Source organism: Cannabis sativa, chromosome 4, assembly GCF_029168945.1.
Source record: "Cannabis sativa cultivar Pink pepper isolate KNU-18-1 chromosome 4, ASM2916894v1, whole genome shotgun sequence".
Classification (NCBI taxonomy): Eukaryota; Viridiplantae; Streptophyta; class Magnoliopsida; order Rosales; family Cannabaceae; genus Cannabis; species Cannabis sativa.
Genome location: NC_083604.1, coordinates 73,785,046 through 73,857,134, shown reverse-complemented (window position 1 = coordinate 73,857,134; position 72,089 = coordinate 73,785,046). Strand labels below are relative to the sequence as shown.

At 31.5% G+C, this 72,089-nt stretch overlaps 3 protein-coding genes across 3 annotated transcripts; 1 reads left to right on the top strand and 2 right to left on the bottom strand.

Annotated features, from left to right (window-relative positions):
* Nucleotides 1-25,519: 25,519 nt before the first annotated feature.
* On the top strand, nucleotides 25,520-28,467 carry LOC115712901 (B3 domain-containing protein Os01g0234100). The gene is made up of 7 exons (XM_030641315.2): nucleotides 25,520-25,867; nucleotides 25,987-26,061; nucleotides 26,377-26,408; nucleotides 26,518-26,683; nucleotides 26,779-26,985; nucleotides 27,302-27,392; nucleotides 27,491-28,467. Exons 1-7 carry the CDS (start codon nucleotides 25,757-25,759, stop codon nucleotides 28,252-28,254), a joined length of 1,446 nt encoding a protein of 481 aa, XP_030497175.1. The 5' UTR covers nucleotides 25,520-25,756; the 3' UTR covers nucleotides 28,255-28,467.
* A 795-nt stretch (nucleotides 28,468-29,262) lies between these two features.
* LOC115712902 (uncharacterized) lies at nucleotides 29,263-30,297 on the bottom strand. The gene is made up of 2 exons (XM_030641316.2): nucleotides 29,705-30,297; nucleotides 29,263-29,610 (listed from the first exon to the last, which is right to left on the bottom strand). The coding sequence occupies exons 1-2, from the start codon at nucleotides 30,284-30,286 to the stop codon at nucleotides 29,551-29,553; spliced, it is 642 nt and encodes a 213-aa protein (XP_030497176.2). The 5' UTR covers nucleotides 30,287-30,297; the 3' UTR covers nucleotides 29,263-29,550.
* A 26,961-nt stretch (nucleotides 30,298-57,258) lies between these two features.
* LOC115715333 (calcium-binding protein CML24) lies at nucleotides 57,259-58,165 on the bottom strand. The gene has a single exon (XM_030644193.2). It carries the CDS (start codon nucleotides 58,030-58,032, stop codon nucleotides 57,433-57,435), a length of 600 nt encoding a protein of 199 aa, XP_030500053.1. The 5' UTR covers nucleotides 58,033-58,165; the 3' UTR covers nucleotides 57,259-57,432.
* Between the last annotated feature and the right edge of the window lie 13,924 nt (nucleotides 58,166-72,089).

Sequence of the window (72,089 nt, the reverse complement as noted above, 5' to 3'; positions counted from 1 at the left end):
AATCCTTAAAAAAAAATACAATTTAATAGTGGTCCTAAAAAATCTTTAATAAACACTTATTTTCTCTTCTTAAAAAAAAAGACCAAAAGAAAAAAAAAATAGAAGAATGTATACTACGAAAAAAGTAAAAAAATAAAAATATTAAAATTATTTTTTTAATGTGAAATTATAATATGTAATTCTTTACAAAAAGTAGAAAATTAAAAATATTAAAATTATTTTTTTAATGTGAAATTATAATATGTAATTCTTAGTAAATTATATAGGTGATAAAGTTAAGGCTAAATTTGCTAAAAAAACTCTAAATATTTATTTTTGCATACTATTATTCTTACAAATATGTGTATATATATACTAGGTGATTGTTACGTGCCAAGCCACGTAGTGTTAGTTTTATTTAATATTTTAGTTTTTTATTTGAATTAATAATTAAAATAGTATAATTATTTGAACGATTTGTTTTATAAAAATAAAATATGTGTCAGTATATTTAGTAAGTAAAATATAGTTGTGTTATAATAATGTATGTTATTAATAGTAAAATGTACATTAATCTTCTAATTGAAAAAAGTTCTATTATCTCATTTCATATCTAATAATAGTTACACAACTATATATTTATAGATTTTCACATTCTTTGCAAATTACTAATAAGCACCAATAATATTTTCATATTCTAATATTTTTCAACCTTCTCCTCTTGGTGGTAAAATTAAAAATAAAACTAAAAATAAGCACAAACATATAAGGTAAATACTAATTACAGCCCATTTTATCTTTTTCTATTATTATTTTTTTAAGCCCAAGCCCAAAAATCTCTAAGCCAACACAATCAATCTTCTTTTATATTATCTTTTCTAAATATTTTATCTATATTTTTCTTTTTTAAAAAATAAATAAAAAAATTATTAATATTCTCCCAAGATAGGTTTGTTAGAGAGATATGTGGCTAAGATGATTTTTTTAATTTAAAAAGAGATTATTAATATTTAAAAGATTGTTTAATTTTTTGGGTTTAATTATTAGGTTTATTTTTTAACGGGAGATCAAACCTAATCGTTAAATTTAACAGAATATTCTTTTATTTTTAAGTATATTCTGTTAAACCAAGAATGTTAAACCAAGAAATGCCGTTAGATAGGTACTTTTAATATATAAAGATATGCAACTATATTGAATAAAAAAAAACATGTTTTTACATATATTGAGTAAAATTTAGTTTTATTAATCAATTAAACTCAATCATTCAGCATATAATTGATAATTTAGTTAAGAAAAAAAAAAGCAATTAATCACCACATATATTGTATATGATTAACCTCAACATAATAAATTAAGGGTGAGAAGTGAAGAATTTCTAATAATTTAATATGTGGAAGTCCAAAACAAGATTGTCACTTTTATAGTAGTTATTAAAAAAAAAGCAATTAATCACCACATATTTTGTATATGATTAACTTCAACATAATAAATTAAAGGTGAGAATTAGTGAGGACTTTCTAGTAATTTAATATGTGGAAGCCCAAAACAAGATTGTCACTTTTATAGTAGTTATAGATATATTCGTGCGTATTTATATTTGTGTCTAAAAATATGTGTGCCTAAAATTATTTTATTTATTAATACAAGTATAGCTTGACTATTGTTTTTGGAAAATTCTACAATGCACCCCCTTAAAATAGATATATTGATGCACCCTTATCTGTTTTAGCATCTGAAATAATTTTTTAGTCAAATTTTTTCTCATAGTCATGTACGTTATAGTTATTTAAGATATCCTGTAAAATTTTAAAAAATTTGAAAAAGTTTAACACACTGAAAACTATGTTCAAACAATTTATTGCACGCGTGACTATTTTATTTTATACTCGTGTAAAATCGACTGTTTGAACATTATTTTCTATATTGTAAATTATTCCGAATTTCTCAAAATTTTGTAGGATATCTTAAATAGCTATAACGTACATGAATATGAAAAAAAAATTAGACTAATTTTTTTTTTGAATGCCGAAATAAGTTAAGGGTGCATCAATACATCCCTTTTAAGGGGGTGCATTGTAAAATCACCCATTGTTTTTTACCTTAATTTTTTTAAAATGCCTTTATTAATATTATTAAAGATTACATTCAAAAATATATTTTAAGTGATTTGTTTGTTTAAATAGTAAAGGTAAGTTATAACTTAGGGTGATTCTACGATACACCCCCTTAAAAGGGATGTACTAATGCACCCTTGACTTGTTTCGGCATCCAGAAGAATTTTTTAGTCTAATTTTTTTTCATATTCATGTACGTTGTAGCTATTTAAGATAACCTACAAAATTTTGAGAAATTCAAAATAATTTACAATATAGAAAATAATGTTCAAACAGTCTATTTTACACGCGTATAAAATAAAATAGTCACGGGTGCAACACACTGTTTGAACGTATTTTTCGGCGTGTTAAACTTTTCCAAATTTCTTAAAATTTTGTAGGATGTCTTAAATAACTATAACGTGCATGACCATTAGAAAAAATTTGACTAAAAAATTATTTCGGACGCTAAAATAGATAAGGGTGCATCAATGTATCCATTTTAAGGGGGTGCATTGTAGAATTTTCCTATAACTTATTCCTAATCTAATTTTGAATTATGCTCAAAGAAATAACCACCGGCTTAAATTATTATTTTGACTATTTATTTATGAAATTTATAAATAAAATTACAATATAAAAAATAGGGTGATTCTACAATGCATCTCCTTAAAAGGGATGTACTGATGCATCCTTTGTTTCAGCATCCAGAATAATTTTTTAGTCTAATTTTTTTTCATATTCATGTACGTTATAGCTATTTAAGATAACCTACAAAATTTTGAAAAATTCAAAATAATTTACAATATAGAAAACAATGTTCAAACAGTCTATTTTACACGCGTATAAAATAAAATAGTCATGCGTGCAACACACTGTTTGAATGTATATTTCAGCGTGTTAAACTTTTGGGAGATTTTTAATTATATACGTAATATTAGAATTATTAGCATATATACCTCTAATTATTTTAATTATATACATACCGTTAATATTGTACCGTATATATAAAAAATACATATAATTCTTTCTTCCACGCTACTATCAACTCAATGGCACCTTTACTTTTTTTTTTTCTTCTTTTCTTTTTATGCGTGAATGACTAATCTTTTTTTTAATTAATTTTTTCCACTTATTTTTTTCTCTTTGCTAAAATTTAAAAAAAAACATATATATAGTAAACCTTCTTTCCTTATTTTTTTTTTTCTAATTTGTTTTTGTTTTTTTTTTTTTTTTGAGGTTTTTGTTTTTCTAAGTTTTTTCTTTTCTTATTTGAGAATAACTTTAGTGTTTCTATTGAGAATAGGGTCTATGCTATTGTCTTTTTACTTGAGTGAATATTATAAAATGTGTTGGGAAAAAAGAAATAATAATTTTTCTTTTGATGAAAAGATACAATAAAAAATTACTTGGGCTTTTCTTTATTATTTTTATTTCCTATAATCAAATTTGAAGATTTTATTTGAATTTTAGAGAGAAGATTATATTCATTATATCTGAAAGTTTGAGCATGATTTTTTTTTTTAAAAAAAATTCTTCTTTTGTATCTTGGTTATTTAATCTTGAATCTCTACCGTAAAACTTAGTTTTAAGTCACATTATGTTATCTTACTGCTAAAATACTTTTGAGTTATTTTTATTTTTAGTAACATTTTTCTTACTTTCTAAACTAAATTGAGAATTTTATGGTAAGATGCAATAAAGTATGTGTACTTATCATATAACTTATTAATGAAATTATTAGTTGTAGTAGTTTTTATAATATAATTAATTTTATAATGTTTAAGATATTTTTTGGCTGCTTTATAAGTTTTGCTAAAAATATATTAAAATAATTCTATTAATTAGATTTGTTCTAGCTAAGTATATCATTTAATAATTTTTAAGTAAAAAATAAAAAAAAAATTAGAGTAATTTATGGGGTTTGTATTAATTTTTAAGATACTATGTGGTAAATTATTTTAAAAACTTGTAAAAATTATTCTATATATAAAAAAATAAAAAAAATAAAAAACTATGTAAAATACAATTTATTATCTTTTAAATATTAAATAATCAAATACTTTTTAGTAACTTATAAAACTAATTAATAAGTTTTGTTTAATTATAAAAATATTTATTTATTGGTTAATTAAATAGAAAGGAAACTACAAAGTTACTCATTGCTAATTATCTTCTTAGGTGATAGCAAAAAAATATATACTTCCCACATATTAAAATGATCATTTTAAAATATAGATCATTATGGTGCAACTTTTAAGATCAAATAATTACCAGTATAACTAGAAAAACTTTTTAAAGTTTTGATATTAAAAAAAAGTAAAATATGTAGAAAATATATATTATGTATATAAAGTTAATCACTAATAAAACTAAGAGAACATGTCAAAAAAAAAAAAAACCTAAGAGAAAATAAAGTAAAATAATAGAGAGATGTCTCTCGGTATACGTGTTTACATTGATACATAAAAATTGACGATATTTTATACAATAAAATAACTAATCACATATACGCAAATAATTTGATATTTACGTTGTATAATGTAAATATCTCTAAACTTTTCAGCGTCTTAAATAATTATAAACATCAAAGTAAATCGAATACTTAAAGGGATGCATTGTAGAATTTTCCTAAAAAATACAACTTTTTATAGTATTATTAGTGTATATAAACATCAAAGTAAATCGGATACTTAATTTATTATTTTATGTGTTGGTAACTCTTTCAACGAATGCTCCAAAAAAAAAAAAAAATACAAAGATATTCAACATTCAACATAAATATATATATAAAATTAACAAAAAGACAAAAATAATCAGTTCAAGTTTAATTGTGGAAGGAATCAAACTTTATCTGCTCACAGAAAAATCTAGGAACAAAAAACATACGTATCATCTTCTGAAAATATATTTATCGAAACAAACCAAACAAACGTTCCTAAGAAGAATTGACAAGAGTGTGACTGAAAACGACATCGTATCACATCAATATATAGTTACAGAAGTGGGTGACACGTATAAGCTTAATAAGATTTTTTTTTAGAAGAAAAAAAAAATAAGAAAATTCTACCATGCACCCCTTAAAATGGATATACTAATGCACTCCTATGTATTTCAGCATCTGAAATAATTTTTTAGTCAAATTTTTTCTCATGGTCATGTACGTTATAGTTATTTAAGACATCTTGCAAAATTTTAAGAAATTTGGAAAAGTTTAACACGCCGAAAACTATGCTTAAACAGTGTGTTGCACGCGTGACTATTTTATTTTATACGCGTGTAAAATAAACTGTTTGAACACTGTTTTCTATATTGTAAATTATTCTGAATTTTTCAAAATTTTGTAAAATATCTTAAATACCTATAACGTACATGAATATGAAAAAAAAATTAGACTAAAAAAATTTTCGGGATGCTGAAACAAGTTAAGGGTGCATCAGTACATCCCTTTTAAAAGGGTGCATTGTAGAATCACCCAAAAATATATATTATCTATATTAAAATTTGTAGAGTAAACCCAATAAAAAAAAATTTAATGAAATAAAAGAATGTGAATAGAAAGTAGTAATCAATCATGATTAATATTTGTTTGATATTTGTTTTATAAATATAATCAATTTATATATTAATATTTTTGAATTAATTCTTGAGATTATAAATTATTAAGATATTTTAAAGACTAATCATACATTTAGAGTCATTTGAAGAGATATTAACACATTTTAGTGAAAAATAGCTAGTGGAAGCCGATGAGCTTGACTTTACAAGACGAAATTTAATTGTAAATTTTGACAATCTTGAAAGCAGAACTAGACTTAAAGCTCAACATGAAAGTGTAAATCTCGTTCTTAGATTTTCGAGACATCTTGAATCGTCAAATTCTGAATTGTATTGAAAAAATTATGGCCAAAATACTAATTACGTGATAGAAATTTTTTGACAGTGAGTTATGGCAGCGGCGAGAAAATTGTGGTCGCAACGAGGGTGCTTGTGGGCACTGCGAGGAGGTGATTACTGGGAAAAATTTGAATTTTTATCCCTTTTTTAAGTGAGATATTTTTAAGGATTATAAATAAAACTTCTAGAATACGAGTTTTATCACTTTTAAATTACGTTTTTGAGAGAGAAACTCATAGAGAGAGCAAGAAAAAGACGGAGATTGTGACATCGATTGTTCTACTTCATTATTCTTTTTTTTTTATCCTTAAACTCTTATTATTTATTATGAATTTCATTATAATGTTTAGTTCAGAGTTGTTTCTATGATAAATGTTAATTTTTAGTTTCCATTATATCGAATTGCTTCTATTTTTCTATTTTTAATGTCATGATTATTGTTTTAATCTTGTTTAGATAATCACTAAATTAAGTTTTACTATAATCTATTATCATCTTAGAATTACTATTCACCTAATAGTTTAGAATTAAAAGTATTTGTGATAAATTACAATTTATAATATTTTCAAAAATATTTTTAGTTGTGATGAAAAATAGAAAAGTTAAATGAATTATATACTTCATTAATTTATTGTTTAGATTAATCTATCTCCATTGAACTTAAAGCTTTATCTAAGTTAAATAAATTACATGCTTCATGGATTTACTGCTTAGGTAAAAGAGTTAATTATTGAGCGTTTTGTCTTTATTACACGCAATAGAGAGAATGTGATAATTGACTATTTCAATATTATTTGCGAGATTAATAGTTCGATTAGAAATGTAAAATAACATTCATTATTAGGAATTTATGATGATTAATGTTAAGGGTGAAGATTAACCTTAAACTATTTCTTAAATATCGTAGTACCTCATTCTATTTGCTTTTTAATTTATGTTATTTAATCTTCATAATTAGACTCCCTTTTTTATTTCTCGTTACTGATTTTTGAATAATAAATTGATAATAGTCCTCGTGGGATCGACCTGTATTTACCGTTATACTGAAGTAGTTGGTAATATATAAATAAAAATTAGTAAATCTGTTGTGGTAAACGACACACATTAAATTTTTGGCGCTGTTGCGAGTGACTATTTATTCAATTTGTTATTCATTTTTTTCTTGTTACTTATTTATTCTTCGAGTTGTGGTTTTAATTTTTAGATCTTTCTTTAGAAATATGGCAATGTACAATTAACAATACTATGATCCATATTATATCCCTCCACAAGTGTATCAATATGATCCCTACTACGACACTTACACATACAATCAACAATGAGGAGATTATTCTAGCACTTCCTAGAGTGGAATCAATCAATATGTTCAACCAACTTCTTACTATCCTCCTAGAACACCACAAGATCAAGATCATTCTTTTACTGATCTGCTCAATATTTTGGTGGCTTCTATTATTCAAATAGAACAAAATAATGCACAATTTCAACAACCTACTCATACTGCACCATATAGTGAAAAACCAACTACGGCTGAGCTGATTAAAATGTTAACAGCTAATAACTTGCAGATTGAACAAAATACTGTGCAATTTCAGCAAAACTTTCAGAAAATTATGCAGAGCGCCCAAAAATCTTTACAAAGTATAAAGAATCTTGTGGAGCAAATAGAAATATCTATGAGTGATGAATATGAAATTTAATATTCAAACACTATGCCTTCACAAATGGAGAGTAACCCAAAAGAGAATTTCAGTGGCATTACTATCCAAAGTAGTACACAACTTGAATTACCACCACACCAAGAAGTTAATGATTAAATTCCAAGTCATGGAGTCAAATAGTCATCCCTTGAAGGATCATCTCAAGCAAAGGTTAAATCTCCTACTTTTGTTGGTCCACCATCACTAAAAAAGTCATACAAACTAATTATATCAACTTATGTCACTCCTCCACCTTTTCCAAGTAGATTTAAAAAATCCAAGAAAGAGGAGCCCATGAAACTCTTCCCAAAATTAAGGTAAAACTTTTATGTCCTGAGATAATCAAAGAATAGTCTTATTATGCTAACATTTTTAAGGAGTTGTGTCCAAATGAAAAACAAATTGAATGGTGGTGAGAAAATAAGTGTGGGGAGAATGTTTCTGTTGTTCTCAAAAGAAAGTTGTTGCCTAAGATAAGTACAATTCAATGCACAATTGGTAAAACTAGGTTTGATCATTGCATGATAAATTTAGGAGCAATTAGTAATATTATGTCTTATTCTAATTTTGCTTCTTTAAATATTGGTTCGTTAAGAGAAACTCAGGTTTTGATTCAATTGACTAATCAGACTAATGCTTATCACTTAAGAATAGTTGAAGATGTTTTTGTACATGCTAATAGACTTGTCACTCCTTACATAATTGAGATGGAAGATGAGGGTGATCCCAATCCTACATCAACTCTATTTGGGAGACCCTTCTTACTCACTACGAGTAAGAAGTTGGATATAAAAGCATAAATACTTAGAATGGAATTTGATGGTGAAACACTCAAATTCAATGTGTTAGATTCCATTGATAGGTACATAAAGAATGAGTCTTTGTTAGAATACCCGACGTGAAGACCACATGAGCACAACATGCAGTCGAGCTAACGACATTAAACAAAACAAACCTACGGGAGTTGTTCTTACATTTTTCTTTTTATTTTGCATTGATTTTATTTGATTGAGCCTTGAAGACAATGCTTATATTAAGTGTGGGGGGATTAGTAAGTTTTATGGAAAAAAAAAAAGATACAATATTGAATTGTTTGGGGAAGTGATTGGGGAATACAAATGTGAATTATTTCAGAGAATATTGTTTTTTTATATGGTGTAATTTGAGCTTAAATTAACCTTTTTACCCACCTTACACTCTAGCCAAATATTATAAGCCTATAAAATCTTATTGATCTTCAAATTGTGTGTAATTATATTAGTGGAGAATAGTTCGATAATTAAGTTTATGGAATGGATTTTCATTCAAAGACACATTTATTTGAGATGATCATTGGTTGTTGACATGCATGAATTGATTTGAATGTTAGTAATATGATGAGTTGATTGAACACACACGCAAAAAATTGAGTTTGAAAAGTAATTATCTTAAGTTGAAATTCTAATAATTTAAGAGTTTGGATTTTTCTTGGAATTATAAGTGGATGTATAATTTTTAAAACTAAAATTATTTTTCATAAAAACTGATTTGTTTGAGCATCATTCATTTTATCATTAAATGACTCAAGGACAAGTAAGAGTCAAGTGTGAGAGAATTCAATAAGTCGATATTTTGTCTTATAAATATAGTCAATTCATGAATTAATATTTTTAAATTAATTCTTTAAATTATTAATTAGTGGAATTATAATTTGTTAGGATATTTTAAAGACTAATCATACATTTAGAATCATTTGGAGGGATGTTAGCACATTTTGGTAGAAAAAAGTAGACGTTGGCGAGCTCGATTTTACAAGGTAGTACGTACTTAATTTCAAATTTTGACGATATTGTAAGTAGTACTACACTTGGAGCTCAACATAAAAGTTGTAGATCTTGTTCTTAGCTTTTCGAAACATCTTGAATCATCAATTTTAAGTTGTATTGAAAAAATTATGGCCAAAATACTAATCACGTGACATAAATTTTTTAGCAGCGAGTCATGGTCGCGGCAAGCAACCTCATGGCCGCGGCATGGAGGTGATTTCTGGGCGAAATTTGAATTTTATCTTCTTTTTTTTAAGTAAAATATTTTTAAGGATTATAAATAAGACTTTTAGGGTACGAGTTTTATCACTTTTGAACTACGTTTTTGAGAGAGAAACTTAGAGAGAGAGATTTTATCTTTTTTTTTTTTAAGTGAAATATTTCTAAGGATTATAAATAAGACTTTTAGTGTGATAATCAGTAGTCCCGTGATCCGTAAGGGGAAACACCGGGTAAGCTGTGCAATCCCACACCACCTGGGGAAGGTCAAGTGGGATGATTCTGAAACTGTGTAGGTATGGGACTACACAGTTGAAGAGGGCTTAAATGGATTGATTGGTACTACCTATATCAACAAGGTGCATCTTGTTTTTTGGTAGCCCATCTCGAAAGAACTCCACAGTTAAGCGTGCTTGGCCTAGGGCAATTTTAGGATGGGTGACCTCCTGGGAAGTTTTCCCAGGAAGTGTGCAAGTGAGGACAAAGCACGCTAGAAACACTCCTGTTGGTCTGTAGGGTCAGTCATCAGTCCATAAAGCAGCCAGAGTGGCGTACTCGTGTATAAGAGCCATTAGTCTGTGGGTGTAAAGACCCAATGGAGGCTTGAAGCGGGGACGTTACAAATGGTATCAGAGCCTTGACCCAGCCGGAAGTGTGGTCGACGAGGACGTCGGACCCCGTAAGGGGGGGTGATTGTGATAATTAGTAGTCCCGTGATCCGTAAGGGGAAACACCGGGTAAGCTGTGCAATCCCACACCGCCTGGGGAAGGTCAAGTGGGATGATTCTGAAACTGTGTAGGTATGAGACTACACAGTTGAAGAGGGCTTAAATGGATTGATTGGTACTACCTATATCAACAAGGTGCATCTTGTTTTTCGGTAGCCCATCTCGAAAGAACTCCACAGTTAAGCGTGCTTGGCCTGGGGCAATTTTAGGATGGGTGACCTCCTGGGAAGTTTTCCCAGGAAGTGTGCAAGTGAGGACAAAGCACGCTAGAAACACTCCTGTTGGTCTGTAGGGTCAGTCATCAGTCCATAAAGCAGCCAGAGTGGCGTACTCGTGTATAAGAGCCATTAGTCCGTGGGTGTAAGGACCCAATGGAGGCTTGAAGCGGGGACGTTACATTTAGGGTACGAGATTGCGACATTGATTGTTCTACATCATTGTTATATTTCTTCTCCTTAAACTCTTACTATTTATTATAATTTTCATTAAAATATCTAGTTCAAAGTAGTTTCTTTTTAGTTAAAAGTTATTTCAAAACTCAAGATATGAATCTTAAATTTTTATGATGAATGTTAATTTTTAGTTTCCATTATATCGAATTGCTTCTATTTTTTTATATTTTTAATGTCATGATTATTATTTTAATCTTGTTTAGATAATCACTAATTTATGTTCTACTTTAATCTATTATCATCATAGGATATTACTATTCACCTAATAGTTTAGGATTCTAAGTGTTTGTGATAAATTATAATTTCTAATGTTGTCAAAGGTATTTTTAATTGTGATGAAAATAGAACCTAGGCTAAATGAATTATACGCTTCATTAATTTATTGCCTAGATTAATCTATCTCTATTGAACTTAAAGCTTTATTTAAAAGAGTTGCTGCTTAGGTAAAAAGAGTTAATTATTGAGTGCTTCTCCTTAATTACATGCAATAAGAAGATTGGAATAATTGATTGCTTCAGTGTTATATGCGGGATTAGTAGTTCGATTAGAAATCTGAAATAACATTCATTATTAAGAATTAATGATAATTGTTCAGTTTGGGGATTCACCTTTAACTATTTCTTGAATATCGTAGTATCTCATTCTATTTGCTTTTTAATTTATATTATTTAATCTTAATAATTAAAACTCCTTTTTTTTTTAATTCTTGCCACTGATATTTTAATAATAAATTGATAATAGTCCTCGTGAGATCGACCTGTAATTACCATTATACTAAAGTAACTAGTAATATAGAAATAAAATTTAATAAATTTTTTGTGGTAAACGATATGCATCACCACCCCACAATACTAATAATATTAAATTAAACATATTTAGCTAAGGTATGGGCCACAATATTATTTTGTCTAGAGCAATGTAAAAAATAAATATTTTGGAAACTATTACAATTAAAAAAAATATCTGGCAAAACAAGACTTAAAAAAGAATCCAAAATAATAAGATTTTTTTATTTGAGCACTATATTTTCACAAGAGTATTTTTTTTTTTTTTGTGATTTTATTAATATATGCTGTAAGTTGCTCAAAATAATAAAAAATGAACAAATTACCGAATGAAAATCAGAGGAGTCGTAGATTAAATCGCTCTCTCTAAAATGTTTGTAGCACTACCTATTATTGTGCAAGCAAACTATCAGACTATCAACCCTATCGTCTTCAAGATAACAACTCAATCGAACTACTGTATCAGACCTTTATTGCACTATAAACAACCGTCGAAATACCACACTTGAATACTACTACTTGGAATACATATTGTAATATAAAATTGTATATAATTTTTTATGTGTGAAACACATGTCTTTCTCGAGTGGTATCATATGCATTATATGGAGAACACACATAAAAGAATAACAGGGAAAAAATCATTTTTATCGTAGGAGAGTGAGTCAGATCGTGGCAAAAAAATCTAAGGAGAAAACGTCTCACCAATTAACTAAGCACATTTAAAAATTGTTTTTAATTAATTAAAGAATAATTAGTATTTTTACTCCCCGGACTTTTTATACTTCTTAATCTTGCCCTTAAAGTATACGACTTATTAAAAATTTCCCCTAAAATATAACAATTACATAATTATGCCCATTCTATTAGGTTTTATTCATTTTACCGTTAAAAATTAACATTTTTACCCTCTAAATTTTTACCAATATAAAATTTTGCTCCCATTTTAATAAAAAAAATTAATTTTAAAAATTATAATATTTTATTAATTTTGAAAAAAAATAATATAAAAAAGCACTAAAAAATTGATAAAAATATTAAATTAATTAAAAAAAAATTAATTTTACTTAAAAAAATCTAAATTATTCTTAAAAAATATTTTTAAATTTTATTTTATTTATAAACATGTATCTTAAAAAAAAACATCAAAATTATTTAAAATCTAATAAATAATTTAAACAAACTAAGATTATTTGAAGAAAAAAAAATCAAACTTATTTATACTTATAAACTTATATCTTAAAAAATAAAAAAAATAATTAAAAATTTAATAAAAATATTAAAAAATTTTGAAAAAAAGTTAGAAATTAAACTAAAAGAAATCTTATGTTTACTTAAACAAATCTAGATTTTTGGAGAAAAAAATAAATTCAAACTTCTTAAGGTAAAATTTAATTTTTACAAAAATTGAATTTTTAATATATTTTTTTAGTATCAAAATGGATTTTTTGATAAAAAAAATAAATAAATTTTTAAATCGCTTAATTAGTTTTAATTTTTAATTTAGTTTTTAAATTTTTTTAATCATTCAGAATGATTTTTTTAAGATCTAAATTAATTTTTAAAGATTTACTAAAATAAACTTGATTTTTTTTTTATTTTGAGGGGTACGATTTAATAGTTGTCAAAGTTTAGGGGGTAAAGTTGTTAATTTACAAAAATATATCAGCATTTAAACAGAATAATGAGATGGAACCTAACAGAATGACTAAATTTCTATAAATGTAAAAGTTCAGATAGAATTCTTTACAAGCGTATATTTTAAAGGCAGAATCAATATTGTCAAAAATTCAAAGGGTAAAATTGTTAATTATTATTAATTAACTAATAATAATTTAATAAATAAATTTTTTCTGAAAATATAAAATGCACAACACACTAACTAGCTCAGTTTGGATAAGTCGGACGACAATGACACACGTGGGGTGTTTAAGTGGGTGACACTTATAAGCTTAATAAGATTTTTTTTTAAAAAAAAACAATATATATCTTACTATTATAAAAGTGTGATAATCATAATGACAATTTTACCCTTAGTGAAATTAAATATAGTGTAATAAGAAGACAATTTTACTATTTGAAAAGTCAAAATATCAATATTCACTCAACACTTAAAACTCTCTCTCTCTCTCTCTCTCTCTCTCTCTCTCTCTCTCTCTCTCTCTCTCTCTCTCTCTCTCTCTCTCTCTCTCTCTCTCTCTCTCTCTCTCTCTCTCTCTCTCTCTCTCTCTCTCTCTCTCTCTCTCTCTAATTAAGCAAGTACTTTTGATATTTTATAAACTTAAGTAAATTTTTTTAAACACTACACTAAATTATTTATCTAACTAATAATAAGTGTGACAAATATAAAAATATACATACAATAATATATAGTAAACCCATAAACAACTATGTATAATAAAATTTGTTGATAATTTTATTATATATTTATAATTTTTATTCTCAAAATTATTATGTGAGAGAGATTATTTTTACATGCCTTAAAATATTAGTTTTTTTTTACTTAGTATATAATCTAATAATTATTTTTGCTATTATTTATTTAAATTTACTATGGTTTTGAACTAAATTTTTAAACACATTTTGTAAACTAAAATAAAAGTCACATAGTTTGAAAGATAGAATTGAACAAATTCTTTATCTAAGTTTTTTTTAAAGAAATTGAAAAACCGAGTTTTTGCAAATGTCAATAATATATATGAAAATATAAAACTGTATACGCCGCGAAGCGTAAAGTAATTCGTTATCGAAACCGCTTTTGCAAATAACAAAACAGTAATGCATTTAATATAAAAATAATTGCAGAAATTTAAATAACTTGACACAAGAGATTTGTACGTGGTATCAGTGTTCTCCCGAACACTCCTAGTCCACAGGGCCACGCCCAGAGAATGAAATCAATTAATAAAGTATCAAAATTACAAAGACAATTGACTTAAACAAGTTTAGACTCCCTCTAAAGTATTGCCGCAATCCTTTGTAATCCACTTTATGAATCTGACTTCTAAAACACCTTCAAGCCAGAACTCCCTTCATCTTTGAAGTGTGAGTGCTTACTTCCTCCCGAAGTAAGGCTTCAACAAGTCTTCTCCCGAAGACCAAAGTGCTTACTTCCTCCTGAAGTAAGGCTTTATCAAGTCTTCTCCCGAAGACCAATCTCTTGTTCCGTCAAGTCGTTCTTTGTTAGGTTATTTTTAGCCTAAGTTTTGGATCACATTTTATAGTTATTTTTCTTCTTTATTATTGTTTTTGGAATAGAATTACGCTTGTTTTCTTTGGTTTCAGGTTTCAACACTTGGAATGTATAAATTGGACAAATTTCGGAAAACAGTGATCTATAAAATAGAGAAAATTTTGAAAGAGAATAAAGCTAAAACTTCACGCCTAAATTCGACTATGTTCTGATCATATTTTGGAAAAAGTCAAAACATAAAAGTTTTAGATCTCTTTCTTATCTTTCCAACGCATCTTGAATCAGCCCATTTGGAGTTCGTATGAGAAAGTTATGCCCATTTTACTAAAAGATGTCGAAGCTGAAAATTCCATCTCGCCGCGGCGAGAATTCCATGGCCGCGGCTAGAAAGTCTGGGCAGAAACGTAGTTTTTTGATGCACTTTTGGCCGCGGCGAGACCACTTTTGGCCGCGGCGAGCGTCCGTACGGTCAGGGGTATTTTTGTCCGACGAACCCTAAAAATTAGATATAAATAGAAAACTGCGATTGGAAGTCAAGGAGAGCGATTTGGAACCCTAAAACACAGCTGAGAGCGGCAGGAAGAGCATAGAGATTCAAGTGAAGATCCAGAATTCATCCACCAACAGTTCTTTTCTTTATTCCTCTTTAATTTATTTATGTTGAATATTGTTATAGGAATGGTTATGGATTTATTTCTGAACTAAATTTCCCATTTAGGGAGGATGATGATTGTTGTTTAATGTTTTGCCTAGTTAATGTTTAATTACCATTCCTCCATTCTTGTTTGTGAAATTATCTTAATTTGTGTTTAATTTCATGTTTAAGATTGATCACCTTGTGCATGTTCTATGATCTCAATTCAAAATCTGAAAAGTGAGAATTGAGAATGCTAAAATTAAGATAATCGATGTTCTATGTGAAACGAAAGTATTTACATGACTTATGTGACGAGTAGATTATTACTTAATGCTGATTTCATGTTAGTTTAATTAAGGAATTAATTAGATAACATGTGATTTAGAATCTAGAAGATCTGAAAGGAGCTAGGTTATTTCATAATCTGTCATTCACTCCAAGAATAGGATAGTAATTATTCATTAACAATTTGGGTAAACAACAACAGGATTCTCCTCCCTATTGTCTCATCTTGCTCAACTTTAAATTGTGTTATTAAGTTTTCTGAATTTCTTTCATATTTTACTGTTTTTAAATCATAATTGCTTTTGATTTACCGGATAGAATCATAAGTATAATTTAGTGGTACTTAATCCAATTCCCTGTGGGATCGACCTCACCTGTGTGAGATTTACTACTTGATTGCGTATACTTGCGTAGTGTTTAAAATTATAGCAACAAGTTTTTGGCGCGTTGCCGGGGAATTGTATAAAGATTGATATTACATAAAATTATACTAACTTCTACTTTGGTTAATTTTTTTTGCTTATTTCTAATCTGTTTCTTTTAGATTAAATTTTGTAATATTATTAAAAATTAAATTTTGTTCTAATTTAGTTTTTCTTTTTAGTTTTAGTATTAATTTTGTTGTTTCAAATTTTTATCTTTTTAATATTAATTTAGTTTTATTTTTCTTTTAATTTTACTAATGTGTTACTTATGAGTTTGACCTGCAAGATAAATCCAGATGTTATATCTTGAGGATTTTTCCCAACAACACAATGAACCATTCTATTCTGCTTGGAGGAGATTTAAAGAGCTTGGAGAGAGATGTTATCCCACTTTCTCAAGTGGATGTTTTACATGGCTCTTTTATAACGGACTTAATGATGAAACAAGAAACTGGGTTGATTATGGAGCAGAGGTCACTGGAGCGCCTCTATTAATGAGAGGTTATGACGTAATAAATCTGTTGAATGATATGGCAGATTTTGATTACGACTGGCATTGGGATCCATCACTTCAGGGTTGGAGTCACCAATATCCACCTTATTGCCCAAATTCATCCCAACAAACTGAAAAAGAGGAGCAACTTCTATCACTTCTACAATCACTTCCAGGAGAGATTAACCGCTTAACTGACATGGTGAGATCCTTATGTGATAATTCAATGACTCATGATTCAGAATGTAATAACTCCAATGATGAAAGTTATGAGAGTTGTTGGTACAATGAAGAAGGGTCATTATTTGAATACAAGGAAGATAATGAGCCTACAATTGAAGATCAAGATCCTTGTGAAGAGGAAATCATTGAATATGAAATCACAAGTGAGGGTATGGATAGCCAAGTGGAGAGTGAGCAACAAGAAGAAGGGTTGTTAGATGAAAGTGTAGAAACTGTGACATTGGAGGATGAAGAAGAACATGGCATCATTGTTTCGACTTCATCAATGATATTGACTGATAAACCACCAATGAATCCATATATTTCATCTAAATCATATCATATCCTCTACGAGCTACGAAAGGCTTCTCCCCAAGCTCATCATCCAAAGTCTTATGTTGTTGGTGCTGATTTTGGTTCAAACTCATCACTTGCCAAGCTTGAAGGCAAGTACAACAACAATTTTCAAGTTGTCTTGCATGACGCTTATTACGGGCGTCAACCGCTTGTTGATGTGGCGCTCAGGTAAGTCTCTCTCAACCACAATTTTATAATAACACATTGGGGACAATGTGCATCTTTAGTTTGGGGGGAGAGATTTAATTTTTTTCAGTTTTTTTCAGTTTTTTTTTTCGTTTAGTTAGTTTTTTTGTTAGTGTCATGTATTGATATCTGAGCTGGAATATTGATTGAACTACTGTTATTCACTTGTGCAATGGATTAAAATCTTAATTGTGTGCTTGACTCATAACTTTTTGAATTAAATTGGATGTGTATTAAAAGGTTGCTCATGTAGATGTAAAACATTTATTTTTGACGCATATCACTTTTGTTCTACTTGGATTGTGGAATGATTGGTTTAACATGGAATAGAATTTGTTTGACATACTCTCTTGAAGCGAAATTCTTGTTGATTTTTGTTTGGAAAGTGATTTAGGCAAATTTTTTTTGGATCGATTGAGCCTTTCAAGCCTACCTGAAAAGTTTTATCCTTAGTTTACCCAAAGTTGAGCCTTAGCCTATTTCAAAAAAAAAAAATATATATATATATATATATATTCACCACTTAACTAAGCTTAATTCGTTATCTTTAACTACTTTCATTCTCAACGTACCTTATTATGCCTTAAGCTTTTAATCAAGTTTGGGGGGAATGAAGTGTGTAAGTGGGGAACAATTTTGAAAGTAAGGGATTGAAAAAAATAGTTGTTATGTGATGTGCCTCTAGTGTAGAAAAAAGAAAAGAAGAAAGAAAAAAACAAAAGAAAAATAAAATGTGATAATTTCTTCTTGAGAATCAATTGTGACAATGAGGTAGGCACATAGGAAAAAAATATGCAATCTCTTAATATCTTCTTTGGGATGAAAAAATGGATAAGTGTGGGTGCTTGCTTGGTTAATTGTGCTTATGGTATAACGTAGCTTAAATGACTTGTCACCTACCCATGTACCTAAGCCACGTTGTGATAACCGAAAAAGACCTATTGATTCCAAAGAAAAATTTGTCAACATTAGTGGAGAGAGGTATGTCATCCAAACTTATTGATCATGTGTTAGTGGAATGTCGGGAAGTGTAGAATGGTTGTGATATGAACGTCAAATACTTCTAAATTGTACATCCAAGTTAGTTCTTAGAGTTATTGAGTTGAAATTCTGGTTATTGATTTGCTTGAAGTTGTGCAGGTGGTAGTGGTAGTTCAATCATTGGAAGGTTTAGTTATCTATTGCATTGTTTTTTTTCTTTAGTTTAGTTGAGTTTTAGCTTTACTCGGGGGCGAGTAAAGATTCAGTTTGGGGGAATTTGTTAGGTTATTTTTAGCCTAAGTTTTGGATCACATTTTATAGTTATTTTTCTTCTTTATTATTGTTTTTGGAATAGAATTACGCTTGTTTTCTTTGGTTTCAGGTTTCAACACTTGGAATGTATAAATTGGACAAATTTCGGAAAACAGTGATCTATAAAATAGAGAAAATTTTAAAAGAGAATAAAGCTAAAACTTCACGCCTAAATTCGACTATGTTCTGATCATATTTTGGAAAAAGTCAAAACATAAAAGTTTTAGATCTCTTTTTTATCTTTCCAACGCATCTTGAATCAGCCCATTTGGAGTTCGTATGAGAAAGTTATGCCCATTTTACTAAAAGATGTCGAAGCTGAAAATTCCATCTCGCCGCGGCGAGAATTCCATGGCCGCGGCTAGAAAGTCTGGGCAGAAACGTAGTTTTTTGATGCACTTTTGGCCGCGGCGAGACCACTTTTGGCCGCGGCGAGCGTCCGTACGGTCAGGGGTATTTTTGTCCGACGAACCCTAAAAATTAGATATAAATAGAAAACTGCGATTGGAAGTCAAGGAGAGCGATTTGGAACCCTAAAACACAAACACGAGTGAGAGCGGGAAGAGCATAGAGATTCAAGTGAAGATCCGTAATTCATCCACCAACGCTCTTTTCTTTATTCCTCTTTAATTTATTTATGTTGAATATTGTTATAGGAATGGTTATGGATTTATTTCTGAACTAAATTTCCCATTTAGGGAGGATGATGATTGTTGTTTAATGTTTTGCCTAGTTAATGTTTAATTACCATTCCTCCATTCTTGTTTGTGAAATTATCTTAATTTGTGTTTAATTTCATGTTTAAGATTGATCACCTTGTGCATGTTCTATGATCTCAATTCAAAATCTGAAAAGTGAGAATTGAGAATGCTAAAATTAAGATAATCGATGTTCTATGTGAAACGAAAGTATTTACATGACTTATGTGACGAGTAGATTATTACTTAATGCTGATTTCATGTTAGTTTAATTAAGGAATTAATTAGATAACATGTGATTTAGAATCTAGAAGATCTGAAAGGAGCTAGGTTATTTCATAATCTGTCATTCACTCCAAGAATAGGATAGTAATTATTCATTAACAATTTGGGTAAACAACAACAGGATTCTCCTCCCTATTGTCTCATCTTGCTCAACTTTAAATTGTGTTATTAAGTTTTCTGAATTTCTTTCATATTTTACTGTTTTTAAATCATAATTGCTTTTGATTTACCGGATAGAATCATAAGTATAATTTAGTGGTACTTAATCCAATTCCCTGTGGGATCGACCTCACCTGTGTGAGATTTACTACTTGATTGCGTATACTTGCGTAGTGTTTAAAATTATAGCAACATTCTTCACAAACTCTAGGACAGAGTAAGAACAGATATATAGAATACTTGAGCCTAGATGAACAACTAGGCTCTCAAATAACAAAGAAACACTCTTCTCTCAAATGAGATAAATGCAAAAAATAAATAATGGAAGAGCTTATTCGAATGGCTGCTCTCTAGGCTCTATTTATAGAACATAGAAACCTTAGAGGCAGTCACAAGATCGAATCTACAGCTGTACAAAACGTTCCAAAGAAAAATACGATCTGCAGCATCAGATTCGGATGCTGACGCAGCAGATCAGACCAGAAACAGGAAACTTGCTATAATCAGGTCCGATCCTCTATTAATTATTGATTCCTGCCATAAACAGATTATATATTCTGATTGTATCAAGATACAATTGAATTCAATAAGGAAAATACAATAATCAAAGTTTCCTTAAAAAACCAACTTTCCATAAGAGAATTGCTTCTCTTACAAGAAGTTTTCAAATAAAGGAAAGTTCAGCTGAAAAGTGCATCTTTCCTAACATAGAAAAGAGCAACTAAAAACCGAATATACAAGGTAAGAAATCGGGTATGAATGCAAACCAATCTTACCATAAAGGAAAAAATATTTTGTCAACTAACTTGCGAAAAAAGGACTTTACAGAAATTTATCTCAATAGTACATAATTAAATACATATTTTTGTTCTAAATGTATTTTGTCAAAAAAAAAATTATGTTTTACTTTTTATTTACTTAACTTTTTTTTTGTGACAATACTTTTTTAACTTTATTTCTGATTGTAAATTTAAGACGCCAGCTAAAATTCCACAATTAAAAGTTAGTTAAATTTCCATTGTGGACACTTCTGTATGCGAAATATATTTTCATTAACTTGGAGATTTTAGCGCCACGTGTATACATAAGTACACAGTGACAATTCCAATTAACATTTAAATATTGAATTTAACTTGTTCTTCAAATTTGTAAGCAGAGAAGTTAAGGGAGTGTTGCTACAAAAAAAAAATATAACAAATGTGTATAAAAACTAAAACATAAAAGAGTATTGGTCGGTGATTATTCTAATAAAAAATTTAAATGTTTCCATAAGTTATTTTGAATTCAGATAGAGAATACAATGATTTTTTTTTTTAAAAAAAAATCTAAATGTTTGAATTATGGTAAAAATTGAAGAAAAAAATTCTTTTTAATGAGGGACTTTAATTTATCACATAACACAAATAATTTTTTTTAGGAAAAACTACTTCTCACATGCATGCTTTTATTATATAATGCAACTTGATCAATTCCAACAACAATATTATTAATTATAACATTTCACACCATATATTGTTTCGTTTTCCCTCAAATAGTCAAATTAATCTTCTTCCTCCTTCCTTAATAATTTAATAATTTAATTAATTGTTAATTTTCTTATCTCTTAATCTGTCCATACTTATAATTAATATCAGGTAACTGTTGTTTTAACTTTCTTTTTTTTTTTAAAAAAAAAAGAAAATTAAATTAAGTGTATGATTTATAAATGTTATTACACTAAAAAGCATTGCGAATAGTTTTAAAAAAAATAATAAAAAAATATTGTCTAAATTTTTAAAAATTCAAGAAAAATACTGTATAAAATAAAGTAATTGTTAGGCTAAAATTAGTCTAAGTTTCGGGTCATATTTTCGGTTAGTTTTCACTCTTTGTTTCTAATTTTAGGGCTATTTTACGCTTGATTCTTTTGTTTCAGGTCCTCGGGTGTTTAAAGAAAGTATATACAAGAATTGATGACGCATGGTGAAAGAATCGAGAAGAAAAAAACCAAAAATTGTGTCGCTGCCTATTCCAGTCACGACGGGAAACATGCCAGTCGCGACGGGAACTGGCAGAAAGATTTTTAAGAATTCGCTGTGTAACCTCGTTGCGACGGGGGCATTGCCAGTCGCGACGGGGACCTAGGGACGGGATTTTTGGGCAGTTTCGTAATTTCACGAATTTTAAAGATGGGACTTGGTTTAAATAGAGAGAGCTCGTGAAAATTAGGGATTATTCAGATTTGGAGCCCTAGAAACAAAGGAGGAGGCTAGAAGAGCGGCTTGTGGCGACCCGGATCAATTGCTTCAACTAGTTCTTTCTCTTCTCTTTAATTTTTCTATGCTATTTTCTGTTTCAATGTTAATTATGGATTTGATTATGGATGTTTTGAACTAAACTCCTATTTAGGGAGAATGATAAATGTTGTTTAAGTTTTTCCTAGTTAATGAATAATTGTCATTCCTTCAATCGTGATTTGTGAAACTATCTATATTTGTGTTTAATTTTCATGTGCAAGATTGATCACCTTTTACATGTTTTATGATCTCAATTCGAAATCTGAAAAGTGAGAATTGAGAATGCTAAAATTGGATAGTCTAGGTTTTGATGTGAAACGAAAGTATTTACATAGCCTTAGTGACATTTAGATTATTGTTTAATGCTGATTTCATGTTGGTTTAATTAAGAAGTTAATTAGAAAGCATGGAATTTAGAACCTAAAAGATCTGAAAAGAGTTAGGTTAATTTATAATATAATCTGTCATTCACTTCAAGAAAGGATAGCAATTAGGCATTAACATTAGTAAACTGATAACAGGATTCTTCTCCCTAATTTCTCATCTTGATTAATCTTCCTTTGTTATTTTTAATTTTCTGAATTGTCTTATTTAATTCACAAAAAGTATTATTTTACCAGATAGAATCATAAGTATAATTTAGTAGTAATTAGTCCAATTCCCTGTGGTTCGACCTCACTTGCGTGAGCTACTACTTGATTGCGTATACTTGCGTAGTGATCATAATTTTCGTAACAGTAATCAAGAAAAATTATTTAGTTATTGTTATTTATTATGATTGTAACAATTAAATTATATAAATTTTTACAATAATTATTTAGAAAATAAAAATTAAATAAATAGAAATATAAATGAAATAGAATAAAGATTGGCATTTGCACGTGCTAACCTCACCTAGTATATATATATAAATATTATCTACACTAAAATTAAAATTTCAAGAGTAAACTCAAATCGGTCACCAAAGTAGTACTATACAATACATTCACAATAACATGGCCACCACACAGTATTAACAACATTAAGTTATACATATTTAGCTAAAGTATGTGATAAAGCAAGTCTTCAACAAACAATTAGTTAGGATATCTTGTATTTTCTACTAACTTCTGTTAGTTTTTCTCTCTATAACTGTGTAATCTTTCTTCCATATATACATACAAGTTCCCTGACTGAGTCTTGCATCTTTTGCAAGCTCATTTTTAATTTGTCTAGAGCAATGTAAAAAGTAAACATTTTGGAAACTATTATCATTAAAAAGAATATTTAGCAAAACAAGACTCAAAATAGAGTTCAAAACAATAAGATTTTTTTTTATTTGAGCACTGTACTTTGACAGTATTTTTTTTTTGTGTGATTTTATTAATATATGTTATCAGTAGTTTCTCAAAATATTAAAAAATAAACAAAATTATATCTAATAAAAATCTTAGTTGAGTCATAGATTAAATCGCTCTCTAAGACGTTTGTGGCACTATCCATAATTGTGCAAGCAAACCATCAGTCTTATCGTCTCCAAGATAAAATAACCCAATTGAACTACTATATCGAACTTCTATTACACTATAGAGAACTGTCGAAATACCTTACCCGACTACACGATATGTATTCCGAGTAGTAATACTCGGGTAATACATATCGTAATATAAAACTATTTATAATTTTTAAAGTGTGAAACAAATGTTTTTCTTCCGTGAATTCATATGCATTATATAGAGAACATTACATAAGAGAATAACGGGAAGAAAACTGTTTTTTCATCATGGGAGAGTTAGTCGGATCGTGGCTAAAAAAGCTAAGGAGGAAACATCTCAGTTTTACTGTCTTATTTGAGAATTTTCACTAAGTTTGGGCTATTTGATAAGAAAAGAAAAATAAGAATTTATTTGTAATTAGTACACTTGATGTGTTTAATTAATAAATATATTTAAATTATATTTTATTTGATAATTATTTATAATTATTAAAATAAAAATTAATATTAAATAATTAGATAAAATAAGTACTAAAATTAAAAAACACACTTTAGTTTCTTTCTTTTTTTTTTTTTTTTTTGAGAGGAAAATCAAACTTTTATTAACCTTCAAAGTCTGTCACCAAAATAGGCAACAACTCAGTTGTAATATTATCCATACTGAAAGTACAATCAGGATATAATAAAGATGCTCTAGCAAACTCATGAGTAACCCTATTAGCTGACCGCTTAACAAAACAAAAACACACATTACTTAAACTAGCCAACATGGCTTTGCACTCTTGAATCACACAATTGAAATGGGAAGACAAGTTGGTCGAGCTTCTCAAAGCTTGAACAACTAGGTGACAATCGGTCTCCACCCAAACAAAGTTATTCGGTTGGTTTTTAATCCAACTTAGAGCTTCCCGAAAGCTCAACGCTTCAGCAACAACCGGAGCAATATTGCATATGTGCAATTTCGAATGGCCTTCAATGAGCATTCCATTATGGTCCCGCACAACAAAAGCACACCCAAAACGATTATGTCTTTAAAAAATAGCTGCATCCACATTGCTCTTGATGCTATTCATCTGTGGTTTAAGCCAATGCTCCATACCATCATTAGTTGAAATAAAGTGACAAAAATCTAACTCTAAAGCCCATCATTGAATTCGACCCTAAGAGATATTAGATTCAAGGAATAATTACATACGACGCCATTTTTTGGAAAAAAAAAAATTTACATTTTTACGTTTAAAGATTGTTTTTTTTACATTTTTTACGGTTTTCAAAAAAAAAACAACAAGAAAACCACACAAAAGTAACATGAAAATAATATCTAAATAGCATCAAAACAACAAGAAAAAATAACATACAAATAACAAAAAATCAACAACAAATTAACAAGAGTATAACATAAAAATATCGTATTTTCTGTAAACAAAATAAAAAAATCGTAAAGATATTTAAAATTCTGTGAAATCATATTTTTGTTGTTTTTGTGTATTTGTGAAATAATTCCCTAGATTCAACCTAAGTCTTTATTTTAAGCCCAATCTCATGTAACCTAACCCGAATAGAATCGCGAGATGGGACGAGACAAAGACCTCAATAGCAATCCTCACAAGGCGGGGCCGCCTTATTAGGTCGGGGCCCTGACCCTACACACGAAAATGCCCTATTCTACCATCTCTAAATTCAGAGTAAATTTTTAATGCCTTGAAAAATTTAGAGAGAAAGCCTAATTAGTCTAATCTTTATTAAAGATTTGAACCAAAAAAAAAAAAAAAATCTTACTTAAAAGTTAATTGTTTTAATTTAGAGTGATTAAAAATTAACTGTTTTTTTTTTCTAATGGTAAAAAAAAATTAACTCTTAAATTGTGTCGAAAAAAAAAATTAAAAATTAACTGTTAAACGGTCTTCTCCTCTATATTTTTTTTTGGGTCCCCAGGTCTTCAACAAACCCCACCAATATTCATCCCCAAAAAATTGAAGAATCATCACCATGAAAATGGGTTGATTCCTTTCTCTTTCTCTAGTTTTCGAGATCCATTTCTGGGTTTCTTTCAGATTGTGCATTGGTGGTGTTGAGGAGGAAGTTACAGGGCCAGAGAGGAGGAGGGTTTCGATGGAAACGGCATCGTTTGAGCATGAGATTCCAGAGGATGTCACTTTGGCCCAATTGTCTAAATCTCCCAGGCTAAAGCTCAAACCTTCTTCTTCCTCTTCTTCCAATTCGGTAATCACTCTCTCTTTCTCTCTGTTTGTTATTTATTTATTTTATATCTATCTTTGGTTTAAGGTTGTATGATTGTAAGGATTTTTTTTAATTAATTTATGGTGCATTATTATCTGCAGGCCAAGAAGAAGAACCTTAAGGAGAAAGAAGAAGAGCTTTGTATTGTCAAGAAAAGGAATCCTGAAATTAAGTTTGTAAGAGGAGCCTATATGTTATGATCTTTCTATGTTTTTATTGTAGTTTTCATTTTCAGGATTTTTGGGAAATTTACTTGTTACAAACCTAAAATTGTTTGATTTGCAATTTGGGAATTGAGATCCATAAATTAAGATCAGTGGGTGTTCACATTATATACCCTATTGATTTTATGCCAAAGTGCATAAGAGATTTCCTGAATCATGCTTAATTTGTTATAAGGTGTAATTTGGTGCCAAAGAGTAGCATGCATGAAATGGCATTGTTCTTTATTAGTTGATAGTTTTTTGATAAACTAATATATGCTCAAACAGGTTGTATCTGGCCATTCCAGGAATTCCTTGAAGTAAGTAAAACTATTTTCTTTTTTAATGTCTTTTCATGTTTTCATTTTTTACTTGTTGTATGCATTATATTTACCCAGGACAATATTGTTTTCATGTTTTTTTCATTAGTACTCCTACACCAAGTAAGGCTGCAATTCATGCATCACCCTTATCTGGTGAAGCCAAGTCATCTGCTGTGATTCGAGGACAGGAGGTTCGATCAAATCTAGAGACCGAATTCCCTAGTTTTGTGAAATCTCTAGTTAGATCACATGTTGCAAGCTGCTTCTGGATGGTATGTAGACCGTAGTGTTAAGAGTGTCCGAGTATAATGTTGGTAAAATGAATGACATTTACATGTTTAGAATAACATTGTTGGTGGTATGGCAGGGGCTTCCTGGGCCATTTTGCAAGTCACACTTACCAGATGAAGATACTACAATCACTTTGGAGGATGAGGACGGAAAACGATATCATGTTAAATACATTGCATACAAGACAGGGTTGAGTGCTGGTTGGAGACAGTTTTCTGTTGCACACAAATTGCTCGAGGGAGATGTTTTGGTCTTCCAATTAGTTGAACCCACCAAATTTAAGGTGATAATTTGAGGTTTTCTTTCTTTATTTTAGCTGACTCAGGCTCCACTGGCAAAGAAAACTGAACAATAAGAGTGCTATGAGAATGGATCAAGTTCCATTGAGTTTTAAAGAACAAGTCTTATAATCAACACTACTGTAAAGTTGTACCAAAAGTAGTAGTCGGGATAATTCCACACCATCTTTGTTTTATAATTCATCCGAAGAAAAAACCATTTAGTTGAGAACTAGAAAACCTCTGAAGACCAAAATATAATTTTGCCGTGATTATATATGTCTAGCGTATTTCATTTGCCACTGGCCATTGAATTTGTAGGTTTACGTAATAAGGGCGAATGATTTGACTGAAGTGGATGGAGCTCTTGGCCTCTTAAATTTAGATTGTCAATCTAAACAGAGTGATGCAGGTAAGACAATTGATGCATCTTTTTCCTAGCTTCAAAGCTGTGATCTGATTTTGATATTGCTTCATGTTCATTTCATTTGATATGGATGGTACACCCAGATAAAGATTATGCAGAATTGGGTGCAATAGAATGTCACAATACAAACAGGAAACGTCAAAAGTCTCTTCCTTTAACTGTTGTCGAGAAGAAAAAGAAAAAGAAGACTGTTTCACCAAGATCAGCTCCCCGTAAGCCAGCAGATCAGTCTGAAAACGACAGTGAGGAAGTTGCATCTGAAGTTTTGGAAGAGTCCAAGATATTAGGGCCAGCTTTTCAATTTAAGGACATGAAATCTTTCAAGAATTTCAATATTCTTGTAGATGGAATGCTTGTAGATTCAGAGATTCCTGAAGATATTAGAAGAGCATATTATAAGCTCTGTTCCAGTCAAAAAGCTTTCCTTCATGACAATATTATCAAGGGAATGAATCACAAATTGATTGTTGGGACCATCATAGAGACTGTAAAAGTTGCTTCTGCCATAAAAGCTTGCAAGCTTACTACCTCTCGCGGTGATTTTGAAGCCTGGGACAAGTCTCTTAGAGCGTTCGAGCTTTTGGGCATGAATGTTGGATTTCTACGTTCTCGACTGTCTCGTCTTACTGGTCTTTCCCGCGACTCAGAAGTCTGCGTAGATGCAAAGATGTATGCTGAATCAAGAAAAGAGCGAGCTGAAGTCGAAACTGGAATGAAAGACATCGAGACAAAGATCGTGGAACTGAGAGTCGCATGTGTTCGATTTGATGCAGCTATTGAGAAACTAGGCTCACAAGCAGAAAGCTACGAGCACAAGTTCCACAAAGAGGTTAAAGCTCCTTGGTGACATTGTCATAAACGTTTATGTACCCAAAAATACATACCATATCTCTTACTTTCCTCTATATATTTCTCATCTCTAAAAACAAGGATGGCTGACAATGTGTTGTGTGATCAACCATGGGATTTTAGTTTTGACAAAATCCACAAGCAAATATGTTAATACTTAACTGTTTGCAGATTTTCTGATCCTTATAGCAACCAAAACTCTCTTTTACTACTTCTACTTGTTTTGAGTCTAAAGTCAGTAACTTGATTAGTTTATATAGTTACTTTCAATCATTCATATTAGGGGGAGTTTTGTTTTTGAGTTTGACATGACAAGAAAGAAAGAAATAATAAAAAAAAAACATTTTGTGTGTTTTAATCTTTGATTTCATTCCTAGTTTACGGCAGTCAATAAGTTACAAGTACCATAAAACCAGTACGTAAATGTACTCTGGTCCAAAAATAATGCAGGGCTATGGATTTGTGTGTAAAAGGGTGTAAGCTGGGGTAGGTATCTATATGCTTTTTAAGAAGAAAACAGTAACACACAACATCTTTGACCATGAATCAGCCTTTTACTTACTGACCCAACATTATAATACATTGCATTTATTATGTGTGTAAATATTTATAATTATAATTTGGCTACAGATCCACCTTGAGATCTGGACAAGTTTTTCAACCCTCAAACAGCAATGTCTTAGCTGTCAACATTAATGGCTCACAGTCACACTATCCACCATCATCCTTATTTTCATAAGATATATACAGAAACAATAATAATACTGCTTTTGATGCTATTAATTAGGGGTTATATTAATTAAGTTGTGAAATTCTTGTAATTGTTTTTGAAGATGGATTTTTGGGATTTTGCCACTCTTTTTCAACTCTTAGATATCACAAAAGGACACAATGATATTATATTAATAATATTTTATGCTGGATTCAATAATAATAAAATCAGATCCAAATCATGTAGCGTAATCTTATTTTTTGTAACATAAATAGATAATGACAAAATAAGAAGAAGAAGAAGAAAAATGATTTAATACTAATAATTAATAAAAGAAAAAAAGAGAGTTCTTCAAACTGCAAACATATTTGTACAGTGAACAGCCAAAAACACCAATACAAAGATGAAATTAATAATTAACTTTTACTAAGACCAAACCCCCCCTAAGAAATCAACCTTAAACTTCCTCTTCAAATAAAAAATGAAAAGAAAAACAGTCCTCCACTCCAAAAAAAAAAGACTTAATTAAAAAATATATATAAATATAATTATATATTATCACCCCCCAAAGAACCAATGCTGCTATATTCCAATCTCAACATCTTGGCATGTAGACCCTCCTTCATTAATATTCAATAAATCCTACAAATAAATTAAAAAAAATCATAGTTAATAAATAAATAAAAAAAAATAAACATTAGCAAAGAACAAAATAAATAATGATTGTAATAATAACCTGTGAAGAGGTCTTGCTAAGATTGGAAAGAGAAGCAGAAGAAGAAGAAGCTTCAGAGTGCTTCTTTGAGTTGGGCCCATTGTGGGCCTTCTTAAGGCCCAAAAAGGATTTCCACCTGGTCGACCCAGTACTACCCTTAGAGGGTCGGAGAGTGACGTCACGATCTTCATCTCCGGCAAGAAGCTCATCTCTAAGAGTGGTGGTGGGTCTGTGAGAAGAAGATGGGGTTGTTTGTTTAAAGGGCAAGAGTCTTCCTTTAAAGAAAAGCTCGTCGGCGCCGCTCATCATGGAGTGGTCGGTGACCGAGAATTCGAAGTCCGACGATGGCGGAGGAGTAGGTCGAAGGTGGTGTTGGTTAATGAGTTGATGTGAATCGGCAAAGTCATTGGAGAATGAGATTCTTGGGCTCACTGGTGGTGGGTAGTTATGATGATGAAGAAGGTGGTGGTGGTGGTGGGCTTTATGATCGGAGTTGTACATTTCTAAACATGCCATAACCTTATCAAAACCACATTGAAATAACAAGGAGAAAGAGAGAGGTGGTGTTGAAATGAATAGTACTATTTCAAAGTTCAAAACCATCTATAAGTAGATGTTTGTTTCGTATTTATATATTCAACAATGAGCCTTACTATTATTATTATTATTATTATTATTATTATTATTACTATTATTATTTATTATTATGTGTGAAATTAAATATTGAGTTACACATTATTTAAATACTTAAGTTATAATTGTCTTTGGCTATTAAGTATAAATAAGTTGTCACCTGACAATCTCTTTGATTGGTCTAAGTTATTAAATTTTTATTTTTTTTAACAAAATTAGTTTAAATATACCCATATTAATGACTTAATAGTTAACGGTTAGATACTTCCAGAGTTCTAAAAATATAACTTTAGTATTATTATCCTCAAAAATTAAACTTAAATATTTATTTGCAACCCGGAGTTAAAACTTAAGTATTTATGTCGTAAATTACGCTATAAATTATGATTTAGTATAATAATTTTTATTGAATATTATTAACTATTCGTGAGGCGTTACTTTATGGTAGTATTAGTCACCGCTAACTAGCTGATACCTTAACTTAAATATATAGAATTTAATATTAAATTACATCAATAATATTATGTGAAGTATTGCTGCTTAAGAGTAAGAGATACCCTTTATTATTTCTTATTTAACCAATTAATATGAGTTTTTTTTTTTAAAAAAAAAAAATATGTAAGCATTTTAATTCATGCATGCATGCGTGATGTTTGTCATAAGACTCGTAACATTGTTATGATATATATAACTAGGCTTTTTATTTGAGGTGGCTAATAAAATTTTGGGGAATTACACTATTATATTAATTTTTTTAACTTTTTTTTTTTTAAATTTATGGTGGGAAATTTGAAAAACTATACTTTAAAAACCCTAATATTTTATTCTTAAATCAATACATTTCAAACTAAAAAATATATGACAATTTTATCAAAAACCCAAAAATAACCCTCACATAACTCAACCCCATTTTTTCCCAACCCGCACATGCATCGGACCCCCCATCGGGCCCCATCGGACCCGTCGGACCCCCCCCCCCCCATCGGACCCCCCAGCTTGCAAGCATCGGACCCCCCCCCCCCCCCCATCGGGTCCCCATCGGTCCCGTCGGGCCAACCCAATTTTTTTCCCCAACTCGCAAGCATCGGACCCCCATCGGGGTGCCCATCGGACCCCATGGGCTATCGTCTTCCCCAAACTACAATTTTTCCAAATCCCAAATCTGAACCTAAAATCGAACCTAAATCTAACAAAACTCACGGTGCACACATAAACACATACATTATACATTATAACCCTAAAATCAATACCTATCAATACTCCAAATCATACATCACACAAAAAAAAGGGGGCTGGCATTGTGGACGGTGGTGAGAGGGGCTGGGTCCTTCGTCGGAGGTTGTATGTGGTCCTCGGTGGTCGTCGGAGGTCGTGGAGGTGAAGCCGTGGTCTTTGGTTGAGGCGCCGTGCGTTTGGGCGAGAGAGAGAGGTCGTGCGTTTGGGAGAGAGAGAGAGAGAGAGAGAGAGAGAGAGAGAGAGAGAGAGAGAGAGAGAGAGAGAGAGAGAGAGAGAGAGAGAGAGAGAGAGAGAGAGAGAGAGAGAGAGAGAGAGAGAGAGAGAGAGAAGCTTTAGATTGGTTTGGTTCAAATGTGAGGGGTATTATGGAGATAAAGGAAATGTAGTCATATATGGGCTATGGTAAAACATTTAGGTTTAGGGAAATAATATTAGGGTTTATTATGTATAGAATTTCAAATTTCCCTTTACGGTTTGGGTTTCTAAAGTGGTTGCAGCGCTAGTTGCAATAAGGGTTTCTATACTATTTTTTGTTGCAATTTAGGTTGCAGCGCTAGTTGCAATATGAGTTTCTATGTAGAATTTTGTAAAAATGTAAAAAAAAAAAAAAAAAAAAAAAACTATTTTGAAGTGTAAAAATAAAAAAATCCCTAAAATTTTCTTATAAGAATTTTTTTTAATATAACTTTTATTTAAATTATACATACACTGATATAATTAAACCACATAGAATAAAATTTAATATAAGTAAAAAAAATTAACGAATAAAAAGATTCAAAGAGACATAGTTTAGTAATAATTAATTGATGAGTGCTAAGTACAATTTTTTAGTTAATTTTTACGTTCGAAATTATATGCCGAAATATTTTTTATTTTTTTTATAGTAGTATTTATTATAGTTACAGTATCATCTCTGTAAAATTTTAAAAACTTCAGAATAGTTTACAATGCTGAAAACAGAGTTCTCGATATTCCAGTTTAGCACGCGTATTCAAAAAACTTCAAACGTGTGTTCAGTACTGTAAACTATTCGAAAATTTTTAAATATTTACAGGGTGGATGTTGTAAGCATAACAAACACTGCTGTGAAAAAAAAAAAAACAAATATTTTGATATATATTTTCAGGCATAAAGGTTGACTAAAAATTTGTAACAAAAGGTTGATGATAACATTCCTCGATCTAATTATAATAATTTGAAAATAGGAGGTTAATTTAACACTCCTCTAATTATAATAGTTTAAAAAGTAAAAACCATATATTAGTTTGTGATATATATTAATGGAGCATTGTTATTATGCACTAGTAGTGCTTAGCACCTTTGCGTTGCGATGGGTTAGCAATACTCTCTAAAAACTATTATATTAAATTATATGAGACCCAATATTTAATTGGATTAATAGCAATATTAACACATAAGAGGGTGCTAGACACCACGGATGTCCATTAGCATTTCTCATATTAATGATATCTACATCAAAATTATATATACAATGAGAGGTGATTATTTATTATAACCAACCAATAACAATTAGTTTAGATGGGATCCACTATTTTATAAGGGATTGTCATAATATTTTATGTTGGTATTTGAGTTGAATGAGGAAGAAAGGGGTTTTGTAATTAATTTGAACAGTATATTTTTCCTTGGATGTGGGGTACTGAAATTGCCAAGAAGCTCTCCTTTTTATATTTTATATAATCCTTTCTCACTTGGTCAAAGGAAAGTCTCTTTCAAAATTCTCAAGAGACACAACTCCCCTCAATCTCATTCTCATATTGCAACTTGCAACCCTTTTTTTGTTTTATCCAAAAAAAAAAAAAAAAAAAACTCTGCACGCTTTCATGAAGATTCTAAGAAATAAGTGTCAAATAATTCAATTTGTAAAAGATCTGTAAGATATATAGTAACTATTAAGATGGAAACAACCCCAATAAAGAAAAAATAGGAGAAATTAATGCAAACATTTTATAAAATGAGAAGTGTTAATTATAAGTTTTTATTACAGTTTCTTAATTAATTTTTGTACTTAAAATTATATGTTAGAATATAATTTTTTTTTAATTTTTTTATAATAGTATTCCTTATAATTACAGTATTATCTTTGTAAATTATTAAAAAGTTTTGAATAATTTATAATATTAAAATAAAATTCTTGATATTTTAATTTATCACGTGCGTTCAAAAAAATTTTAAATATATTTTCGGTACTATAAATTATTTGAAATTTTTTTTAAATTTACAAAATTGATATTATAAGTATAACGAATATCGATATAAAAAAAATATTACATGAAATTAATTAAAAAATTATAATAAAAAATTAATATTAACGATATGCATGGGAGTTTTAATGAAATCAAGTCAAACAAAACAACAATAAATTAAATCCTGTAATTTTTATTATTTAAATAAGAGAATTAAGTTATAATTATATCAGGGTCATGTATGTGTTATATAAATTAATAATATACCCAAGATCTATTTGTATATAACATAGAACACAATAATAAGATATAATAATTAGGTATGTGTACCTGATTGATCCATAGCAATTATCTCTGATTGATCCACAACAGTTACTCCAATTTGATAGTGCAATACTATCAACTAAGTCTTCCTCCCTAGATCTCTAAATCGGCGCTTATTTTCTCTCGATTATCAAAAAGTATACAATTGTGATGAGACAATATGTATTTATAGAGTTGGGGACTTAGGCCTACAAAACCCTAGATGACCGGGCCTCGCTCATCAAAGGCTTCGCTAACTAGAAAAGCCCACACTTCGCTTCACCTAGACTTTACTCGTCGCATGCTAAGCCCATTAACAATTGATCACCAACAACATGGGCTAACACAAGAAGAACTATCCAATCAACCCAAGTTTTAATAAAACCAATAAAATTTAATGTAAGCCCAAATAAAAGTCTAACATTCTCCCACTTGGGCTACATTGATTTTAATACATATATATTATATATCAAAATAATTTTGTTTGAAAACGACTCATGGGTTGAACAACAGAAAAACATTTGTGGCCACTTTAAAAACTGATAGTTCTCTGATAGCATCTCAACATACCGGTCCAATTTAACCTTTGATAATGAACTATGACAGTCATATTGTTTTTAACTCAACAAAAGACATTCATAATCACAAATACCAATGTATTAAATCGACATGGTCAATAAGTCTAGTAGTGTGGTAAGGAATTATGTTCAACATGTGATCAATTTAAAATAACATAATATCCTTATCAGTCCTCAATTTCACTGATACCGTGATGCTTAATAAATAAGCCAGTGAAATTAAACATACACCACTTAAAATAAGTAAGTGTCACTAAACTTGCTTAAAACATTAAGCCAACAAAATATCATTGTTATTAAGCAAATATACTTAAAATACAATGATCACAACAAGATATGAACTACATGCTTTCAATTCAATTATTCTCGAGAATATAACAAAGCCTAACTGAAAGCATAAACATCCAATAATAAAAATATTGGCCCACAAAGTAGTTCATAACATCAACAAGTAAATTACATATAAATGTAATCTCAAAAGATAAAGCAAGAAACTCCCACTAACCCAAAGGAGCAAAAGATTATAAAATGCTCATAACAAAAACATGTTTATCAAACAATATGGAACTTAATCCTTTGGTTAGGGGATCTGCAAACAACAACTTGGTCTTTCAATATTCTATCACAATGTCTCCTTTCTAGACCAAGTCTTTAATAGTGAGATACTTTATTTCTTTATATTTGGAAGCACTACTAATCTCATTATTCTTTGAAAAGAAAACAACAATACTATTATCACAATAGATTAGTATAGGAGAGGAAATAGGATCAACTAGTCGTATCTCTAAAATCAAATTCTTTAACCATAAAGCTTGCAAAGATGTCCCATAACATGCAACAAATTTAACATACATAGTAGATGATACGATTAAAGTCTATTTAACACTTTTTCAAGAAATAGCAGCACCAACAAAAGTGAAAATATAGCCAGAAGTTGACTTTAAATCATCTACATAACCACCAAAATCTGAATAACCAACAACTTAAAGATTGTTGACATGCTTATACACAAGCATAAAACTCTTTGTTCTTTGCAAATATCTCAAAAACTTTCTTGGCTGCAACCCAATGATCATGGTCAGGATCAGATAAATATCTCCCAAGAACATCGACCATGAAAGCAATGTCAGGTCTAGTGCAAACCTAAGCATACATCAAACTCCCTACTACATTTGCATATGGGATATTCTTCATTGCTTCTCTTTTTAAGTCGTTCTTAGGACAATGTTGCTTAGTAAATTTGTCCCTTTCAAAATAGGAACGAAACAAGCTTTACACAAATCCATGTTGAACCTTTTGAGCACACGAGTAACGTAAGCTTCTTGAGGTAAGCCAAGAACTTTTCAATTCCTGTCACGATGGATCTCAATCCCCAAAACATAGGATGCCTCTCCAAGATCTTTCATATCAAAATTGGAAGACAGAAAATTTTTGGTCTCATTTAGTAATGACAAATCACTGCTGGCAAGTAAAATGTCATCTACATAAAGAACAAGAAAAATATGATGACTCCCACTGATCTTCATATAAATACACTAGTCAAACTTGTTCTCGATGAAACCCAACAGTGTCACAACCTTATTAAACTTCAAGTACCATTGGTGAGATGCCTGTTTGAGACTATAATTAGATCATTTCAATTTGCAAACTAAATTGTCATTTCCATTTTCCTCGAAGCCTTCAGATTGAGACATAAAAAATTTGCTCACTCAATTCTCCATTCAGAACAATAGTTTTAACATCCATTTGATGCAACTCTAAATCAAAATGCGCAACTAAGGCCATAATAATTCTGAATGAATCTTTAGTGGAAACAGGTGAGAAAGTTTCAGTGTAATCAATACCTTCTCTTTGAGTAAAGCCTTTAGCCACTAAACACGCTTTAAACCTTTCAATATGTCCCTTTTTATCCCTTTTAGTTCTTAAAAAATCCATTTGCAACCTATTGGTTTGAAACCATCAAGTATTGGAACTAACTTCCACACATACATTATTTTTGTCCATGAACTTAATCTCATCATCCATAGCTTCTATCTATTTTGAAGAATGTGGACAATTAGGTGCTTCACTATAAGTGACAGGATCCACAAAATGATCAATATCATATTCTCCTTCTCCAAGATAAACAAAATTATCATGACACTTTGTTGACTTCTTTTGTCTCTGAGATCTCCATATAGGATGTACTTCTGGAATAACCTCTATTTATTGACCATCATTTTGAATGACATATTCCACAATTAGATTTCTCTGATAACATGACCCTCATCAACAACAAAAACTTCTTCAATAATAGGTTCCTCATCAATAATAGGACCCTCGTCATCTTGGATAGTAGGAGCAATATATTCATCAGCAATGGGAGCGTTATCAACTAGAGTAAGAATAAGACTGCTATTATTATCATCTCTTGAAAAAGACATAGGAATAAAAATTCTTTTAGATGACTCCCCCATTTCAAGAGATGGTGAATGAATATTTTCAGCAACATCAAAATTTAGCAGTCTGAGATTCAACAATTCGCGTACCACGAGTAGGATAGCAAAAGCGATAGCGTTTTGAGCGCATTGGATAACCAATGAAATAACAGCGATTTCTTCTCGGATCTAACTTTTTCAAATTAGAATCATAAATCTGTACTTCAGCTGGACAACCCCATACACGAAGATGATTTAGACTAGGCTTCCGCCCAGTCCACAACTCAAAAGGGGTCTTATGAACAGATTTACTGGGAACATGATTTAAAATATAAGTTGCAGTCATAAGTGCTTCACCCCATAAAAACTCTGGAAGATTTGTTCTACTCATCATGCTTCTCACCATATCCATGAGAGTGCGGTTTCTCCTTTCAACAACGCCATTTTTCTCAGTGAACCTGACATATTGTATTGAGAAACTACACAATTTTCTGGAAAATATTCAGCAAAAGGCCTCATGTGTTGTTTAGATTCTATATAACAACCAGAATATTCTCCTCCGCGATCAAAATGAACAAATTTTATGACTCTTTCCAATGATTTCTCAAGAACATTTCGAAAGATTTTGACTTTATTAAAAGCGTTGGATTGTCTCTGATCAGGTAGGTGAGGCCATAAGAAGAAAAAACATCGATAAAAGTTATAAAATACTTGTTGCTGCACAACGTGTTGGAATAAGGTTTACTGATGTTACAGATAATCTCTTATAAAGAAAGTGACTATAGATGTCATCGCTTTCTTATTTTAGTCAATTTTTCACCAAGCATAATCAAGACAAGTATCACAACCAGAAACATCAACAGGAGAAAGAATTTTAGCTAGAAGTAATCGATCAATTCTTTCTTTAGAAATATGACCCGATTTATCGTGCCAGAATAATAAGGATGTTATCTTAATATAAGATTTCTTATCCACAATATTCACAATATTGAAAAAGGAAGCTACGGAAGTCAATGATAATTTGAAAAGAATATCAGAGTAAAAACAGTTTCCAATTATTCGGAGTCAAACATAATGTCAACACTATAATTTGCTAAACGAAAAGAAAATCATTGTTTAACTAAACGCGGAAGCGAAACTGAATTACTTTAAAAGTAAGAATCAAGAAATTACTGTTCAAAATAATCTGAACACTAAACTGTAATTCAAGAATAAATATGCCAACATAGATAACATCATCGCTAACATAAGTGCCACTTTAAGCTTTGACTCCTTCTCACTTATCTTCTTGAAATCCCTTAGCCTCTGGTTGTTGTTGTTTCTCTTCATATTTTCTTTATCCTTTGTTGGGCTTGAGTTGAGAAACAAAGTGAGAAGACTCATTCTTTTCATTTTGTTAGCTTGCTTGTTTCAGCTACACACTGAGAAATTAGATCACTAAAACTCCATGTTTTATTATAAGTGTTGTAGGCTGTCTTGATAAGACTGAAAGAGGCAGAAAGTGCATGAAGAGCTTGATGAATAATGAAAAAGTCGGGAAGAGGAATATTATAATCTTTCAACTTGTACTGAACATGAATAATTTTCAGAATAAATTCCGCACTCTTTTGATTTTTCATACTTAATGGTTGCCATTTCATCCATAAGATGTCCATCTTTAGCGATTTCACTAGTGTGAAATAGTTTTTTTTTTTTTTACTACTTTGAAAAACTCATTAGTATTTGAGGTGTTTGGCAAACCATCAAAAGAATGTTATGGAATTGAACTTTCATAGCAATGAGACTAAGATGATTTGAATTTTTCCAATGTGCATGAAGAATTTTTGGGCAACAATTCTGATATTAGAATAAGATCAGCAGATTTTTCTTCTCGAAGGCATAAGTCCAAATCTATTATGCCTAAAGTAATTTTCACATCTCGTTTCCATGTCTTAAAGTTGAAGCATTCAGAATTCAGATGAAAACGGTATTGTTGTTCGTAGAAAGGAGACCGAAAAATCCAAAAATTAAAATTAAAACTTGAATAAGCAATATGAGCAAAGCATTAGAAAATATTGTAGAATCAACTGGTCATTATAAACTCCCCTTTGGGGTGAGAATATAACACACACATGATCTACCTTCATGAAGTTAACAACAAAGAAAAAATACATATCATTTAAGAATTTTATTACCTTTGGGCAAATAAATTTCTTAAAAATATATATTAATTCAAGCAAAAAATAATAATAAATTTATATATTTAAATTATTACCTTTGGGCAAATAATAAAAATATATATATTTAATATTAACTCACTTCATGGAATGTGAACTAATACATGTAAATACTACCTTTGGGCAAGTAATTACACATATAGTCAACCAAAATATATAATATTTTCTTCAACATGTGAAATTTGGTGATAAAACAATCATTGAAAATTAATAATTTTCAACCAAATTTCTAAAAAAGTTATATATAAATTGCTTGTAATATATTGATAATAAAAAATAAAGTGTCCACCATAACACATTATTTTTACATCAAACAATCAAGTTTTATAACTTTAGAACAACAATTAATGGAAAAATGTGAAATAAAGAATATTGGTGGAGATTACATAGTCAAGATAAATCAAATAAGAGAGTGACTATGTTTTATGGAACGAGAAGAAACCCAAAAATTTTTCTATGATTTACGGATTTTGAAAAATCATCAAAAATTATTTTTAATAATTTTTTAACTGCATAATTATCATTAAAATAATAATAATTATTAAACGGAGTCAAAAAATTAATTAAAAATCATAGACAAATCAGAAATTTAATTTTAAGCACGATGGAAAAAAAAAACGTCGAAAAACGACACCCGACGGTGCCGCACGCGCCCCCACGCGCGGGCTGTGCGAGTGGGCATCGCTGGCTGGGAGTCACCTCCTTCCTCCAGCCGGGTCTGCAAACGGGTCACGCGACCCGCTTCGTCCAGTTCGGGTCTGCTCGAAAAACCGGCGAAAAACCGACGGAAAACTTTGGGATTTTGAGGGGTTTCGATCGGTATTGGATTTCTAGTCCATCTAGACTACTAATTTCGAGTTTTTAAGGCTCAATTTCTAGATCTCTTGGCAAAAACAATCCGAAAAAAAATAAAAATAAAAACAAACTATCAACCCGATTCTAGCATGTATGTCATACAATTCGAAAAATTAAACGTGTAGAAACATTGTAAATTAGTTGGTAATGAGATTTGCACTACCAATTTTAATGTATAAACAATAGAATCAAAAATCCCAAATTGAATTTCATAAAGAAAAAAAATACATAAACCCTAAAAGTTTAATCTTAAAATTCTTCTAATTTACTCAATGATTTTATGCAAGTAATATATCAAAAGAAAGAGAATTTAATGAGGAATAAAACCCCTAAACTTTTAAGATCGAAAAATAAAAAATTCAACATAAAATAATAACGAAATTAATATGTAATTGGAAAAAAAAAATAAAAAATAACATATACATATTAATTGTTATAAAAATTATAGGTTCTAAATCATATACAATAGGCAATCTGATACCACATGTTATATAAATTAATAATATACCCAAGATCTATTTGTATATAACATAGAACACAATAATAAGATATAATAATTAGGTATGTGTACCTGATTGATCCATAGCAATTATCTCCTCGATCGATCCACAATGCTTACTCCAATTTGATAGCGCAATACTATCAACTAAGTCTTCCTCCCGTATCTCTAAATCGAAGCGCTTTATTTTCTCTCGATTATCAAAAAGTATACAATTGTGATGAGACAATATGTATTTATAGAAGCAGTTGGGAGGGACTTAGCTTACAAAACCCTAGTTGGACTCGTCATCAAAGGCTTCGCTTAACTGTAAGTTCTACACTTCGCTTCACCCACTTTACTCGCGATGCTAAGCCCATTAACAATTGATCACCAACAACATGGGCTAACACAGCAAAGAACTATCCAATCAACCCAAGTTTTAATAAAACCAATAAAATTTAATGTAAGCCCAAATAAAAGTCTAACAGTATGAAGTACGAAAAGATATATGTGAATAAATAATTATATATATGGACAAAAGTAGCAGCCTTTTAACATGCAAATTATAAAGAAACCATGCATATGTAAATAATATAATATATATTCTATTCACAAACGCGTATAAATATGTAAATATATATGTGAAAATATGAAGTGTGATGATCATGAATAATTGATATACATTTATTATGTAGCATTAAATGTCATTATATTTAGGTTGAAAAATGAACAGCAATATAGTGATCATCGATGATGTGTAAAAAAAAATGCTAATAATGCTAATAATAATAATTAATAGGTGATTTATCTCAAAAAAAAAAATAATTAATAGATGATGATGATAAATTAATTGGACATATATACTATATATAATAGAAGAAGAAAAGGGTAGGTAGGGAGATATGGCATCATATTTACAAAGAAAGAAGAAAAAGACAATATATATGTTGTCATATATTTATATATATATATAGGGAGGTTTAATTAGGGATGTAGTAAGAGTTTCCATTGCTGGCCATAGAAAGCAACAGCAGTGATTTTTAGAGAAGAGAGAGGTTTGACTAGTAATGTGGCAGTGAAAAATGAGCTGGTCATGATGCCGACCCATCAAAACAGACCACGTGAAATCTTCTCAATTCTCAATTCCATTCCCATTTCATTATATTTATAGCACCAATAAAATTACATATATTGATTACTCAAACAAGTATATGTATTTGGTTGGATTAATAACTTTATATAAATAATTCGGGGTGGAAACTATTGTGCGGTGGCTATTGCGAGAGATCATACGGAATTAATTTTATGGGTAGTGACAAACAAGCTTCATTTCTCTGACCCTATTATCGGAGAAGCGGTGACTTGTATGTTAGCTTTGAAGACGGCGGTCACAATGCATCATTTTGTTATGGTGGAGAGTAATTCTAAGATGGTGATTAAGAACCTAAAGGGTGTCGAATCTTTTTGGCAGCTTGAGAATTACACACGACAATGCAAGCATCTCTCTACTTTTTTCACTAGTTGTAATTTTTCTTATGTTTTTAGAAATTGTAATTTTGCGTCTCATAATGTGGTCAAATAAACTTTTGCCAACAATGTTTCGGGTATGATAGAAACTACTACTATTCCGAATATTATCTTTTGTAATGACCGTGAGATCTGACTGTTATTGTAATATGTAAAGCTTTATTTCAAAAAAAAATTGGTTTCAATTATTTCTGAAACAATGGGAAGTGAGGATTTTAAAGGCTCTTTTCTTCTTACGTGTGTTGTTAGTTGGGAGAGAAGTAATGAATTATTATTATTAAATGGGGAACTTACTGAAGCCTTATTAATAGAAATATTATTCTAGTAATGCAGAAAAAGGACATAGTTGTCACTCACGTGGTTTTTATTTTGAAAGTGGTCAGTCAAATGGGGTTATGACACGTGGCAGACCCTGCCAAAGGAGAAGTACTCCTGTGTTTATCAGATGGTGGTCAGATGAGGTCAGGTCAGTCAAAATGCAATGTATTTTGATTTCTAATAAGCCTCTGAAAAATTGCTAGGAAATCAATTCCTCGTGGCCTATTATAAGATGCCATTGCCAGTCCCCCCCTACTCTTTAACTCTCTCCCAATATAATATCATTTATATAGATGGATTTGTTAATAGTAACCAAAATTATTAGTTTCTAAATCTTAACCGTATAAATTTAATATTTAATTTTAATGATATATTTGTAATTTTTTTTTAGTTTCATCAGTGCAAATTTATTAAAAAATATTTAGTTTTATAAACATTAGTTACTTATAAAATTAAAAATAAACATTGAGTTTATACCACTTATAAACTTATATTGATATTTACTCTATTATATATTTTTAATGAAAATTATTAATTTTATTCTTAAAATATAATATTTTACACATATATTATTATGCTTCATTTATTATAATATTATTCATTAATTTATTTGTCAAAAATAAAATAAAATTATAAAATATACATCATAAAATTAATGTGAAAAAAATATTTATTATAATTGATTAGTCGAAAACAACACAAAATCATAAAAATGTTTAGACCATTCATATATAATAATTAAGTTGTTTTAGAAATTTATGAAACAATTATAAATAAGCACAGAATAATTGATTAAATATATATTATATATATAAATAGAGGATCAGTATATATGTACCTCCAGCTATTGATTTTGATAGCGATTCATAAACTTCAGCTATTGATGCATGTAAATTCGTATTTGAGCTTTAGATATGCAAAAATAAAGGAAAAAGAATTAATGGGATATAGACTTTCCAAGCTTTTATTAGCCTTCTTTAATGGAGATTTGATAGAATGAATATAAATAGTGAGTTTGGGACTAATACATACAAATTAATTATCAAAATACTTTAATAATTAATAAAAAAAATATAATTTTTAGAATTGAGTTAAAGAAAATTGATAACTAAATAATATTGATTATATTTAAAATATTATGTCAATTAAACTGAATTTATTTGTAATCAATTTAAATTATACAATTAATAATTCTAATATTCGTACAGGTTACACTCATGGTCCAAGCTATAATAATAATCACTAGTAAACAAATGCAAAATAAATCATTGTACATAGTGCAGCAATGGAATGGGTATTTAATTCGAATACAATCCTTTAAATGAATGATTGGTACTATCTGTTTTATTTATTTTGGGAAATTTTATTTGTAATTTATAAAATGATAAGTACACTTTAATATTTAAAAAATTAAATTTAAATAATTTTAAAAATCACTCTTAATTTTTTTGAAAAAAGTTCTTATATTATTTTGTATTAATTTTAATACTTATTTTAATTTTATTTTTGTATACATATTTTACAATTATGTATAATTTTTTTTGTAATAAAATTTCACATAATTTTTTTGTTATAATATTTAAAATATAATTTATTTTTATTTGATATGTATATTTTTCAATAATATAAATTGGAAGAATTTTTTTAAAAAAAATTAACATAATTAAAGATATATATTTTATATAAAATAAAAATTATTAAAATATAGTATATCTATGAATATTTAGAGTGAAAATAAAACTTCCTCACTTATATTTCCATAAATTGGTTAATAAGTACAAGGTAATAGTTCTTTCGACTTGCAAGTGCCAAGCCCAACTGAGTCCAAAAGTGCTGAACCTTGGTGCAGGCTTAACTCTACTGTGTGTAGACGGAAGCCCAATTTACTTTAACTGGTTCATAGCCCAAGCCTGAGACACCATCTTGCTTATTTTTTAATTTGAAAAGTACCTCATATACAAAAACATTACAAAAATACTTAATTATTAGTTCAACACTTCTATAAAAATGACCTCATCATTTGAAGATGAATGAACTTATTATTAGGCTAATTTTAGCCTGGTCACATTTTATAGTTGTTTTTCTTTATTATTATTATTTTTAGAATAAAATTACTCTTATTTTTTTTGTTTTCAGGTTTCGACACTTGGAATGCATAGATTGGACAAATTTTGGAAAACAGTGATTTATAAAATAGAGAAAATTTTGAACGAGATAAAGCTGAAACTTCAAGCCCAAATTCAACTATTTTCTGATCATATTTTGGAAAAAGTCGTAGCATAAAAGTTTTAGATCTCTTTTTTTATCTTTCCAACGCATCTTGAATTAGCTCATTTGGAGTTTGTATGAGAAAGTTATGCCTATTTTACTGAGAGGGCTCGAAGTAGAAAAAAATGGGCTCAGTGGCCGCGGCGAAGGACTATAGAAAGCCCGTTTTTTCACTATTCTACAACCGCCGCGACAAGGATATTGGCCGCTGCGGCGCTGACTTCGTACAAGTCAAGTATAACTTCGTCTTTTCTCGTTTTTTGGCTAAAAAACTCTATTTAATGAAAGGGGTCGGGAATTATATAGGGGAGACCATATGGAACCCTAGAAACACAAGAAGAAGGCTCTTGGAGCGAGCATGGGCAATCCGCGACAATCCTCCATGTAGTTTCTTTCTCTTCTCTTGATTTCTTATGTTTTTATTTGTGTTTAGTTTTATTATGGATTTGATTATGAGCTAAATTCTCTATTCAGGGATTTGATGGATATTGACGGAGATTATTCTATGGATTAATGCTATTTGATTGTTCTTCCTTTCTCTATTATGGTGATTTATTTATATTTGTGCTTATTACATGTGTTTGATTGACCACCTTATACATGATCTATGATCTCAATACAAAATCTGAGAAGTGTGAATAAACATATGTTTTGATGTGAAATGAGAGTATTCACATAGCTTATGTACTTTTAGATTATTGCTTAATGCTAATTGTATGTTGTTCCAGTAGTTGTCATGCAATTTAGGACCTTTATGATCTGAAAAGAGTTTAGGTTAATTTATAATCTGTCATCACATAGGAGGACGAAGAATGGTTAATTAGTGTTAGCAATTGGGTAATCAAAACAATTGAAATCATCTCCCTAATTCAACATCCAATATTGTTAAATATTTTATTTTTTTTTATTTAATTTTTCTTAGTTTATTTAGTTCAAAATTTATTTATTCGATTGTCAAATAGAAAAAAAAATTTAATTGATTGGTACTTAACTACAATTCTCGTGGAAACGATCTCACTTACCTAAGTTTTACTTGTTAAATCGATACGTACACTTGCATGTTGAATTTATCACAACACTCACCAGACAAATTTAAATTTGGTCATAAGTTAATTCCTCATCGTTTTAATATATATATATATTTTTTTTTCAGTCTTCAACTTATGTTTTTAGAGAACCAATTGAACACACATTGTAGTATTGTACACTCTAATAATTGTAAAATAAGTTTGTACGTTCGTTTAATCGTCAGTTGTTAAAAAAAGAAAAATGGTATGATGTTTCTATATTTGTTTACATAAATAATTTTGGATAATTCTACACTGTAGCCTTTTAAAAATGATGCATTAATGCATTTATACTTGTTTTGGCATTTAGAAGAATTTTTAATCTTAATTTTTTCATATTCGTGTATGTTATAGTTATTTTAAGATATTTTACAAAATTTTGATGAATTCGATATAATTTACAATACAGAAAGCAGTGCTCAAGCAGTATATTTTACACGCATATAAAATAAAATAGTCACACTAGCAACACACTGTTTGAATCTTGTTTTCGACGTGTTAAATTTCTTCGAATTTTTTAAAATTTTGCAGAATGTCTTAAATAACTATAACATACATAACCATGAGAAAAAATTTGACTAAAAAATTATTTCAGATACAGAAATAAATAAAAATACATTGGTGCATCCCTTTTAAAAGGTTGCATTATAGAGTTTTCTAATAATTTTTCTCAAGACTTTGTTTCCTAGCTTTCCTACCAAGTGGCCATTTACTCTTGGTATTTTCTAATATAACTTTCACATTTATAAGTGTAAAGTCCTTTTTTGGCAAGTTAGGTGACAAAATAATTTTTCCTTTTTATGGTAAGATTGCCTTGCATTCATTTTCGAAATCTTACCTCTTTTATTCGGTTTTAGTTGCCATTTTCCTTGTTTGGAAAGTTGCACTTTCAGCTGAACTTTCCTTTGTTGAAAACTTCTCAAAAGAGAAGGAATTCTCTTTTGGAAAGTTGTCCTTTTTTAGGGAAACTTTGTTTATTGCCTTTTCCTTATTGATTTCGATTGTATCTTGATACAATCAGAATATCTAATCTGTTTTTGGCGGGGAATCAAGCTTTGAAAGAAGATCGGACCGATTTTAGTAAGTTTCCGTTTAGGCAGATCTGCTTCGTCAGCAACCGAATCTGATGTAGCAGATCGTGTTTGTTTTTGGAAAGTTTTTGTACAGCTGCTAATTCGAACTTTTGGTTGCCTCTTTGGTTTCTATGATCTATAAATAGAGCCTAGAGAGCAACCATTCGAATTACCTCTTCCATTATTCATATTTTGCATTTATCTTTTGTGAGAAGAGAGTGTTTCTTTGTTTTGTGAGAGCCTAGTTGTTCACCTAGGTTCTAGTTGTTCTATTTCTGTTCTTACTCTATCCTAGAGGTTGTGAAGAACTACTTGACTGAACAAGAGATAGGTCTTCGGGAGAAGACTTGATAAAGCCTTACTTCGGGAGGAAGTAAGCACTTGGTCTTCGGGAGAAGACTTGCTAAAGCCTTACTTCGGGAGGAAGTAAGCACTCACACTTCAAAGACGAAGGGAGTTCGGGCTTGAAGGTGTTTCAAGAAGTCGAATTCATAAAGTGGATTACAAAGGATTGCGGCAATACTTTGAGGGAGTCTAAACTTGTTTAAGTCAATTGTCTTTGTAATTTTGATACTTTATTAATTGATTTCATTCTGCTGGCGTGGCCCCGTGGACTAGGAGTGTTCGTGAGAACAACGATACCACGTATAAATCTCTTGTGTCAAGTTATTTATTTTTACGCAAATATTTTATATTACACTGTTCGGTTTTCTTTGTAGCAGAATTACTTTTCTGCTATGACGCTTACAAGTTTTATATTTTCTTATATACAATCGACATTTGCAAAAACGGGGTTTTTCAATTGGTATCGAGCGAGGACACTAAACTCTTAGTGTGGTCCTATAACGTTTTTGTTAGAATGTCATTTTTTGCGAAGGAAGTTCTATTTCTAGACCACCATTGCTTAATGACTCTAACTATCCTTCTTGGAAAGTTAGAATGAGAGCCTTCATCAAATCTCAAGATGAGAAGGCGTGGAGAATGGTTCTATCGGGTTGGTCTCCTCCGGTTGAGACGGATTCTTCGGGTAATACTATTATAAAATGCGAACTGGAATGGTCTATGAAGATGATAAACTATACGCCTACAATAGCAAAGCCTTGCATGCTATTTTTAATGGTGTAGGTGAGGGTTACATTAAACTTATATCATCTTGTGTTTCTGCTAAGGAAGCTTGGGAGATTCTTCAAACTCGGTTTGAAGGAACTTGATGTGAAAAGATCTAGATTTATCATGCTTCAAACTAAATTTGATGAGCTTAGAATGTACGATAATGAAACTTTAAGCGAATTCTATGAAAAATTATACGACATTGCTAATGAATATTTTGCTCTTGGAGAAAAGCTTGATGACTCTGTTCTTGTGAGAAAAATTGTTAGAGTTCTTCCTGAAAGGTTTGATACGAAACTTTTGGCAATGGAGGAAGCTAAAGATTTTAGCACTATGAAAGTGGAAGAATTGATGGGTTCCTTACGTACTTTTGAATTAAATCAACAGATTAAACAAAAGGACAAACCCAAATCCATTGCTGATAAAGGTAAAAGTATTGCTTTGAAAGTTGCTGATAATGAAAATTCTGATAGTGAATGTGATGATGAGATTGCTTTATTAACTAAGAATTTTCAGAAATATATGAAAAAGATGGGAAATAAAAAGAATATTTCGAAAGGTTCAAAAGGTAATACTTTCATTAAACCTTCTGTCTCTAACAAAAAGGGAATTCAGTGCAGGGAATGTGAAGGTTTTGGGCATATTCAATCTGAGTGTGCAAACACTTTGAAAAAGAATAAGAAAAGTTTCAATGTCACTTGGAGTGATGATGAAACCGAAAATGATGAAGATATTACTGAAAATGTTGCCCTAACCTCTGTTATGACTAATGTGTTGTGTGATTCACAGGTGAAAGATAGATTGGTATGTACGAATAATACCACCAAACAAGAGGAATCGGATTCGGATGAGTGCGAAATCGTGAAGAATCTCTTGCTGAATCATACAAAGTCATGTATGAAAAATGGATTCAGGTTGCTTCTGAAAATAGAGAGTTGAATAAATTGAATAAAAAATTGTCTCATCAGATTGAAATGTGTGAGTTGAAAATAAAAGAATATGAGACAAGTGTTTGTGATAAAGATGAAAAAATCTCTCTATTGAAGAAGGAACTTGAAAACTTTAAGAAAAATGTTCAAATGCTTAATCCTGGATCTTCTATTTTTGAAAAAGCTCAGAATGCAGGTCAGAGAGGTTTTGCAGGCCTTGGTTCTAATGGAATGGAAAGTTCTGGAGTCACGAAGTTTGTAAAATCTAGTGTTCCTACAAACTCTGCCGTAACAGTTTCACAGCCTGTGGCAGCAAGAACAGCTTCTGATGCTGTAAAATCTCCAGGATTTTCGAAAAGGGTAAGATCTCAGGTAAAAAGATTTGTTCCCATTTGTCATTTTTGTGGTAGAAAAGGACATATCAGACCTAAATGTTTCACATTGAACAACCTGTTTAAAACAAATTATTTTGATAATTTGAAAAAATCTCAAAAGAAACATAAAGGTTTGAAACAAATATGGGTGAAAAAGAGTGTCTAGCTGGTTTTTCGATAAAGCTATTTGCATCTCAAATGTGGTACTTTGACAGTGGTTGCTCTAGACATATGACAGGTAACAAGGATTTCTTGACTAACATACGGCCTATGCAATGTGGAGAAGTCACTTTTGGTAATGGCTTATCAGGAAAAGTTGTTGGTATGGGAACTCTAAATTTTGAAGGGTTACCTAGGCGAAAAATGTGATGTTAGTTGAAGGACGAGGGCTAATTTACTTAGCATCAGTCAAATCTGTGATCAAGGGTTTACTGTTTCTTTTGATAGTGATCATTGTTATGTTATGAATGATGACAATGAATGTATCTTGCAAGGATTTCGATCCAATGATAACTGTTACACTCTAACCCCTGTGTTTACTTGTCACTCAGCTATCAACAACACCACAGATCTGTGGCATGCCAAGCTTGGGCATATCAATTTTAAAAACCTGAAAAAATTGTCAAATGCAGGTATTGTTCGAGGTCTTCCCAAGCTTGGTAAGGTAAGTGTGAACCGTGTCAACTTGGAAAGCAATTAAAAATCACTCACAAGCCTGTGTCTGATATCAATACCTCAAAGGTTTTGGAATTGCTTCACATGGATCTTATGGGTCCAATCCAAGTTGAAAGTTTGAATGGTAAACGATATATCTTTGTGTGTGTTGATGATTTCTCTCGTTTTACTTGGGTAGATTTCTTAAGAGAAAAATCTGACACTTTTGATGCCTTTAAAACTCTTTGTCTGAGATTAAGAGTTGAGAAAGGTTGTAATATTGGGAAAATTGTTCGAATTCGAAGTGATCATGGTAAGGAATTTGAAAATTCTGTGTATGATGATTTTTGCAAGTCTACGGTATAACTCATGAATTTTCGGCTCCCAAAACTCCTCGACAAAATGGAGTTGTTGAGAGGAAGAATCGAACTTTGCGGGAAATGGCAAGAGTGATGTTAAATAGCAAGAAGTTGTCTAAGCGATTATGGGCCGAAGCTATTAACACGGCTTGCTACATAATAAACGAGTGTTTATTCGTCCGGGTACCTCAAAAACATCTTATGAAATCGGAAAGGTAAGCGCCCCAATGTAAGTCATTTTCATGTTTTTGGATGTGTGTGTTATGTCTATAGAGATCGTGAGCATATTGGTAAATTTGATGCTAAAAGTGATGTTGGTGTGTTTATTGGATATTCCTTAAACAGTAGAGCTTATCGTGTTTATAACATGAGAACTCAAACTGTTTTGGAATCAGCTAATGTGGTTGTTGATGATTTTAGAGATTTTTCTAATTTTCCACGAAGCCAAGATAGATAGTCTCATGGATACTCCTCCAAAAGTTGTAACGAATCCGATGCGGCGGAACCCATTGCGTCTTGCAAATGACGAATCTGCCGTGGCAACCGAAACCGGAGAACGAACCGCCTATCTTGACTCATCCAAACATCATCAACGACTCTATTCGAAAGAACCAAGCACCGCAGTCAAAGCTGAATCATCCAAAAGATCTCATCCTTGGAAATCCCGAAGAAAGCATGGTAACTCGCGAAGGTATATTAATTTAATCGGCTTTCTTTGCTTTGTTTCTCAATATGAACCGAAAAATGTGAAGGAAGCCATGACCTTTGAGGAATGGCTCAATGCAATGCAAGAGGAACTCAACCAATTTGTTCGCAACAAGGTATGGATTTTGGTCCGAAGACCAAAAGGTATAAATGTTATTGGAACAAAGTGGTTGTTTAAAAATAAAAGTGATGAGTTCGGTACAATTGTGAGAAACAAGGCTCGTTTGGTGGCACAAGGGTACACTCAGGTAGAAGGTATTGATTTTGATGAAACTTTTGCTCCTGTTGCAAGATTAGAATCAATACGTTTACTTTTATGTATTGCTTGTATTCTCAATATTAAACTGTTTCAAATGGATGTGAAATGTTGCCTTCCTAAATGGTATTTTGAATGAGGAAGTTTATGTTGAGCAACCAAAAGGATTCGAAGATCCTCAATTTCCGAGACCATGTATACAAACTTGAAAAAGCTTTGTATGGTACGAAACAAGCTCCTCGAGCTTGGTATGAAAGGTTGACTCAATTTTTACTTTCTCGGGGCTATCACGGAGGTAGTGTGGATAAAACTCTTTTCATCAAACATATAAAATCTGATTTTATCATTGCTCAAATTTATGTTGATGATATAGTTTTTGGTTCTACATCTAACCATGAAGTGCGAGGTATTTGTTGATCAAATGAAAAGTGAATTTGAAATGAGCATGGTTGGTGAGCTTAATTTCTTTCTGGGTCTTCAAGTGAGACAAATGGAAGGAGGTACATTTGTATCTCAAAGCAAGTATGCTAAGAACCTTGTCAAGAAATTTGGCCTTGAATCGGCTAAGCAGGTAAGTACTCCTATGAGCACCACTCTGAAATTAACAAAAGATGAGAATGGAGTAAAGGTAGACACTACACTCTATCGTAGCATGATTGGAAGTCTCTTGTATTTAACTGCTAGTCGTCCTGATATATGTTACAGTGTGGGAGTGTGTGCTAGATATCAAAGTAATCCTATGGACTCTCATGTATCGAGTTGTAAAAAGGATTATTAGATATGTTAATAGCACTCACGATTATGGAATTTGGTACTCGAAAGATACCAATTCAAATCTTGCTTGTTTTAGTGATGCGAGATTGGGCAGAAATGCGATGATCGAAAGAGCACAAGTGGAGGGTGCTTCTTTCTTGGGAATAACCTAGTATCGTGGCATAGCAAGAAACGAATTCCATCTCCTTATCCACCGCCGAAGCCGAGTACATAGGCTGGCAGTTGTTGCACTCAACTATTGTGGTTGAAACAAATGTTGATTGATTATGGGTTTGATTTGGGTGTTTTGACTATTTTTTGTGACAATACTAGTGCCATAAATATTTCCAAAAATCCTGTTCAACACTCTAGAACAAAGCACATTGATATAAGACACCACTTTATTAGGGAACTTGTTGAAAATAAATCATTGCAATTAGAATATGTTGATGCGAAAAACAATTAGCCGATATTTTCACAAAGGCCACAGAAGCAAAGTCGCTTTGACTCCCTCGAGAAAGTCTTTGGGAGTTTGCATTGTTTAATTTTATGCTCTTCATCATTCGTGTTCAATAGTGTTGTGTGATTCTTCTCTAGCTCTAAATCTTCTATCATTGTTTTTGACAAATCATGTTTATGCTTTTGGAATATAATTAGTTAGGATCTCTGTCTGATCATACTTTGTGATGTTGTGTTAAAAGATTCATGTTACTCTTTATTTGTGTACGGGATTAAATAATGTTCTTATACGAGTTGAGCAATTTTTGTTTCATGCTTGTCGGGCCCCTTGCGGAATAGAGCTACCCATGCGGAAGTGTGAAAGCCATCGATGAGTAAGGCTGGAACATTGTAATTAGCAACTATGATGAGGATGCACTACCATAGAAAAGGGCTACCTTCAGTATGGTGTGAAAGCATCCAGTTGCGGGATCAATTTGAAAAAGGCTAAAATGAAAAATCATGCCAAGGACAATGATCCTATTTTCACTGCACACACTTATGTCTGACAAGTGTGTTCAACTCTGTAAGTCTCCTCTATTAAAATTAAATTAATAATCCTGGTTCACAATTCTCAGTAACATGCATATCTTTTTCCTCAACATCAATTAAGTATGATCATCTCATGAGATTCTAATTAGTTATTTTCCTTGAAAGCATAACATGTAATCTACTTTGTCAATTGTCAATGATATTTGATTTCTCTGCTTGATTCGAATCACATATACTCACTGTACACATTATTTTTTTTTAGTTTCGGTTTTATGTTAAAATAAAAAAAAATAATAAAAAAAATAAATAAAAAAAAAGGAGGGAGGCGTGTGACTTGCTTCATGGGTCAAGGAAAATCTTGTGCATAAATGGTAAGTATCAACATTCATTCTTTCTTTGATTTATTATGATATTTTTCCAAGTAAAGATTAATCTTTATATGGTAATGTGTCTTTATTCTTGAAAGATTGCTTTATTTTTGGAAAAATTTGTTGGCATTTCTAGTTTCCTTTTATTTTTTTTTAAAAAAAAAAAGGGGAAAGGAGTTGAGAAGTGGGCGGTTTCCTCTTTTGGTTCATGGGCTGGCGGTTTCCTTTTGAATTTTCAAAATTGGTTTCCTTTTTCTTGTTTTGATTCCAAGGTTATATAAACCAAATTTTGTCACTTATGTCACCACCTACCCGAACCCCCTTTCTTGTTTCTCTGTCAAACACTATTCATCTTCTCTTTCAGTTTCAAAATGGTGAGAACCAAGAATCTAGGGCACTCTAAAAAATTAGAAGAAACCGTTCCAACTCCTTCTAGTGCACCCCCTGCTGCCTCAGTTCCTCCTCCTGCTGTTGCAAAGTCTGGAGATTCATCGCTTCCCCAGCGTGAATCTCAAGCTGTGAAGCCAAAACGTCCACCCAAGCAAGTTGCTCGCAAATCTGTAAGGCCCTATCGTACCTGGACTTCCTCTTCTGAATCCTCGAAGGAATCTCCTCCTCCATTGGCTGTTCCTCCTCCTGCTGCATCAATGGCTGGCACCAGCTCCAACGAGTCCTTCCACTCGAACTCGAGCCCGGCAAGCCTCGGGCGAGAAAGAACTTCAAGCCTCTCAATCTCGAGAGAAGGCGCTCCTCCAGCCAAGAAGAAACTCAAGACGAATCCTCCCTCGGCTTCCTCGAGTTCCAGTTCAGAAGAAGAGGATCCAATGGAAGTCTCTTCAGACAAATCAGTATCTCTGCATACTGAGAAGGACAGTGAAGACACAGAACTCGAGCCAGAGCCTCCTCGTTCAAAAGCGCCTGCGGCAAAGGCCTCTGCTGCTGCCAAAGGCAAGCAGCCCATGGAAGATCCTCCATCTGGTAATATCCCTTCCTCTATCTCTGGTTGTCCAACTTTTTACTATCGAGACAATGAGCGTGACTGGAATCTTTATGCAACTCGTAAGTTTGAAAGTGAGAGGAATTATGATTTGCATGCCCATCGTGTATATGGTATTGTGAAGTTCATTCAATTTCATCAATGGGAACACACTCTTACTGGTTTTATTGGATTCATTGCTAACATTGTTAAAGAGTTTTATGCTAATCTTACTGATGATTTCCTTGATGAGAACTCTATGTATAGAAGAGTGTATGTTAGAGGTCACTTTGGTTCTCATTTTACGAAAAGGACATTGCTCGGGCTGCAATTGCACGAGAATGTCTCCAATCTTGTGATGTCCATGGATCGTGACTTGATGCACTGCGAACTCACGGAGCTCGTTCGAGTGAAACCAGTTGAGAGTCTTCGAATTACTCACCTCACTTTTGCTCATGCTTCCCTTATGCGGTTTGCACTAAGCAATTGGGTTCCAAATTCGAACAAGACCGTGGTGTCTCAAGAAGTGGCTACACTCCTATACCGCATCACCTCTGGAACTTCCATTGATCTAGCCTCTCATATTCTCAACCAGATTGTCTCCTTTCGAAGAGGTAAAAAGCCAACCTTCAAACTTGTATTTCCAAATCTCATCTATAAGGTTTTATCTTCCCAGAAGAATGTGGCCCAAGAACATGAAACTCTTGAGCCTCCCATCACTGGTCCCACATTCCAACCTTCTGAATACTTTGATGGTGGGTTCCAAAAACGGCCAAAGGCTGGTCTTCTTGCTCCTGTGGTGCAAGTTCGGGCTCCGCTGCGAGCTCCTGGAAGTCAAGTCTGAACTTCAGAATGTGTACACTCGTCTTGAAGCAATGGCTGATGTCCAGCTTGACATGTCCAGGCAACTGACCACCTTGATTAAACTCTCCAAAAATTAAAGTGTTATAGTTTGTTTCTTTTTACTTAAACTTTGGTCTATTTTTGTTCTTTGTTTACTTTGGCACTCCGATAAACAAAAAGGGGGAGAGATATTTATTTTTTGATTTGTTGCCCAACTCTGGACCCTTTTTTCAGGGGGAGTTGTGGTTTGTTAGTACTTGTGAACTTATTGTTTAAAGTTAGCATGCTCTTTGTGTTTAGTGTGATATTCGATTGTGTTACTCAGGGGGAGTAGTATTTTTTGCTCTTGCTAACTTTGCATTGCAGGTACTTTATGGTAAAAATTATTTTGTTCATCTAAAGTGCCAAAGGGGGAGATTGTAAAGTCCTTTTTTGGCAAGTTAGGTGACAAAATAATTTTTCCTTTTTATGGTAAGATTGCCTTGCATTCATTTTCGAAATCTTACCTCTTTTATTCGGTTTTAGTTGCCATTTTCCTTGTTTGGAAAGTTGCACTTTCAGCTGAACTTTCCTTTGTTGAAAACTTCTCAAAAGAGAAGGAATTCTCTTTTGGAAAGTTGTCCTTTTTTAGGGAAACTTTGTTTATTGCCTTTTCCTTATTGATTTCGATTGTATCTTGATACAATCAGAATATCTAATCTGTTTTTGGCAGGAATCAAGCTTTGAAAGAAGATCGGACCCGATTTTAGTAAGTTTCCCGTTTAAGGCGGTCTGCTTCGTCGGCCAAGATACGATGTAGCAGATCGTGTTTGTTTTTGGAAAGTTTTTGTACAGCTGCTAATTCGAACTTTTGGTTGCCTCTTTGGTTTCTATGATCTATAAATAGAGCCTAGAGAGCAACCATTCGAATTACCTCTTCCATTATTCATATTTTGCATTTATCTTTTGTGAGAAGAGAGTGTTTCTTTGTTTTGTGAGAGCCTAGTTGTTCACCTAGGTTCTAGTTGTTCTATTTCTGTTCTTACTCTATCCTAGAGGTTGTGAAGAACTACTTGACTGAACAAGAGATAGGTCTTCGGGAGAAGACTTGATAAAGCCTTACTTCGGGAGGAAGTAAGCACTTGGTCTTCGGGAGAAGACTTGCTAAAGCCTTACTTCGGGAGGAAGTAAGCACTCACACTTCAAAGACGAAGGGAGTTCGGGCTTGAAGGTGTTTCAAGAAGTCAGATTCATAAAGTGGATTACAAAGGATTGCGGCAATACTTTAGAGGGAGTCTAAACTTGTTTAAGTCAATTGTCTTTGTAATTTTGATACTTTATTAATTGATTTCATTCTCTGGGCGTGGCCCCGTGGACTAGGAGTGTTCGTGAGAACACTGATACCACGTATAAATCTCTTGTGTCAAGTTATTTATTTTTCTGCAAATATTTTATATTACACTGTTCGATTTCTTTGTAGCAGAATTACTTTCTGCTGCTGCAAACGCTTACAGTTTTTATATTTTCTTATATACAACTGACATTTGCAAAAACAGGGTTTTTCAATAAGTGTTGTTAATATATATATAAATATAAATATATAAAAATTGTTAAGTAAAATGCTTATAATTTTGAGGAAATTATATTGTATATTCATGTTATTTTATTTATTTTAAATTTTACCTTTATTTTTATATTTTTTAAGATTTACATACTTTTATAGATAATGTTTTCATTATACCCCTCAGACTAATATAAAATATGTGCTAGACTTAAGTGTAGAGTAAATAAAGATATATTAAGAAATCAATTCAAAAAAATGAATATACTTTAATAAAATATAATATGAAGATATTTTTAATTAATGGATATAAAAAATAGGTATTTTTCAACTTATCCCTATAATTTTTCCAACCATAAGTCTATTTATATTTGAGCATTGTTATTTTTGTCACTTAAGTTACTTTTTTTTTTTTTTTGAGAAAAACACTTTACTTAATACTATGTTGATGTGCTGCTTTTTAATTATTTAGTATTTTTTTCCCAATATTAGAATGCAGCTATAAAAATATACTAAGAGATAATTAATACCTTAACATATCCTTTAACAATTCTCTTTAAATTCATAACAACACACAAGATACATATATAGCATAGAAGAGGAGAAATAATCAATACCAAAAGTGCCATACACATAAATTGGCACCTTACATTATTAAACTCAAAATACACATTCTTATCAGTACAATTAAGTAACCATTTTAACAATACATATTAATTTGGTTGTTTATTATTATTAACTTTAGACATCATTGTAACAAACTCATCCATATTAATAAAACCATCTCCATCAATATCAACTCCCTTAACCATATTCCGGCAAGCCCTCATGCTACAACCTTCTCCAAGCTTCTTCAAAACATAACAAACTTCCTCGGCGCTTATTCGGCCGTCGCCATCAATATCGAAAACCCGAAAAGCATTTTCGATATCCTCAGCCTTAGCCTTAGCCTTAGCCTTATTGCTGCTGCCACCACCACCAGATCCCAGGTTGAATAACTCCACAAACTCCTCGAAACTAACGGAGCCATCTCCGTCCGAATCGAGTGCCCGAAAAGAGTTGGCTATCTCGGAATCTGTCATTTGACGGTCGAGAAGAGTGAGTGCTGACTTGTACTCTTCTCTGCTGATCTTTCCGTCTCTGTTTGTGTCGAATTTCTCGAAAGCCCATCTCAATTCATCCATGTTCGGCACCTGATTATGATTATAGTGATGAGAGTGAGACGACGTCGTTTTGTTCTTCCTTGGGGATACTGACTTGGAAGAACGACGTCGTCCCTGGTTATCATAGTTTGTAAAGCTCAAATGTGACATTTTTTTTATGAATTCAAATGAATGGATGAGATCTTTGGTATTTTATTACACAATATAACTTCTCTATATATAGTCATTTTATAAGGAGAGAATAATATAATGCGCTATATGTTATATAAAGAAAAAGGATCGATATTTTTATTTGGGGAAGAATATAAAAGGATATTTATTATAAATATCAGCACAAATATATTAATTATAATTTTTGATGAAAAGCTCCGTTTTTTTTTTTTTTAAGAAATTGCAGAGGTTGTTGGCTTTTTATAATATATATGTGATACATAATTTTTTTAAAAAAATTATTAAACTTATTAAGTTATGAGTTTTTTTTTCACAATATTTAATTTATTATTAATAACAATGTACATATTATAAATTTGTAGACACAATTATATTTTACTAATCAAATACTCAGACACAAATTTAACTTTTATAAAAACAAATCGTTCAAGATAATCATACAACTTTAAGTACTTAAATCTAAAAAAAAAATCAAAAACACTAAATTTTTAAAGAAACCTAACATTTACGTGTGACTTTGCAGGTAACTTCCATCTAGTTTAGTTTAAACTTAGGATTTTTTTTTTCCATAAAACTTAGAAAAAATAAAATATATAATTCCAATATTTTGCAAAATAAATTTGAGCTGAAATTTTTCTAATAAATTTATAAATGATCATGAATTTATAGCCTGTATTTATAAATATTAATAATATGAAAACACAAGAGGATATGTAATTTAGGGCAAACAATTAAAAAAAAGTTGAAACCAACATCTCATGTGGCTATACGACAGCTTTTAAAATTACCTGACCAACCTGGTGCAACCACGTAGCTCAAAATCAAATTATTGGTTTCAATGTATTGTTATAAAAGAAAAAAGAAAAGCAGAGGGAGATAATAAATGAGAAAGTTGAAGATTCTAAAGGAAAAAAACAAAAGAAGGAATATGATAAAATGCGTTTACGTATGGAATTTTCAATATAAACAAATAAAAAATGCAACCGCGTTTCCCCAATCTATTGCGAATCTTTTTCAATTATACCATTGCTACATTATTTGCTTTATATAAATCTCGCGGTTCACCATTAAAATAAATCTCTCTGATTTTTATTTTTTTATATATAAAATAATGCACTTCTTATTATATTAGGTGAGGTTCACCATTAGCTCTTCTTGCTACATTTTTATTTTTATTTTTGTTTGTTTAATTTTAATACTATAAATATTTGTAACAAAAACTTAAGTTTAACATTTAAATTTTAGTACAATTTAAAACTTAAAAATTATAGAATACAAATTTTATTATTGTAAATTAACTTTTCAAAAATGTATATATATCTGTTACACTTTACACTTTAGTAGTATCAATGTAATTATATATTGTTGTAAAGGGCAAAAGTAGTCTGGTAATTAGGGATGTTCATCAAACCGCTCAAACCGTCCGCACCGCAAAAAAAAAAGTGATTTGAAATTCTTTGTGGTGCAGTCGCAGTTTGAATTTTTCTTACACTGCGCGGTGCGGTTTGCGGTTTTGAATTATTAATATACGGTTCAAACCACACACCGCACATTATAAAAATATCAATTTTTATATTTATTTGGGTACAATATGTGAATGTCTAACCCAAAGCCCACTAATTATTGTATTATTGAAACGTAATTTTTTTATATTTATTTTCAATCCTTATGGTATTTTTGACAAGTGTTGCTCAAACTTTGTTGTACATGTGATAGTCCAAACCGCAAAAACTATTGCATCACCCTATTTTTTGCAGTGCAGTACTGCGATTTTTTAGTTTCGCGGTGCGAGTGTAGTTTAGAAAATTAGAAAAATCGCATGTGCGAGTTGGTTTGAAAAAATTGTCAAAAAACGCACCCTGCAAACACCCCTAATATTAATATCATGAGATGAGTTGTAAATGACGAAAATAATTAATAATTGTGGTAATTAGAGAATAATTAATTACATGTGATAAAAAATATAAAAGTAAAATAAAATAAAAAAGCACTATATGAGATATAACTAACACTATAACTAATACTATGCATAATAATATATTATTTTTTTATTTTTATAAAAAGAAATAAGTGGAAAAAATAAATAAGATAAATAAAGTTCAGATATAAAAGTAAATCCAGCTAAATATATATATAGAAAAAGTAAATAATAGTTGACTGACCAATCATATTGACAATTGTACATAAAAAAAGATATAAGGGTATAAATAGGTTAGTGATAACATATAAAATATAAGGACATTATTGTCATTGAAATTATCACACAAACACCACACTTTTATAATATATGAAATATAACCAATACTATAACTAATACTATGCATAATAATATATTATTTTTATTTTTATAAAAAGAAATAAGTGGAAAAAATAAATAAAATAAATAAGGTTCAGATATAAAAGTAAATCCAGCTAAATATATATATAAAAAGTAAATAATAGTTTACTGACCAATCATATTGACAATTGTACGTAACAAAAAATATAAGGGTATAAATATATGAGTGATAGCATATAAAATATAAGGGCATTATTGTCATTAAAATTATCACACAAACACCATACTTTTATAATAGTAAAAAATAAACTAGTGTGAAGAGGGTCTTTATATATCATTCAAATCAAAATATCCCAATCATAAAATATTATAAATAATTTATAGTAACAAAAGAAATAAACTTCTTATTACACTAATATTCGTATTAAGTTCTTGCTTTAAGTTAAAACTGGACAACAGATTTATATTTAGATATTATATATGTTTGTATATATATATGATGACATTCATTTAATTTCTCATCTTCTAATTTATAATTTTTTTATTTATATATCTAAGCTTAAATTAGTTATTCTTTTCACTTAGTTTGTTGTGTGTTTAGGAAGAGTTATTATTCTTTCACAGCTGTCCTCTTATAACATAATTCTGTTATAAGTTTTTGTACGCTTTATTTGTATAAATTATATGTCTTTGTAGTTACAAGCTCATTTTCTCATTTTATTCTCAACTTGATATCAGAGCTTCTTATTGGCTTATTTTTTTCTCCTTTTTTTGTATGAATCTTCTTCTTAAGCTTTCTTCCATGGCATCTTCTTCTGCTTCTAGTCATAGACTTGAAGGTTCATCATCTGCCACCATGCAAGCTTCTCTAGCTCCTACGATTCAAGTTATTCCAAATCACATTGTGTCTCTTACTCTATGATTAGATTGAAACAACTTCTTCTACTGGAGATCTCAAATTCTCTCCACAATTCGTGCACATCAGCTGAAAGGTTTTCTCATTAGATCACGCACAAGACCTCCTCCCACCATCAATGATTCGACTGATGAATTAAGAACCATTCCCAACCCAGAGCTAGCTGAATTGCTACGCTTAGATCAATTTCTTCTGACCTGGCTATTTAACTCGATCTCTGAAGGTGCATGATGGGTCATGTCCCGAGTATTGTGCTTTAACTTTTCTCAAACACTTATTGTGCAAGAGTTCTGCAACTCCGAGGCATGCTTCAATCAACAAAGAAAGGATCCACTCCTATCGATAAATACATCCTCAAGATGAGGTGTATTGGTGATGCTCTAATGGTAGAAAAATAGATTCAGAACATAGCTTGAATAAACAACTTTTATCCTAGCATAGAATCAGAAATGTTAACAAGTTTTGGAAAACATACTTTGTTGAGTAAACTGCTAGCAAAATAAAAGAGGAACGATATTACCGAATGAAGAATTCTGGGTTGAGTCGCGGACTAAGTCGCTCTCTTTAAGACGTTCGCGGCACTGCCCAGGAGTGTGCAAGCAGTCGGAAATTGCCGGTCGTCCCCAGGATAAAACAGCCCAGTCGTTGCACTGTATCGGAACCCCACTGCACTGTAGAGCACCGTCGAATACACCCAAAAATTTGATATCGCAGATGGAATTTTAATTTTATGAAAAACTGTATTTTTCTGATACGAAAAAGAGATGTTTTCTTCCCATCAGTTCAATCGCATTATATAGGCGAATGGATTGAATAAACATAACGGGAAGAATAACGTTTTCTGAAGTGGGGTGAGTTGGTCTTTTGAACGTGTCCCGTTAACTGATACGACTAAGTAATCAGTTTAATTAAACACGTTTCTTAATTAAATTAATAAATAAAAAATAATTATTTTATTAAATAATTTTTCTGTAAAAAATAATATTGTGTCACACCACACCAACCAACCCAACCCGGCTCGGATCGGACGGACGGCGCGCGCGCGCGTGTGTGGTGGGTCAAGTGTGTGTGTCCTCACCCATTCGCACAAAACTGGGTACCCCTTGGGGCCCAAACCCAAATGCCAAAGTTGCACTCTTTATACCCTTGTCAATGAGGGTTCATATCCCATGTGGGACTCTTTCCAACTCACACACACTAAGACACTTATATATTTTGTTAAAATATTCACAATATTTCCAACAATCCCCCACTTGAATTTTTTAAAAAAATATTTCCATCTACTAGTATCATTCAACAATAAGATTGAGCATAAACAAAGGTATCTTTCGATTTGAACCTCTGCGTAGTGAATACGATTTAGATTTTACTAGAGTGACCGTAGTCTTGAACTCTATCTCTAACATTGTACCACGCAACAACCTTTTCAAGGGTGTAATCAAAAGCCCGTGCGTTAATGGCCATGCACGTCTATCCCAGTATAGTGAACGCTCTAGAAATTTTGCCCAAAATTTCATAGGAAGCGGCCCCACTCCCACATTCACATAGGTGAGTCTATCAAGAGTACTCCCGTAGCTCGGTACTCCACTCCACTTGGAGTATAGATCTCATTAAGAGTTTCTATTAACTCAACCTTAAATCGCTTCAGGAATTCATGCTTCTCTTTTCGTATAATTATAGCATGATCTCACTTTTATCACTTCATAACTTGTTATTACCCATTGAACCTATTTCTTGGGATCTCCAGTCTATAGGTCGGGTTGCCATTATGAGTGATTCATCAATCTAAGGGCAACAGTCCCATTCCTTTCGATGTTTTAAGGACTTTCTCTCTAGCTAAGCCTTTCGTCAAAGGATCAGCCAAGTTATCATCAGTGCGTACATGATCCACTCTAACAGCTCCTGTTGAGAGAAACTCTCTAACAGTGCTGTGCTTACGACGTATTTGTCGTCTCTTACCGTTGTAGTAACGGTTCTGTACTTTTGCAATAGCCGCGGTACTATCGCAATGGATCAACACAGCTGGAATAGGTTTTTCCCATAAAGGAATCTCAGCTAGCAGGCTTCTCAGCCAACCTGCTTCTTCACTAGCAGTAGCTAGCGCTATCATTTCAGACTCCATTGTAGATTGAGCCAGAATAGTCTGTTTCTTAGATTTCCATGAAACAGCTCCACCAGCTATGCTAAAAATATAGCCACTGGTTGCCTTGGAGTCATCTGATAAAGTGTTCCAGTCAGCATCACTGTACCCCTCAAGTACAGCTGGAAACTTTTGATAATGTAATCCAAGAGTCAATGTTCTTTTGAGGTATCTCATGACCCTCTCTATAGCATTCCAATGCTCTGCACTAGGTCTACTAGTAAACCTGCATAGTAATCCCACGACATAGGCAATGTCGGGTCTAGTACAATCAGTGGCATACCGAAGACTGCCAATGATGCTCGCATATTCGGTTGCCTTACACCATCACCGGTGTTCTTAAATAATTTTACAGGATCATATGGTGTACAAGCAGGTTTACAATTAAAGTAATTATATTTCTTTAAGATCTTCTCAATGTAGTGAGATTGATCCAAAGAAATTCCCTTTTCAGTCCTAGTGATCTGTATACCAAGGATTACATTCGCTTCACCTAGATCTTTCATGTCAAAATTTTCACATAGCAAAGATTTCACATTGTTCACGACATGAATATTAGATCCAAAAATTAGCAAGTCATCCACATATAAACAAATAATGGTACACACATTATTTTCAGATTTATAGTAAATGCATTTGTCACTTTCATTTACTTTAAAGCCATGTGAGATGACAAGATTATCAAATTTTTCATGCCATTGCTTAGGTGCCTGTTTCAAACCATACAAAGATTTATCTAATTTACACACTTTATGTTCTTGACCAGGAACAACAAAACCTTCAGGTTGGTCCATGTAAATCTCTTCTTCTAATTCACCATTCAAGAAAGCAGTTTTAACATCCATTTGGTGCACAACAAGATTATGAATAGCAGCAAGAGCAAAAAGCACACGAATAGATGTAATTCTAGTAACAGGTGAAAATGTATCAAAGAAATCTACATTTTCTCTTTGTCTAAACCCTTTGGCAACAAGTCGTGCCTTGTACTTTTCAACAGTACCATCGGGTCTTAATTTCTTTTTCAGAATCCACTTACAACCTATTGTCTTACAACCTGGTGGTAACACAACTAAATGCCAAGTTCCATTTGACTCAAGAGAGTCCATTTCATCATTAATAGCTTCATTCCATAAATCAGCATCTAGTGAAGTCAAGGCTTCTTGGAGGTTAGAAGGATCCTCCTCTAGAGTATATGCACAAAAATCAGAACCAAAATCTTTGGTAATTCTAGCTCTTTTACTTCTTCTAGGTTCAGTTTCTATACCCTTTTCATGCTCATTATCCCTAAAAGCAGTCATGTTACTAGATGATGCACCCCCACTATTTCTCAATTTAAATGGAAATCTATGTTCGAAAAAATCAGCATCATTAGATTCCAAAATAGTATGCGCTTTTAAATCATAAAATCTATATGCTTTACTATTAACAGCATATCCAATAAAAATACATTCATATGCTCTACTAGCCAATTTAATTCTCTTAGGATCAGGAATTCTAACATATGCCAAACAACCCCAAGTTTTAAAATATGAGATATTGGGTTGTTTATTTTTCAAACTTTCATATGGAGAAATTTTCCTTTTAGATTTAGGAACTCTATTAAGCACATAACATACAGTTAATAAAATTTCTCCCCACCAATGAGAAGCAGCACCCGAATTCAATAAAATAGCAACAACAGATTCAGTAAGAGTTCTATTTTTTCTTTCAGCTTTGCCATTCATTTCAGGTGAATAAGGTGCAGTCTTATCGTGTATGATTCCATGTGAGTTATAAAATTCAATAAAAGCAGTAGAATCATATTCAGTGCCTCTATCGCTACGAAACTTCTTGATTTTTCTACTAAGTTGATTTTCAATTTCAGCCACAAAAATCTTAAACATATCAAGAGCTTCACTTTTATTTTTCATTAAATACACATAGGTAAAGTCAGAACAATCATCAATAAAAGTGATAAAGTAGCGTTTACCATTTCTAGTCAAAGTTCCATCAAGTTCACAAATATCAGAATGGATTAAATCTAGAGGCTCGGTAGCCCGAGACCAAATTCTTCCTCATCTCTGGAGTGTGCATCACATCTTTTAGAATCACAGTTCTTCCAGAGGTGAAGTTCAATTCCACATTTCCAGTACCAGCAACTATAGTGGTGTGGGAGTCACCCAACAACACTTTCTGATCCTCAGTAGCAGCAACATATGTTTTAAACATATTTCTATCATAGCAGACATGGCGAGAAGCGCCAGTATCTACCCACCACCCTTCAGATCCACCAATAAGGTTGATCTCTGAAATCATAGCTGTAAAAGGCAGCTCTTCTGTCAGGTTAGCCTGCGGAGCAGAACTAGGCCTGTTCTTACACTTTCGTGCCATATGACCTGGCTTGTTACAGTTGTAACACATGAACAAACCAGAGTCATTTCTATTAGGGGGTGGTTGCTGCCTGTTATTATGGTTCCTTTGATGGTTCCAATTCTGATTGTTGTTATTGGTTCGAGGTTGATTGTTGCGGTTTGGATTCGCTTTGCGATTCTGATTCTTAAAGTTTTTCCCATTGGGTTTCAGAACAGCAGTGGATCTTTTATTAGTGTTGTTGTTGTTTCCAACAACAAGCACCTCTTCCTTTTGGTCTTGTTTTCGAGCTTCCTCCTCAATTCGAAGACGAGTGATCAGACTTTCCAACGAAAACTCTTTTGTTTTATGCCTGAGAGTATTTTTAAAATCTTTCCACGAAGGGGGTAATTTATCAATCATAACAGCAACTTGAAATTGTTCATCAATAGTCATACCTTCAGAAAGAATTTCGTGAGCTATTTTCTGAAGCTCGTGAGACTGAGCTTCGACTGATTTATCATCGGTCATTTGAAACTTCAAGTAGCGGCTGACAGCGTATTTCTTTGTTCCCGCCTCCTCGGTGTCATATTTTTTCTGTAATGCTTCCCATATCTCCTTGGCAGATTTGTCAGAATTATAATAATCATACAAATCATCAGACAAACCATTCAAAATAAAATTCTTACACAGAAAATCATTCTCTACCCAGGAGTCCCTTTCCTTAACCTGCGATTCGTACTTCTCGACTTCATCCTTCTTCTCGGCAGGAGGTGGAGTCTCAGAAACAACTGGTTTCAAAACAGTAAGCACATACGCAACTTTTTTCATGGTCAGAAAAAACAACATCTTCTGTCTCCAACGTTTAAAGTGCAAACCCTCAAAACGAAAAGGCTTGTTAATATCAGCAGTAGAACCAGAACATTCATCGGTAGTAGTCATAGCAGAAAGAACGTCTTAAAATTGTTGAGTAAACTGCTAGCAAAATAAAAGAGGAACGATATTACCGAATGAAGAATTCTGGGTTGAGTCGCGGACTAAGTCGCTCTCTTTAAGACGTTCGCGGCCTTTGCCTGGGAGTGTGCAAGCAGTCGGAAATTGCCGGTCGTCCCCAGGATAAAACAGCCCAGTCGTTGCACTGTATCGGAACCCCACTGCACTATAGAGCACCGTCGAATACACCCAAAAATTTGATATCGCAGATGGAATTTTAATTTTATGAAAAACTGTATTTTTCTGATACGAAAAAGAGATGTTTTCTTCCCATCAGTTCACATAACGGGAAGAATAACGTTTTCTGAAGTGGGGTGAGTTGGTCTTTTGAACGTGTCCCGTTAACTGATACGACTAAGTAATCAGTTTAATTAAACACGTTTCTTAATTAAATTAATAAATAAAAAATAATTATTTTATTAAATAATTTTTCTGTAAAAAATAATATTGTGTCACACCACACCAACCAACCCAACCCGGCCCGGCTCGGATCGGACGGACGGCGCGCGCGCGTGTGTGGTGGGTCAAGTGTGTGTGTCCTCACCCATTCGCACAAAACTGGGTACCCCTTGGGGCCCAAACCCAAATGCCAAAGTTGCACTCTTTATACCCTTGTCAATGAGGGTTCATATCCCATGTGGGACTCTTTCCAACTCACACACACTAAGACACTTATATATTTTGTTAAAATATTCACAATATTTCCAACATACTTGTGATGCAATTTGAAGAAGAGGAATAGTGGTTGGAAGTGACTTGGAAACCTAGCACCCAGTTGATGACTCAGTCAAAACCCGATTGAACATCAAACCCTTTTATTTTACTAGGGGTAGGTTGTGTTAAGATCAAGGGTCGGTAAGTTTGGGAAACAATGTGTTTGAATTTGTAGAAGGCAATTTATGAGATAATCGAAGCTATCATTCATTTACCAATAAGAATATGGGAGGAAAGTTTGGAATTTTTTAGTTTGGGCTCTGAGAAGAAAGCTCTATTTCGGAGTTTGAAAGCAAAGGAATTTGAAAAGCTCAAAGATGGTAAAAAGAGAAACCAAAGAAAATATGCGCCTATTTATAATGAAAGGGGCAATTCATTAAAATTTAAAATTAAAGGTGTAAATCAGCCAGCAAAAAAGCATGAGTAATCTAATGGTTGAGGAAGTGGAAAGACCGCATTTAATGTCCCTCAGCAAAATCAAGGCATTTGTTCATCATCATTTGCCTTGGGTTCCTTACGTATTAAAGAGTCATCACATCATAACTCAGATGTCAGTTAGGTTTCTCTACGACAAACGCGCATTCCCAAATGCGTATGACCCACGAGTTCGTAAGATGAATGACACGAATGCATATTCAAACATTTTGCATGGAAGTAATTCAACTTCTCAACTGACGAGTGTCAAAAAGATACTATTATCATTTTAGGACCTATCCACGTGTATTAAAGGATATCCCATCCATCCGGGAGAAAATTGTAAGCTTCCACCATTCTAAAATCTCAAAAGCTTGATGGTAAATATTATTCGTGTTTCTGTGTGAGGGACATGTGGTAAAAAGTAAAAAAAAAAAAACCTCTCAAATTAGCACAAATTAAATCTCCTTAATCTCAGAAGAATAGAGGGGAAGTACACTTGTCTGGGAAAGGTCTAATCCTAAAAAAGTCTTCAGGGATTTCTCCCAAACAAGCCTTTGTTCAGGACCCAAAAGCCTTACTGTTGTTCAGGATGCAGAGAAGAGTAACTTACCTATCATGAAGCGAAAGCCGGATAGCTTAAGCGACGATTATAATTTTTCTGACGCAAAATCGGATCTTGTTCTTTGCATCAGACTATGAAAATGCGCACGATTTACCTCTGAATACACTCTTTTTTCCTGACGGTTTGTCTAGGCATCTTATGTTCAAGGTGCGATCTTTTGGCGACATGTGTCCTGTACCAACAATGGTCTCCATTGTACAGCTGCCTCATCGCATAAGAAAGAACTTTCTTGGAATAGTCAGTATTTTATATGTATTTTTACCCTAATTGTGGGTTTTTTGGTAGAAATCCTAAACGGGTCATGAGTATATCCATACCCATACTTTACCCTATAAATAACTTTTTTCATACAAATGGGGAATAAGAAAAAGATAGTTGAAGCTCTGCTAAAATTTCTCTAAGCTTTCTTCTTCTTTAAGAGAACCAATAATTTTTGTACAATAGAATTATATTAAAAAAAATAATATATATATTTTTTTGCTAGAGTTTTTATACTGTACTCTACATGAACTCTTCACCAAGTATAAATATTTTTAATTAATTTCTAGATACTATTGTCCTCTCAATCATTTTGTATATAAATTCATTTTGAAATGAATAAAAATAAATGAAAAATATAGTAAGTTAAATAATATAAAGAAAAAAAAACAAATAAACTAATTTATAGAAATGGAAATGAGATATGGACACATGAAATACTATTGCTAAGAAAATACAAAAGGCCAACATTGATATATATATATATATACTAAATTATTATTAGGTGCAATGCAAGTATACTTAATTTTAAGGTAATTAGTTTTATTTTAATTCTGTATTTTAATAAGTAATCCTCTACTATTTTTCTTTCGCTACAACCTAGCAGTACTCTTCTTTTCTATTTACTGTACGTAATAAGTAATCTATAACAAATATTCTTTTGCTAAATTCGTGATCAATGATACTCAATTTGTGCACACATGTAAAAATCAATAAAAAAGCATCTGCAGTGAGTTTAAACTTGATTAATAAATACATTTTTCATTTAGGTAATGAATGTAACAATTGGCAATGGCTAGTGCTATGAAAATTATTTAATTAGCTAATAATTCAAACTACATAACCAGTTGGAAAACTGAATGGCTCAGTAAATCCAGGAAATAAAGAAGAAAGGTATGAATCATGAAGAAACAATCTGATGTCAGCAAAAGAATGGCTGATATCATGAACCAGCTATGAAACTCATAATAACAATACAACAACATATTCAAAATAGTCATCATGCAGTTTTTTTATTTTTATTTATGAAATATTAACTTCATTAAATTAACATTATGAGTACAAAACATTCAAAATAGCAACTAGAGCATTAGACACAGAAATATTACAACCAGATAAATATCGTGACATTCTAGCTACAACATGTGCTAGACGGTTTGCTGATCGTTTGACAAAACAGACTTTTATAAGCTCATATAAGCTCATATAAAATTTAATATAGACAAAGAGAATTCTAAATTTCAAATATAAGCTCATATAAAATTTAATATAGACAAAGAGAATTCTAACAAAAATTTAATACAATAAAAGGGAGAGAGTCAAACAAAATTAGAAGTCCAAAAAATAAATCAACTCATCCTTAAAGTTATATACACTCACAATGACAAATGTATATTTGCAAATAACAAAATTATATATTGTAGAAGTATACTAGTTAAGCAAGAAAAAGAGAAAGAAAGAAAGAGTTCTTGAAATTATTTTTGCACGAAGGAATAAGTGGCAAAGAGAGAGTAACTGAGGTTACATTCTCACCAAGAGGAAGCTCTTTTCTTACAAATATGCACCTTTAAAATTGCTTCTCTTCCACTCCTATAAGGTGTCTCCACCTACATGAGGCAAGTTATCTTTAGAAATAAGGAAATCACCTTTAAAACAACTTCTTTTTTCAGATTGTGTTCACAAGTAATTCATGCAAAAAAAATGTGCTTACATTGAAAGCTCCATGAAAGCAATAATATAAACTCATTCAACCCCTTACAAGCAGAGATATATAACATAGAGTATATAGAAGTAACCAAGAAAATCCAAGCTGCTACAAAAAAACTAAGGAATTAATTTTCAAATTTTTCGTATGAATATCAATCTAATTGCAAACTTTTTATCATTTCCCTGACATTATTCGATGCCAATTAATTATATTTAGGTAGAATCATTCTATACAAATTAATCTCATTACTCTGTTCTCAATCTAAGTTCCCAATTTTATATAAGTAGATTTATTAAATTGAAATCAAATTGTATTCCAATGAGCTCAATTTTCTCAAAATCATACTTTACCAACAAAAGAGTAAAATAGAGAGTAATATCAAACATAGAGCCCACTCCATATAATCGTACATTGTTGATGGGGTCTCTCTTTCCGTTGTTCTTCTGGGTCCTCTATTTGGACATTGAAAGATGAAACAATCAATAATTTTAAAAAGATCATTATTGAAATTAGGAAAAAAAATATTATGTTTTACACCCACTCAAAATACCAAAAAAAAAAAAAAGATGTCTGTAGCCATAAATATATAATTCGAGAACAAAAATCAAAGTAAAAAATTCATCACACACATTCAAAACTAAATATAGACACGATCCGGTACTCTTCCTAGTACTCTCAAATCGATTGTGATTGCGGATTTAATTTAATAATATCATCCATTCCCATTCAAAATAAAAAAAAAAATATAGACACGATCCAAATTAGCTATAGAGCCAATCAAAGTTGTAGATCATTGGTCTAATACTGGTACTAAAATTTCTTGACTATAGAGTTAATTGTACTTAGAATACCAGAAACAGGACACGAGATATTTGGGATTCGAATGGGGGTGGAAGAACGGCCACAAACACACGATCCGGTAGAGCCAATCAAAGCAGCAAATCAATGGCACATATTGACGGCTGCCAAATTAACCATGATCAATGTAGAATTTATGGTACCATTTGCACATGCTCATCGACGTTGGGCTCGACACAAGGTAGAGCACAACTACTCCATAGTTGGGGCGATTGAATGCCTCGATGAGTGAGCCCTCGGCAAGTCAGCGTCGACTTGGGGAACGAAGAAAGGGTGTGGAGGAAGGATTTGATGGTTCCACTCAATTGCACACGATGTGCTTGCGAGACATATATATATATATTTTGAATAGCAGAGAGATATTCTGGTTAGGATAACTCGTTTAAAATACCAAAATGCGTCTGCTTCATCATCAAGAAGCATTACCATTGGTAAGCAAATATCATTCATTCCTTCACAAACAAATGTCTTTGGTAACTGTCATTAGTTTTTGACAATAAAATGATCATGGCAACACACACCTACACCTTGACCATACACATTGAGAGTAATCATTTTTCTTCTTAGGCTCAAACAAAAACAAAAAATTCTTACCAATTAAACACCAGACCGTGTGATAATCGTAAAGATATCTCACAAATATGAGAAATCTCAAGAATCAGATATGAGGATCAAATCACGTTAACATGATATTGTTTAAATGATAAACTTAACATTGTCATATTATACTTTTTCTTTAATTTCACTGGAATCAAAGAGTTTGCTTAACTAAAGGAAAATTAAATATAAGAAAAAAAAAGAAAC

Bases quoted from the DNA above. Each gene is read 5' to 3' on its own strand.
- LOC115712901 (XM_030641315.2), top strand. From the start codon at position 25,757: ATGGAAACGGCATCGTTTGAGCATGAGATTCCAGAGGATGTCACTTTG. The intron at 25,868-25,986 runs GTAATCACTCTC...TATTATCTGCAG, and splicing joins CTTCCTCTTCTTCCAATTCG to GCCAAGAAGAAGAACCTTAA. The intron at 26,684-26,778 runs GTATGTAGACCG...GTGGTATGGCAG, and splicing joins TTGCAAGCTGCTTCTGGATG to GGGCTTCCTGGGCCATTTTG.
- LOC115712902 (XM_030641316.2), bottom strand. From the start codon at position 30,286: ATGGTTTTGAACTTTGAAATAGTACTATTCATTTCAACACCACCTCTC. The intron at 29,611-29,704 runs GTTATTATTACA...ATTTATTTGTAG, and splicing joins TTAGCAAGACCTCTTCACAG to GATTTATTGAATATTAATGA.
- LOC115715333 (XM_030644193.2), bottom strand. From the start codon at position 58,032: ATGTCACATTTGAGCTTTACAAACTATGATAACCAGGGACGACGTCGT.